Source organism: Talpa europaea (genome assembly GCF_964194135.1).
Source record: "Talpa europaea genome assembly, chromosome: 1".
Lineage (NCBI taxonomy): Eukaryota > Metazoa > Chordata > Mammalia > Eulipotyphla > Talpidae > Talpa > Talpa europaea.
Window position 1 is genome coordinate 1,213,345 of NC_140073.1, and position 67,153 is coordinate 1,280,497.

The 67,153-nt window shown below is 67.8% G+C and overlaps 2 protein-coding genes across 6 annotated transcripts; both read right to left on the reverse strand.

The window, feature by feature from the left end:
- Positions 1–3,805: 3,805 nt before the first annotated feature.
- CARS1 (cysteinyl-tRNA synthetase 1) lies at positions 3,806–26,461 on the reverse strand (the record flags this gene model as incomplete). Of its 3 annotated transcripts, none has more annotated exons than XM_084238102.1 (23): positions 3,806–4,315; positions 4,508–4,591; positions 5,205–5,264; positions 5,734–5,801; positions 6,176–6,256; positions 7,294–7,375; positions 9,165–9,233; positions 9,582–9,771; positions 9,861–9,958; positions 10,290–10,393; positions 10,471–10,600; positions 10,872–11,000; positions 11,270–11,382; positions 13,431–13,552; positions 14,151–14,239; positions 14,479–14,619; positions 17,156–17,305; positions 17,486–17,584; positions 18,000–18,096; positions 18,346–18,434; positions 19,216–19,307; positions 21,988–22,230; positions 26,437–26,461. In XM_084238102.1, the coding sequence occupies 23 exons, from the start codon at positions 26,459–26,461 to the stop codon at positions 4,181–4,183; spliced, it is 2,490 nt and encodes an 829-aa protein (XP_084094228.1). In that variant the 3' UTR covers positions 3,806–4,180. The 3 variants fall into 3 exon arrangements, with proteins under 3 accessions (XP_084094228.1, XP_084094227.1, XP_084094229.1); XM_084238101.1 differs by having other exon boundaries at positions 19,216–19,310; XM_084238103.1 differs by lacking the exon at positions 21,988–22,230.
- Positions 26,462–31,174: 4,713 nt separating this feature from the next.
- On the reverse strand, positions 31,175–50,211 carry OSBPL5 (oxysterol binding protein like 5; the record flags this gene model as incomplete). Of its 3 annotated transcripts, none has more annotated exons than XM_084240620.1 (21): positions 31,175–31,495; positions 33,120–33,222; positions 33,706–33,841; positions 34,919–35,051; positions 35,240–35,425; positions 35,757–35,893; positions 35,985–36,074; positions 36,517–36,614; positions 37,082–37,180; positions 38,068–38,164; positions 38,508–38,606; positions 39,510–39,591; positions 40,082–40,266; positions 40,874–41,066; positions 41,479–41,653; positions 44,002–44,086; positions 44,802–45,005; positions 45,756–45,857; positions 46,014–46,094; positions 48,433–48,512; positions 50,058–50,211. In XM_084240620.1, the coding sequence occupies 21 exons, from the start codon at positions 50,191–50,193 to the stop codon at positions 31,357–31,359; spliced, it is 2,640 nt and encodes an 879-aa protein (XP_084096746.1). In that variant the 3' UTR covers positions 31,175–31,356. The 3 variants fall into 3 exon arrangements, with proteins under 3 accessions (XP_084096746.1, XP_084096744.1, XP_084096745.1); XM_084240618.1 differs by having other exon boundaries at positions 34,952–35,051; positions 50,058–50,193; XM_084240619.1 differs by lacking the exon at positions 44,802–45,005 and having other exon boundaries at positions 50,058–50,193.
- Between the last annotated feature and the right edge of the window lie 16,942 nt (positions 50,212–67,153).

Consider the following 67,153-nt stretch of genomic DNA (forward strand, 5'->3'; position numbering starts at 1 on the left):
GCGGCCTCCTGCTGCCCACCTCCTGCTCAGGCCCTGGGACCCAGCCCGGCAGCGCCTCGGTGTCCCCGGGGGAGGCGGGCTCCCGGCCTGGCACACCCGGTGTCAGGGTGGTGCCTGAAGGCTTCAGCCCACAGACAAGCTCCCCAAAAGCCCCAAACAAAGGAGACTTCTGGCTCCTGTCCCTGTGCCCTTGGATAAGCCCTGAGCTTCGGGGACACCGTGGTCTCACCTGGGGGCTCCTGTTCCCCTCGGGCTCCGTCCTCTGGCAACATTGAGCACATGGGGCTCGTCTGGGCCAGCTCCTTAGCCAGGCGGACCCCTGCCTTTCATGAGCTCAAGGAGTCCTCAGGGGGCCCCTGCCCCCTGCCTGCTCACCCCGGCCAGCTGGCCACAAAAGGCCTGTGGCGCCCCACTGCTCCCAGGACAGGGAGCAGCCCAGGGTGGCCTTTCACTGCCCGGCGATGGTGAAGGGTGGGCAGCCCAGAGACAGGCCAGAACCCCGCGGGTGGGTCCCCAGGCCCGAGCCACCTCCTGGGTTTCCTCCTGCTGGCTCCTCTCGGCCGCCCTGGCTGTGCTCCCGCGCGCCTGCCCCTGTGCGGGTCCTCGCCACCTCAGCCACGGGCAGCTTGGGTCCGCGGGGGGCCCTGCGCACGGCCATGCCAGGCTGAGCTTGGTGGGGTAGCTGCGCTCATCTCAGGCTGCCTGGCCTGGGGGGTCCTGGCCGACACCACCACCCCCGTCCCTAGAGGGGGACATAGAGCGGGTGGAAAACTCCCCCCTCTTGGCCCCGCCTCCCCAGCCTTGGCACCAGCCTGGAGCAGCAGCCATAGGACACCGTGCGGGGAGCGGTGGGCAGGGGCAGAGCCCAGGCTGATGCCGCTGAGAGCAGCTGGACACGGGACACGGGCCGTGGAGGCAGGGCCAGGGCCGATGTCCCGCCGCGTGTTCTGCCAACACAGGCGCCTCTCAGGAGGGAGGCGGGGGCAGCCCCCAGTCGCAGCCTCTGTGGGAGGTGACGTACAGGGCTCCCCGCCCTACCTTATACTCTCGCTTCCTACCACAGACACACTCTCTGCATGCTTTCACTTTTAAGAAAAAAATTTATTTTTGCTTAGAAGAGCTGGGGTGCAGGCCAGAGGTGGGGGGTGAGGACTCCCCAGAGACAGAGCAGGGAGCAGAACAGGCGGGTCCACTGAAACACACTGCTGAGGGGAGCAGCGGGGAGACGAGAGGGGGCTGCTGCGCCCTGGGGGTCACTCCTTGGCCGGGGACCGAACTCGTGCTTCAGTGGCTGCGGACAGCCTCATAGTGCCGAGTCTTAGCCCTTGCGCCACAGGGAGGCCCTGCTTTCACTCTAAATAGCCCACCCGAGGTACTCTTTATAACAAAACACCAGATCTCTCTGGGGAAAATCAGGAAGACACGAACCTGCTTCACTTCCATGGGAGGGTTAACATAACACCAGCTCAGGAAGTTTTCCATCCCGTCCTGCTCCAGCGATCGCCCTGGGCCTTGAGCGTGCAGAGGCGACGGCAGGCGGGACAGCCAGGCAGCTGGTGGGGGTGCAGGCTCGAGGCCAGAGGCCACAGCCATCCGCCCCCAGCCCCAGGCCCCTGGCTTTGTGGTGTCCAGGGCAGAGCCCTCACCTGAAGGGCCCTGCCGCTCGTGGGGTTCTATCCCCGCGGTCGTGGCTGTGGCTGGCACAGAGGCCAGGGCCAGCCTCCCACTCACAGCAGATCTTGCGAGAGGATGTCCCGGTGGCTCATCTCAAAGAACACTCGGGACGGGAAGGCTCAAACATGGGCAGAGGCAGCCTAAGGAAGGTGCCGCCCATAGCCCAGCTCCAGCGCCGTGTGGCCCACCCATCAGTTTTCAGAACCGTTTCAGGCCTTGTGCCACCGCGTGTGGCTAAGGACATGTGAGGACTCCAGGGCCACCACCACGCCAAGAACACCAGTCCCTGGGCACCCACCACCCACATGCTGCTCTGTCCAGGGGGTCACAACCGAGTGGGCTTTGGTGGGCTTCTCTGCCCCCACCAGAGGACCCTTAAAGCCCTGGCATTAGGTGCCCTGCGGGGGTCCCACCTTCCGGGTTGCTGCTCTGTGGCACCCCCGCCTGTTCCCGGGCTCCTGTGCTCCTGGTAACAGGAAGTGAGGGGACAGCCCTGCCCCTACCAGCGGCCCAGCACCCCGGGAGACCGCAGGGGGCGCACGGCCTCCAGGTCCTGTTTGTCCCAGGGAGAGGGCCTTCTGCAGGCAGGTGATGCTGAGGCCGAGTTGGCTGAGGGACGTGGAGATGGGCAGGGCCCCCGGCTGTGGAGCAGCTGCCCCCACCGGCCTGTCTCTCTCAGCTGGTTGGGGCACCTCGAGGTGGCCTCGGCTGCGCTTGCACTGGGCCTAATGCCCCGAGGCCCACCCGGCGGCCGGTCTTGCCCTGACTCCATAGTCTTCAGAGCCTCCCTTTGGGCCCCGATGGCCTGGGGGCTCCTGATACTTCTCCCCCAGGAGATGCGGGGCGTTCTGAGCTCTGGGAGCTGGCCGACCTGGCCTCTCAGCCCCGGTCCAGGGTAGCCCCTGCTGCCCACTGACACTCCCGCGGCATCTGCCCGGCCAGCCTTCCTCAACGGGAGCTTACACTCGTCCCGTGGCTGCAGCTGACACCAACATAGGCGCTTTGTCCCACGATTGAAAATAAAAAATGTCACCTCTGACACTGAGCTCCCGCCTGCCACTGCGCTGCTTCGGGCCTCGGAAGGCCCCGAGGGGAGAGGGCACCGCGGGGGAGCCCGGGGCCTCTCCCGGTGGCCCTGCTCTAGGTTATGACGGAGGGTGCCCTCCCAGCGCAGGACGCCTCTACTCCCTCACCGCTGCCATCAGGGAGGCGTCGGTGTCCCCGAGGGCGGGTGGCTTCCGGAGCTCTACTCGAGGGGGTGGAGGCGGCTAAAGTGGCTTCTGACCTCAGCCCACAAGGGGTAACAGCTTCTCTCGCTCAGGACCCACGACGCTGACGGTGCCAGCCGCCCAGCGGGCTCCAAGCCCTGGCCTGGGACTACCCGGCGGGGCCTCCAGCAGGGCTAACAAGATGACCACTGTCACCATGGGCCACCGGGCTCCAGGCTGACGCGTCACAGAGTATCAGGGAACGGGATGAACTGTGCGTACGTTGTTCTGGGCCTTCCCTGCTGGCTGGCTTTATTTCGGAACGGAAGACACAGGCTTGGGAGCGCACGGCGATGCGAGGAGCCCTCGCTGTCCACGGCCACCATGCCCCAGCAGCATAGGGGGCTCCAGGGGCCCAGCGGCCAGGCAGGCCGGCTCTGGATACAGCGCATGCGCGCTGCAGCCTGTGCTGGACGGGGGTGAGCGCGCCCCGCGGGAGCACTTGGGGACAAAGAGCGACCTACAGAAGCAGACCCCAGGCTGTGTCTCCAGGCGCTGCCTCACGGACAGACCCCAGGACAGCAGCCCCACCCCAGCTGCCCGCGCCTGACTTTGTCCTTGGTCCAGCGGGGTCTGAATGGGTGCCCAGCCTCTGTGGGCAGAGCGGGTTCTGGCCACGCTCCGCCACCCAGTCGCGCGGGAGGCTCTGAGCCCAAGTGGGGCGGAGAGGATGGCTGCCTGCTGCAGGGGACGCCCCTTACCTCCGCTGCAGCCGGGTGGATCCTGGACTTGCTATGCTGAGTGTGGCCCTGGGGTGCGGCCAGGCCTGGCCTCCTGAGCCAGCAGTGGTGCTGCATGCTGTCAAAGGGCATGGTTGGGCAATGCCATGGCCCTGCTCAGAGCCAAGGAGCAGCCTTTGCCCAGGCGTCAGCGGGTTCTGCGGGCTTGAGCCTGTCTTTCTCCTACTCACACATTTCCACCTGCGCCCCCGTGCCAGGGATTAGGCGCCAGCCATCAGCACGGGGACAGTTCCTGGCCAGCAGCAGTCGCTCAGCTGGCCCTCGGTGGTGACCTGCAGAGCCAGCACCCCCTGCAAAGCGCTGATGGCGCAGGGGACGGCAGAGAGCGTGGGCCTCACGCTTTGGAAGGCTTTATTGCGGTGCCAGCACCCAGCGGGCACAGGCCTCTGTGAACACAATTCCGAGCTGAGGCCCCAGGGTCAGCATCGGCGTGCCAGAGCCCAGGCGCGGTCACGGCCAGGCCAGCGGCAGCCCTCGGTACCCTGCGGAGCCACGCCGTCACTGGCAGCACCCGTTCTGGACCATCTGCAGGTACTCCCTGTGGAGCTTCTCCTGGGCTTCGAAGAGCTTCTTGAGCTTCTTGGCTTGTCCTTTGCTCAGCTCCTTCCCCTCCGTGTCGTGTGTGGGCATCCCCTGGACAAAGCGCAGGGCCGTCAGTGAGGCCCGGCCCACCGCTCTCCCATGCAGCTCACCAGCAGGCACCAGGCCGACGCACTGAGCAGGCCCACGGGCAGTGCAAGGAAGCCGCCCCAAGGACCCCGTGTAGTGGCCTCTTAGCTCGGCTCGCCCTGGGGCCCACCGTGGCCTGAAGAGAAAGGTGCTTACGTTCTCGTCGAACTTGGAGTACTTGTCTGTCTCCGCCAGGAACATCTCGCTGGGGGGGGTCCTCATCCTGGCCAGCTTGGCTGCCTGGAAGGCAGATCCACGGTCACAGCGCCCTCCCCAGACCCCCTAAGTCAGTCTTTCCAGGTGACGGAGCCTCGGGGCCCTCCCCAGACCCCCTAAGTCAGGCCTTCCAGGTGACGGAGCCTCGGGGCCCTCCCCAGACCCCCCAAGTTGGGCCTTCCAGGTGACGGAGCCTCGGGGCCCTCCCCAGACCCCCCAAGTTGGGCCTTCCAGGTGACGGAGCCTCGGGGCCCTCCCCAGACCCCCCAAGTTGGGCCTTCCAGGTGACGGAGCCTCGGGGCCCTCCCCAGACCCCCCAAGTTGGGCCTTCCAGGTGACGGAGCCTCGGGGCCCTCCCCAGACCCCCCAAGTTGGGCCTTCCAGGTGACAGAGCCTCGGGGCCTTCCCCAGCACCCCCAGTGTCTAGACAATGGCAGGTGAGGCCAGGCCAAAGGGAAGCCGGGGGCGTTCGGACCAAACCAGATTTTCCCACTGGAGCAGCCGGGCACTCAGAACAGTCCCCTGACATGTGGACTCAGGCCTTGGCCCACAGCCAGGCCGCTCCCAGTCCAGGGCGTCCTGGGCTCCGGGCACAGGGTCCGCCTGGAAGGCCCCACAGGCAATCCCGCCGCATTACTTCCTGCTCCTGCCTCCTCCTGGCGGCCTCCTCCTTCTTTCTGCTCTTCTCCTCTTCCACCTGGACAACGCACGGCTCTCAGTTGGGCGGCTGAACAAACGCACCCCGTGGCCCCCCACAGCCTGCTCCGAAGAGCTGGACCCCGAGGCGGGGAGAGGCCGAGCGCAGGGAGCAGTGTGCCCCAGGGCACCGGCAGAGGACAGCAGAGGTCCTGGAGAGCGGCACGGCCGAGGCCCCAGCCGCGTGGGGCACTGGTGGAGGGCAGGCGGGCGCTGTGGGGTGGAGTGTGCTGGCACCTTCTGCGGGCCCTGGGGATGCCAGGGCACCCGAGATTAAATTTTAAGAAACGGGACCTTGGTCAGAAGGTAATGTTTTTGGGGTCACCAACTGCCACGCAGTTGCCCGCAGAGCTGGTGTTTCCTTCCGATGTCCACGTCCACACACCCAAGGGCACAAACGCACGCGCGCCACCCACGTGCGAGGCTGAGGCACATCCCAGATGCCAGCGACCCTGCCTGGTCCCGCTCACCCTTTTCTTTTCTTCTCTCTCTTTCAGCAAGGTGTCTCTGTCCACCAGCTTGACCACGGTCGGCAGTCCTGGGGACAACAGACCAGAAGTCCAGACCCCGGAGTCCCCTGTCCTGCAGGCACCCCGCCAGGTGCATCCCGGTCTCTCCTGCAGCCTGAGGCAAGCCCGGGGGCCAGGCCATCGACGCCCCAGCGAGCAGAGCTGACGCTCTCTGCAGCAAGCCCCTCGAGAGTGGGGGCCGGCGGACACAGGCGGTCCTCTGCGTCACGGGCCAGCAGTGCCCACGGGAAGTGGCCGCACTGGGGCCACAGCAGCGCCGGGTAAGGCACGGACCCAGCTGTGATGTCACGATGATGGGCTCTCCCCCAGACCCGCCCTGGCCCCCCCGGCCGTTACCGCCAAGGACCCTGGCAAGGGCTGTCGAGGGGCCGCGCAGACACACCTTCGTGGTCCTCCAGCCGCACGCCGAGCTCAGGCAGGATGTCGTCCCGCAGGGTGTCGCTGAGCTGCAGCACCTCGGGCACTGTGGGCAGGAGAGTCAGCGCACCGGCCTGGTCGCGCGGGCCTGGCCTCCCCCAGGGGGTGGGGAGGGGAGTCCCATTCCATTTAGGACAGAAAACAGGCCGGCTCGGCTCTCAGTGACCGCTCACAGGCGACACTCTGACCTCAGGGGAAGGAGACTCAGCTTCCGGTCAGCACCACCGCCCCCGAGCTATGGGGCGTGGCCGGCAGGTGCTGAGACGCCCAGGTGGCCGCCGCAACGCTGGTCCAGGGCTGAGCAGCGACGTCGGCCACCAGAGGTCTCAGGCTGGCTGCCAGCCTTGACCCTCACAGCCTCCCCGGGCCAGGGCATGCAGCCCTTGGGTCCGAGCTGGGGGCGGCACCTCTAGGCCAAGGGTGGCTTCCAGCTAGCTTGTCTCCTGCCATCCAGTGACGGAGCTGCCCCCCGCAGCCCCCGGAAAACCAGGCAGTGGCCTTGAATGGGTTTTCGTCCAAAAGAGACAAAGCAGAGGGTCACGTCACTACCATTAGGAAACGTGACTCCAAGGCACAAGATGCCCTCTCCCCCCCCCCGCCCCCCGGAGGGCCCGAGAGAAAAAAACTAGCAAACCACGACTTTGTCCAGGGATCTCCCAAAGACTGAAGTGGGGGTCCCAACGAGACCCCCTCGCAACAGCGCGGCCGGCAATGGGTGGATGCGGGGGCCAGCCCAAGGGCCTCTTAGGCATGCGCCACGGCCACTAGGCCCGCGCGCCCCAAATTCAGCCGGACCCTGCAGCTGTAAGTGGCGCCATCAGCAGAGACCGGCCAGCCCCGCCCCGCCTTCAGCGATGGTGAAAACCCAACCGAAGAGGGAAGCTCGGGCGCGGTGCCCTTCAGCCCTGGGCCACGCTGGCGGTGACCCCACCTCAGGGCGCGGGTGGAGAGTGGGGGGAATGGCCGCACAGAAAGTGGAGGGGTACTAGAGGACCCCACAGCCGAGACCTTCACCCTCCAATGCACACCCTTGGGCAGAGCAAGAGCTCCAGAAGCTCTGGCTGCCCCGCCTCGCGGCCACACCTTTCTTCTCCCGGGCGATCCTCCGCACCCCTTCTCTGAACTCCGACAGCACCTGCAGGTAGGGCATGACGGCGGACTCCAGCTGTAGAGGGAAGGAGGGTCTGTTCGCGGAGAGCGCAGCCCGCGCCCCTGCTTTCCAGCCAAACCCCGTCTGGCTCCCAGCGCGGCAGGGCCGGGCTGCCGGAGGACCCCAGAGCTCACACACGCTGTCCTGACCCTCAGCGCCCCGGCGTCCGAGTCACACCTTGCCCAGTGCAGGTGACGGCTGACGAGCGAGGAGGGCTCCTCACCCCCCCCCCCAAGTCGCCCCGCTGTTGTGCGGGTGCCGCATCTCGCTTCAGACCAGGGAGCGCAGCGCTCTTGAAGCCGCACCCGGCCTTCTTGGTGGCGCCGTCCGCGGCCCCACAGCTCCTCCTGCCCGGGCCTGGCCCACATCAAGCAGCTCCGCCCTGGCCACCCGGGGCACGCGCGCTGGCTGCTCCCGGTTAACGCCAGCGGGAGGGGAGGCGGCCACGGAGCCGGCGCAGAGTCCGCCGCTGGACGGGAAACCGGCGGGGCCGACCCTGGCTGGAGGGACCTCGCGAGAAACCCGGGCCTTGGGCTCTGAGGAAGGGGCTCCCCACCTCTTAATTTAACTGTCAAGCAACGGAACAGCCAAAATAACCACCCCGTGCAAAACCCAGCCAGGGTGATGAACAGTTCTGCGCCCGTGGCGGGAACACGCCTGTGGGAAAGGACTGGGTTCCTGCTGGGCTGAAGGCGGGGCTTCCTCTGCCAGCCTCGGCCAGGGGCAGCCCCCGCAGGCTGCTGGCTGGGGCGCTGGGGTGGCTCAGGCCTGGGAGTGTCTCCCCTGCAGCCCCCCCAGAGCAGTTTGGGTTCGGAGGCAAACTTCGAATGGCCACAGACCGTGGCTGTGTCCTGCAGCCCGCGGGCCCCCAGTGCTGCCTGCTGGTGGCTTATTCCCCACGATCTGACCCCCATGGGCCACGGAGGCCACTGGCAGCGCACGGCCGCAGCACCCCGCGCCCCGCGGTGGCGTTTAGCATAACGAGATTTTCTTAAGTCTGCAGGCCACGCGCCTTTAGCCTGGGGGGCCCCTTTCCTGAGGAAAAGCCACACCGAGTGTCACTTGACAAGCAGACAAAGGAGCCGTGGCTTCCCTCCCGAAGGCCATGAGCCCCGGCGGGCAGCAGCTCTGGGGGAACACAGCCCGGACGCCAGGGCTTCAGGGCGGGACGAACCCTGCAGCGGGGGTGCTCCCCCCACCCCCGGGACCCAGCCTCGGTTCACCTTTGCCCTGCTCTGGGTCCATTTTCACCCCAGTGACAGCTGGGGCTCCCAGGGTGGGCTAGCCGAGCGGCCGAGGGCCTTTCTGGCCGGGGAGGAGGGTGGCCAGGCCTGAGAGGACTCAGGTGGGGCTGCACCCTGTGCAAGGACAGGGAGACGCCTGGCCCTGCCGGTGAGCCCCGCAGTCTGTGCGGCTGGGGACGCGGCGTCTGAGTGAACGTGCGCCACCCCCTGCAGTCAGGGTCAGCGTGGGGCGGCGGGCCCGGGACAGCGTGTGCCACGGCCTGAGACACCCGTCTCGTGTGACCTCGGTGCCAAGCGCTGACAGATGCACAGCAGCAAACTGCCCCAGGATGTCACAGGGCTCCCATGCGGCAGAGGCCGATGGTGCCACCTGCTGCCCCCGGCCTGCCTGTGATGGGGCTCGGCCCAGTCCGGCGGACTCCACTGTCTCCAAAGGCCCTCGGTGTTCAGCCAGCAGCGGCAGGAAGAACGAGGGAGCAGGGACAAGGGGCAGGCGGGTGTCCCTGTGGCGGGCATGAGAGGCTGACCCGGGGGCCTAGGCCCGGGCACACACGACTCACATTTAGGCGGGTTCCGGCAACGCCAACAGGGAACCCCAGGGGGCTCTCCTCTTCTATGGCCCCAAAGATCTAGAAAAAGAAGCAGAGGTGTGTGACACAGGCGCGGTGGTCAGGGCACAGCCACGCTGCTTGGGCGGGAGGGGCGAGCGGCGGCATGGACAGCCTTCCCAGGGCAGACGGAGGAGCAGCCCAAGAGGACCCACCGGCTCCAGGACCAGCCTGCTTGCCCTGCCCTCCCCGGCCGAGGCCACTGGACAATAGGCCCCCTGCAGAAGCCTGGTGTTCCGCACAAGGGTCAGGGCGGGCCTGTCCTGCTCTCCCCATGGCACGATGGGGTTGAGGCCGAGAACAAGGACGGCCCAGCGCGTTCCACCCTCACGAGGAGGACGGAGGCCCAAGCAGGGGCACCCGGCCCACCTTCAGCATGTGGGTGAGGTACAGGGCCACGCTCTCCAGCAAGGCTCGGTTGGGCCGCCTCTTTGCCGCCTTGCGGGCCGCCATGTAGAGGTTGCACTGGCCGACCAGGGCCCGCATTTCCTCCAGGACTGTGCGAGTGTCCACGTTGTCACAGAGGGCTTCGTGGACCGCTGTCTTCTTGTCGTAAAAGCTGAAGGGGACAGCAGGGGACAGTCAGCCGAGTGCGGCGCAGACTCCCCCCACCGGCAGCGCAGGCCTGGCCGACGCAGCTCCTCTCACCTCTGGTTCAGCTCCACCTCCTCGTCTTCCCACTTTTCGAACTGGCCGGTTATGTCGACGGGAGCGCGAAGGACGTCCTTCACATTGAGGAAAAACTCCTGCAGTCAGAAAAACCAGTTTAACGGCATCTAGATGCTTCTTCCACACGGCAAACACCTGAGCAGCAGCGCCCGCTGTGACTGGCCTCAGGCAGGCTCGAGCGTCTACACATGGCTGGCGGGACAGGCTCTGCAGGGAGCATCCAAGTGCCCTGGGGACAGGATGCGGCCCCCACAGCTCTCCCGAGGGGCTGGGGTCAGGAGCCCCACGGACACCGGCCGGCTTTGGCCAGCTCGGAAGGGGAGGGGAGGGAAGGCGTCCTTCCCCGGGAACCGGAGGCCATGGGCGGGGGCGCGCCGCCACCCCCTGGAGGGACTCACGCGGACTCACGTTCATGAACTTCTCGTACTGCAGGGCAGACTCCATGGTGTTGCTGGAGTAGTCCAGTGTGTCCTTCCAGGAGTGCATGAGGAAGGCCAGGCGCAGCTGCCGTGCTGGGGGCACAGACAGCGGTGAGGCCAGGCAGCCGCCTCCTGTGGCCTGCTCAGGGCTGGGGCCAGGCGGCGCCTACCTGAGTGCCGCTTCAGGGCGTCCTTGATGGTGATGAAGTTCTTGAGCGACTTGGACATCTTACAGCCCGCGATGGTCAGGTGGCCCGTGTGCAGGAAGTAGCGGACCCAGCAGTCGTTGTCAAAGTAGGCCTAGGAGGGGAGGAGGGGCCGTGCTGGGGACGGCGCCCACTGTGCGGGTGTGCGGCCTCCCTGGGAGAGGCACTCGGGGCTCAGAGGGCCCCCCTCAGTGAGCCTGGCGGCACAAGTGGCTCGGATCCAGCCTGACGGCCAGAAGCAAGGCTGTCCTGCGGAAAGCAGACCAAGGACCTGGGCCCCCCAGGACGAGTGGGAGGAGGGCTGGGCTTCAGAAGCAAGCTGCCGCCTCGCACAGCGGCATGGGCCGCCTGCTGCTGCCACCCACCTCTGACTGCGCCAGCTCGTTGTCGTGGTGGGGGAAGCGGAGGTCGAAGCCCCCACCGTGGATGTCCATTGAGGCTCCCAGGAGGCTGCCTGCCATGGCGGAACACTCGATGTGCCATCCGGGGCGGCCCTGGGGGGTCACACGGCCCGATGACGGCGGCACTGCCAGACAGGAGGGGGCCCTCCCTGCCCTGGGGCGTCGCTGGACAGGAGGGGGCCCCCCAGGGTACGAAAAACAAGCTTGTGGGCTCCCCGGACCCTGCAGCGGACAGAGACTGGCACCCTGGCGGGGCCCTGGAGGCAGGCCGCAGTCGCAGCAGCGTGGAGGGTGCAACACTTGAGTCTGAGGTCTCTGGGCAGAAGGGCCTCCCTGCTGGGCGCCCCATGGCCCAGGCTCACCTTCCCCCACGGGCAGGGCCAGGACGGCTCCCCTGGCTTGGAGGCTTTCCACAGGGCGAAGTCGTTGGGGGACCGCTTCTCGCTCAGGCGCTCGGCCGAGATGCTCAGGTCGCCTGTGGGCATGAGGGGAGCAGGTCACTCATGCTGACTGACTGCACATGCACAGGGTTTGCCATGACAGGTGGCCCCAGGGTCTTGGTTCACCCCCTTCATAAGCTCCATGGTCAGCAACTCACACCCAGAGGGCTGGGCGTGCCCCACCCAGTTCCCCAGAGCCACCCCAACACCCCTCTGGCCTCAGGGCCCACCCAGGGCCAGCGAGGGCTCAGGCTAGGGTGAGCGCCAGACACAGAAACAGACACAGCTGACCACAGCCAATGGCCTGATGAACAATGAGCAGACGATCCAATGGACATTTCTCTAAAGAAGCAAAGAGCCCCAGGTGCCTCAAGAGGTGCTCAGGAGCCTCCCTGGGGGTGCAGGGGCTAAGACGCAGCACTATGAAGCTCTCGGCAGCCGCTGTGTCCTGAGTTTGATCCCCAGCCAGGGAGCTGACCACATGGCCCAGCAGACCTCTCCTGTCTCCCTGCTGCTCCCCTCAGCAGTGTATCTCAGTGGATCTGCCTGGTCCACTCCCCTCTGTCTCTGGTGACCCCTCTCACCCCCACACCTCTGGCCTGCACCCCAGCTCTTGTATGCATAAATAAATAAATCTTTAAAAGAGACTGACCCAGGGAGCTCTCGTACCCGTGTCCACCGCAGCGGTCCCTCAGGTGCCAGGGCACAACCCGTGGGGGGCGGGAGGTGCAGCGGGTGCCCGACCCAGGGGCAGTCTGAGACCGGCAACCGCGTGAACACCACAGGGCGCGTCACAGACCCGGCGCCCAGCCCCTGATGGGCCCAGCCCCTAATGAGCACGATGTGTCCCAGCCACGGGGCAACACGGCAGGGCAGCCAGGGCATCCGCGCCTGGCAGGTGACTCATGTCAGGACAGCACGCCACGTGTTTGAAGATGCCCAGATGGTAAATGTTCAAAGTCCCCACATGCAGAAAGGGGAGCCCGTGACCGCGTGGGGGCCGTGAGGGGACACTGGGATCCGGCGTGACCATCTCATGGTGTGTGTGCGTTACCACGTCAGTTTTTTTTTTTTTTTAAAGATTCATTTTAGGGGCCTCCCTGGTGGCGCAGCGGTTGAGCGCTGGATTGCGAAGCTGCCCGCAGCCTCTGCCGTGCCGGCTTGATCCCCGGCTGCCGGCGAGGGTGCCACGGGGCGCGCAGACCTCTCCTGCCGCCCGCCGCTCCCCTTAGCAGTGTATTTCAGTCCTTCTGCCGGTTCCTTGCTCTGGCTCTCACCCTCCTGCCCTGCTGACTATACCCAGTGCTTGTATAAATAAATAAATCTTAAAAAAAAGATTCATTTTATTTATTTATGCACACAAGAGCTGGGGTGCAGGCCACAGGTGTGGTGGGTGAGAGGATTCCCCAGAGCCAGAGTGGGGAGCAGAACAGTGGATCCACTGAAATACACTGCTGAGGGGAGCAGCTGGAGAGAGGAGAGGTCTGCTGCGCCATGTGGATCGGCTCCCCAGCCAGGGATCGAACTAGCACTACAGTGGCTGCCGAGAGCTTCATAGTGCTGAGACTTAACCCCTGTACCACCAGGGAGGCCCACAATGTCAGTTTTATCTCATTAAAGATTTAATTGAAAAAAACAAAAACTATGCAATTTCCTTCCGTGTCTACACTGGCCGTGTCCCGCCTGGCTGGGGCCAGTCTCCAGGTCTCCTGGGCCTGTCGCCGCCCCGGGCTGGCCTCCCCTCTGCTCACAGGCGCTCGGCCTTACACGGCCGTGCGCAATCACTTCAATGCCCTGGGAGACTGTGCCCACATCACTGCATCGGGGCCAGAGAGACCCCTGCCCCCAGCCCGCCCCAACCTGCACGTGCTCCTGGCGCCAGTGCCCACATGCAGTGCCCCAACCCAGGGTGCCCCCGTTCTCATGCTTTCCAGGACTGTTGCATTGACTCATTTTATGCTCTGGAAAAAATACTACAGTTCACGATCTAAGGGTGTAAAATCCTTCAAGTCCTCTTGAGCGACCCACCGCACATCCAGTGACCGTGGGCACCGGCCGTGGGCCTGCCCAGCTCCCCGCTTACCTTCTCCTTCCTGCAGGGCCTTCTGATCCCCCACGGCCTCCGGCACCAGCTTCCCGTAGGAGTGGTTCTCGCTGGAGGCGAACTTGGCGGTGTCAAAGTACACAGACCCATTGGACACGTAGCTGGGAGACAGGAGAAGTGGGCAAGCATGACGACCAGGTGGTCAGGATCCACAAAGGGGCACCCTGAATGGCCGGCGCCCAGCAGCCCTGTGCCCCTGCGATCACAGACACGGCCACTGCAGGAAACGTGGAAGGGGGTGCTGGGATGGGGAGGCCATGGGCTCCCTCACATGCCCTGACTCGGCTGCTGTGGACCTGCGCCCCAGCTGCCCGGAATGCAGCCCCGTGTGGACAGGACCTTGCTGGAGCTCAGGGGAAGGAGGCCTCGGGGGCCCGACTCCTGCTGAGGAGCGTCCTGCTGCCTGGAGGCGGGGGCAGGCATGAGTGCAGAGGCGGGAGGGCAGGTGGCTGCAAAGCCAGCTGTGGACCGGGGATGAGCCCTGATCTTCAGCCCTCGGAGGACAGTAGCCGCTGACCCTGCCCTCGGGTGGGCAGGCCCTAGTCTAAGTGCCCGGCCTGAGCGCTGTGACAGGTACCAGGGATCTCCCCCCGGCAGTGGCACCCAAGGCACAGGCTTTCCTGACATGGGTTGGGGGGACGCACACTCCCCAGAAGCCTCCCAACAGGTACGTAGCCCCGCGGAGGGCCTGGACCTTACCCGTAACCGTTGTCCACAATCTTCTGGACGAAGTTCACGATCTCCGGCATGTACTCACTGACCCGGGTTAAGACATCTGGGGGCAGGACCTGAGGGTGCCGCAAGAAAGCTGGTTCCTCCTGGGAACACCAGCACTGGGCGGCACCCTAAGGGCAGCACCACAAAGGCCGCCCGCGAGCCCTGTGCCCAGCCCAGCTCACCCGATCCACCCCGCGAGGGGCAGGTGGGCCAGCTGTACCCGGTTTCTGCCGGGTGACCGAAGGGCAGCGTGGCTATGGGCGCTGGGCCCAGGGGGCGCCAGCTGGGCAGGGCCGGTGCCGCCACTTACATTCAGGGCTTCCATGTCCTTGTGGAACTCCCCTTCCCAGAACCTGGGCAGCTCGGAGAAGATGGAATTGTCCATTGTCTCACTGCCAAGCGTGGAGTCCAGCCAGTCGGAAAGCAGGTCTTTTGCCTGTTCCAGCAACACCTGGAGGAAGAGCAGCCACAGGCTGGGCCAGCCCCCAGGGAGACCGCCCCACGTCGGCGGGGGAAAGCTGGTCCGTGACGTGCAGGGCGTGGCTGAGCACCCACCCTGGGCGCCCTGAGGTTCTCCTGTGGAGAACACAAGTGTTTTCAGGGTATACCTGGAGATGGGCAGGGGTGCAGCCCACGAGTGGGGCGGCAGCAGGGGAGGGAAGGAGGTGGAGCAAGCGTGGGGAGCTGGACAGGGCAGGCGGAGGCGCTAAGCAGGCGCGCTCAGAGGGGCAGCCCGACGCCGGGGCTCGGGAGGGGCCAGGAGGAGGGCGGGCGCCCCGGGAGTCCCCCCGCAGAGGCGTGCTGAGAGCTGAGCTCTAGACAGTCAGAAACAGGATCTTCTGAACCAGCAAAGGAGAGCAAACGGCCACAGTGCCGGTCGCGAGGAACGAGACAAACGGCCAGAAGCAGAAAACCCGCAGAGAAGCAAAGAGGACGGCGCCGGTCAAAGACAGGCGGGGCGGGGGCCGCGGCGCAGAGTGTGGGCGACAGGAGCCGCCTCAATTCCAGGCCACAAAAACGGGATAGGAGCCTGGGCGAGCTGCTGCCCCAAAGACCACAGAGGGAGACGGGGTGCAGAGACCCTGACCCGCCCAGACAGACGCGCAGGGCCCCAGGCGCACCGGCCTGCCGAGCGGGCGGGGTGGGCTCGCGGTGTCGGCCACAGAGCAGGCCCGGGCACAAGAAGGTTCAGCCCACCGCGGAGACAGATCACCGAAGCCTGAGCATCCCAATCAAAACACGCCAGGAAAACAGCGACGGGGCAGGGAGAAGGGCGGATCCCCCAGCAGAGGGAGGCTCTGGCCTGCGCTGCGGGACAGCGCCCGTGTGGAAGAGCCGGCGAAGCAGGCAGGCGTCCGCAGCAGGGCTAGTGCGCAGGACTCTGCAGCCGCAACTGGGGGTCGGGTCTCCTCCAGCACAGAACGCGCCCGTGCCCGAGCTCAAAGGTGCCCCAGTCTCCCCGCACTGGGGGGGCCGTCTTCACGGACCCCCGGGAAGTTAGCGTGCGAGTGAAAACGGCCCACTCAAAAAACGGCGTCTATTCTGAAATTAAGAACACGTTTCCAGAGGACTCCTGGGGTTGAAAAATCAAAATGAAAATCAAAATTGTTGAAAAGTGAGTCTCAAAATACACGTAAATAGTAAAAATAATTCAGAGAAAAATCCATGGTTCTAAAATTTTAAACCAGAGCAGCAGTCCCTCTGCCCACCTGGGCCTGTGCAGGGGCTTCTTTCGCCAGCTCTCCCTCCGCAGGGCAGCGGCCTCTGCCCGCCTGGGCTCTGCACCTGCCGGGACTTCTCACTGAGCCCTCAGCAGAGGCGGCTCTGCTCAAGGTCCCTGCCTGCGACCCTGCAGGCCTCTCTCTCGGCAAACCTGTCCCTTTCGGGGCAGCCCGTCCTGCCCGCTGGTGTCCACGCAAGTGTCTTTTACTCTTCCGGCCCTTTACCCAATAAAGCTGCCCCTTAAATATTAAAAAAAAAAAAAAAAAATTTAAACCAGAAAATGAGAAGTCCGAAAATGAGACAAAAAAGAGTAGAATAAACCCAAAGAATAGTTTCTGGGGCTGCCCCTGTGAGGAGGGGGGACCCCACTCGGACCCAGCAGCCAGAGAAGGCCCAACCAAGGGACCGCATGCGCTTCTGCACCCCGCGGGGGGAGGGCCGTGGCCGTGAATTAGGAGCCTGCGCCGAGCCGTGGGTGCCAGCTGCACAGAAGCCTCGGGAAGCCAGGCCTGTCGACCGGCGCAACGTGCAGGGGCTCAGGGGGCACAGGAGTCCCGAGTCGTAAGTCCACAAAGAGATGGGGGGGGGTGGGGGTGTTTAGTGGGGACGGTTTCAGTGGGGGAGACAGACAGGCTTTGAGGGCGCTGAGCTGGCCGAGAGGCGAGGCGATGGGAAGCTCTGGTCCTGCCTGTCCTACGGCGTGAGACGAGGACAGCAGAGCTGGGCACACATTCCCGGAGTGGCGCTGTCGGGCGAGTGCCCCGCACGGGCCTACCCCAGAGTGGAGCAGCCGCCCGCGACCAGGCACATGGGTCTCCTGGGCCGGAGTTCGCCCGAGTGGGGCCTGGGCTGGCATGTTCTCAGGCTGCATCAGGACGCGTGGGCCCCAAGGGTTCCGCAGAATTTACACTGAGCTTCTGGGGGGCAGCTGGGGTGCCGCCTGAGCAGGAAGGCTGTCTGGGTGCGAGCAGGGCGTGGGGTGGTCCCAGTGGCCCAGCAGGGAGGCCAGCACCCTGCTCCCCACGCTCTCCCCTGCCTGAGACGGAGACACAGGCTGGGGCTGCCGAGCGCAGGTCCGCGTCCAGCAGGGCCCCCCACAGGCCCACAGTTCAACTTTCACCGCTCGCCTGTCTTTCTCCAGCTGGACCATAAAGCAGCAGCAGGGCGTTCACTGGGCGCTGGGGTACTGTGCTGAGAAGGCCGCCCCACTCCACGTGTGCCCTCCTGACCTGAGGGCAGGCTGTGGGGGGCGCGGGGTGACCTACCTCGGCTCGGCTGTGCACTTCCTCTGCGGAGAGGCGGGCCTGCAGGGCCGTCTCCAGGGGCCGGACAGCGAGCTCCACTGCCTGTTGGAGCCGCTCCAGCATCTGCTTCTTGTCGGGATCCGTGGTCTCCTTCAGTTTCACTGCAAACGGCTGGGGAGGCAGACCTGGATTAGAGGCAGCGCAGCGAAGCGGGGATCCCGGGGCTCAGGGTGGGGTCCGTGCCCCTTGGTCCCACAGCGGAACACGTGGCCACCACCTGGGAGACCCCTTGGGGACGGCTCAGGACTGAGGGGACAGCAGTGCTCTGGGACGGGGAGGGCGCAGACCCACCTTGAGGGCAGCGTGGACATCCTCCAGGAGCCGGGCGGCCTGGGGCTGCTGCTCCCGGTATTGCTCAAACAGGTAGTTCTGCCGGGCCCTTCTGATGATCTGACGGAAAGAAGGGGGCTGGGGTCACCCGGGGGGGGGGGCAACCGTGGCCCCCAGTGTGTGGCGGGAGTCTGGACACTGACTTGGCTGCCCCTCCCGCGAGGCTGCCACCCTGGCCTTTCTGTGGGGGGGAGCCCAGCACCCAGCTTCCTCACACGCCGCGCTCAGAACCCCCTGGGGTACGTCCTTCCTGAAGACCCAGGCACCACCAGCGCTTGCCGGCCTCGCTCCCCATGTGCAGGCCCCAACAGCAGCTGCCAATGGGCCGCGCTGGAGCACCCCCCGGAACCAGACCGGCTCGTCCGGGAGGCCGGAACGCGCTCCCTGGCTGAGCCACAAAGCCGACGTCCTCCTACGTACCCACCCCACGCCATGCCCCACTGTGCTTGCGGTTCAGCCTCGCGAACCCCCTTACCTTGTCGTCAATGTCTGTGATGTTCATGCAATAAAAGACGTCAAACTTGAAGTAATCCCTCAGCACGCGCCTGAGGATGTCGAAGGAGATGTAGGACCTAGAGCGGCGAGAGGCGCGCTGGCACCACAGGGACGCGGAGGGGCCCCGGCACCCCATAGCCAGCCCCGCCGCCGGAACGCCTGGGATGGCCTGGACACCGCGCCTCGGCCATGGGCCTGCGCGCCCCAGAATTCTGCCAGGCCCCCGAAGGGCTGAGCCACGTGGGACTTTCTGCCAGTGAACGGGATGAGGAGCCTCCTCTCGAGCGCCCGCCCAGAGCAGCCCCGCCCGCCCTGCCGGCGCCTACCTGGCGTGTCCCATGTGAGACGCGTCGTAGACGGTCGGCCCGCAGCAGTACCACGTCACCCTCCTCCCGTTCTGAGGGGTGAACACGTCCTGCGTTTGGAAGGAAGGGCAAGCGGAAGACGCGTCAGGCGCGCACGGCAGCCCTGCGTTCGCCTAGGCCAGCCTAGTTTCCCCGAAAGGGTCGCGGGGTGGGGCTGGGGGTGGGGCAACGAGACTCCAGGGCCGCTCTCCTGGCTGGAGGAGGGCTGGGCGGCCAGGCCGCGTGTCCCTGGGGCCGCGGGGAGGAAGCCACTGTCCGTTTTGAAGGCCCCTGACCCAGTCACAGCGACAGCCCCGGCCCTGCTGAGCACGGGCGCCCTCCAACTGCTCCCAGGGCGGCGGCGGCGCAGATGGGGGGCAGCCAGGGAGCCCTCACTGCTGGAGGGCAGGACTGAGACCTCACCCCGCCGCACCCCACCGCAGGGTCAATAGCCTCAGACCTGCCAGAGGGGCACACGGGCATCTACTGGGCCCAGCCGGGAGCCCGTCTCTGCGGGTGAACGCCCAGTTGGCCCTTCTCAATGCTCGGCGGGCGCCGGCCACACAGCCAGAGCGCACGGGCAAACCTCACTATGCCCGCCCAGCAGAGGCCGCCAATGCCTGACCGCATTCTCGGGGCGGGGCCGAGAGCCTCTGGGTGTGCCCACCCCATGGCAGCGGCACGGCTCTGGGGAGCCCCAGAGGCTGGCCTGGTCCGGGCAGGCGGCACGGGGAGCAGCCGGAGGATCCCAGGGCTGGGCTCGGGGAAGCGAAGCCCGACGTGGTGAGACCCGGCAGTCACGCGTGAGGGGCACGGGCCAAGGGGTCGCCTCTGCCCGCGTGGCCGCCTTACCTTGTTCCGCGTCAGGCTGTTGTACAGGCGGAGCTTGCACGGCTCGGACCCAGCCGGAGGAGCCCAGGGCGGCTGCGTGCGCCGGCCTTTACCTGCTGGAGGGCAGAGAGGGCGCCGGTCAGGGTGGGTGGGGCGGCTCCACGGAATGTGAGCCGGGGTCACAGGGGCGCTTTGGGAACGAGAGTAGCGCGCTGGGGCGGGAGCGCCCTTCTGCCACAGGGACCCCAGGCCCGCCTGCCCGAGACCCCCATGCTGCCGCCACCGTGGGCAGCACTTGGGGTGCGCTGCCCTGCCCGGAGGGCTTCAAGGGCTCCACATTCCAAAACAGAGTTTGGGATGTACGGGAGGGGCACAGATGCCAGGCCAGCACCCACCGTCCCCGGCCACGGCAGCGGGTCCGTGAGCTCGGCCTCCCCACCAGACGTGGCCACTCTCCTTCCATTCTGGCCCCTGCCCCGCACCTCCCAGCTTCTGACACTGTTGCTCCTGGCCTCCAACTCCACACCGGGTCCTGACACCCCGAGAAGAGCCTGTGGGTCCTCGAAAGTCGTCCCTCGTCCAGCTGTTTCCCTCCCCCAGCCCAGTGGTCCCCCAGCCCAGTGGTCCCCCAGCCGCCCTGTCCCTGCCGCTTGCTTGTGACCCCGAGCGGTTTGTGCTGAGAGCCTAAGGACGCGGCTCTGTCTCTGCGGAGGAACCACCTCAAAGAGGGTCACTCCCACTTCAGGGGCGGCTGTCCACATTCAGCTACCCCTGGACTCTGCTCAGGAGCCCGGAGCCCAGCTCTGCCCCTTGTCCACCCCTCCCCAGAAGCAGCACTGTGCCCACTTCGCCACCTCTGTGCCCCAACCCAGGACCTCACCCCGATGGGCCCCGAGTGGCAGTTCGGCTGCCCGCTGCCCCCACAGGCCTCACCGGGTCCTCCAGCCACGACGTGCCACTTCCCCTAGGGGCCGGGGAGTCACCTGCTGTGTGGCTGTGCAGGGGTGCAGCCGGGAAGCAGAGGGGCACCGGCTCCCAACAGGAGCTCCTGCCTCCGTGTCAGTGTCCCCAGCCTCACAGGCAGCCCCAGATGTGAGTGCACAGAGCCCTGCATCTTTCTCGGCCATCAAGTGCGCACTGAAACCCCGTGAGTCCCAGGCCCCATCTAAAGCAGCAGACGGCCCGCGAGGAGCCCTCGCTCCTCCCTCCCTCAGATACTGGGGCTCCAGCCACAACAGGAGCTGCCATGGGGGTGGGGGACGGGGACACCGCGAGAGCTGCCCCTGCCCCAGCACCGGCCCCGCTACTCAAAGGGCTCGGGGTTCCCCCTCGAGACAGCGGGACAGGACACCGAGAGCCCAGAGGCAGGACGGCCCCGTCACACAGCTGACCCGGCCTGAGACAGCAGCTCGTGCAGACTCCCTTTGCGAGGGGGAGCTGGGAGGCGGCCAGAAGACTCCGCTCAGGGAGCCAAGGGTCACTGGCGCCCCGCACGCGGGCTCACTCTTCAGCAAGGGCCCCAGCCTGCACAGCACCGCCTGGCAGCGCGGACGCGTCCCCAGGCCCGTGTGGCGGCCCGAGCGTGGCTTCCTGTCTGAACCCAACCGCGCCTCTGCTCAGGCGCCCAGGCTGCAACCCCTCGGGTGACGGGGCACACACAGGCCTGGGGGAGCTGAGGAGCAAGGGTGGCAGGAGGCAGCACAGCACCCAGGTCCCCTGGGGTGCTGCGCCTGCATCTGACCACAGGAGAAGCCTCACCAGGGCGCAGGGGCGGGAAGGAGCACAGGGGCCTCCCTCCCTGCCTCAATCACGCCAAGGGGGCGGCGGGCGCTGGCCGAGGCCTCCACCCGGTCGGAAGGTGCGGGTGGAGCAGACACACCTTCACCTACAGAGCTGCAGGTGAGGCGTGCGCATGGCTCGCTGAGCACAGTCCCCCTCGATCCCACCTGCAGGGCGTGTCTGGGAGGGGGACTTGGGCCCTGGGCGAGAAGGGTCTACGCAGCCGACGTCACATGGGCCACGGTGCAGGCCAGGCAGGGAGGTGACGATGATGCCAGCAGTGCCCCCACCCTAAGCTGGGACAGGCGTCTGCAGCACGGCATCAGGGCAACCAGGCGCACGCCCGCGTGGGGAGCAACGCTCCGCCCTCTCCGCCCTAGGACAGGCCTCATGGGTGGTCCCAGTGCCTAACGCGCAGGGCTGGGTGAGCCCCCAGGAGGCTTCCATGGGCAGGGCCCCCGACACTAGGCCCCTCCTGCACAGGATGGGGGAACCCAGAGTCTCAGGAGGGATGGAGTGCTCCAGCCCATCTCGGGGCCCGCACCTGGGATTCATCGGGGACACCACCGAGTCCCAAGGCTTTCCAGAAGTACCCCCCGAAATAACCAGAGCCACACTGTCACCGACATGCCCCCCGCGTGCGGAGGTCAAGCGCCGGCCAACGTCGCGTCAGAGCTGAGCTCAAGGTCAACTCGCCTGAGGACTTAACGTGCCAATTCTGGTGGCCAAGATACCACCATCTCATGGCAGGAATGAAGAAAAGGCCAAGCCAAGTCGCAGCTGGCACGGCACGGGCGCCGCTGCTCAGTGGACCCCCAGGAGGCCCGCTCAGGAGGCCCGGCCCCTGCCTGGGCAGCGCCGCTGCGACAGGCGCCAGGCCCTGCTCAGAGCCTGCTCCTAGCGCAGGGCGGGTCAGCCCACGCGGCCCACACACCCGCGGGCGCCGGGGTGGCCTGACGCGGAGGGCCGCCGGCGGAGCGTGCTCAGGGCTGGGGCGCCCGCCCTGCTACTCACTTGCTTGGGGCGCAGCGGGCTGGCCGCGGGGGGCGCCCAGGACAGCCTCTATGTGCCTGAACCACCTTGCCACGTGGAAGAGCCGTGCGTCAGCGGGCGGGGCGGAGAGCTGCCTGAAGGCGTCCACGTCCGCCTGGGACAGCGAGTACCCCTGGACATAGCTACGCGTGCTGAGGTGCTCGTTCAGCGCCCGCACCCTGGCGGCCTCGTCACTAATGGCCAGGATGGCCCTGTAGCCGGGAGCTGCAAAGACAGAGCGCGGGTCAGTCAGGGCACAGCGCCCTGCGCCGCCGTTGCTGTTGCCGCGAGACGGGGCGGGGGGGGCGGCGGGAGGGCGCCGAGGACGCTTAGAACTGGAGAGAGGAGGCCGCGCTCGCTAGACACCCGACCCCGCTCCCTTTAAAGCGCTCAGTCCTGCTCACGCGGCCCTCGCGTCAAGCGGAGCAGACGCCGCCCCACCACCCCGCAGCGCGCACCTCCCACCAGGGGCAGGGGGCGAGACCCACAGGACCCGCAGGGCCCCCGCGCTCAGCCGGGCAGCGCCTCCGCGGAGACGGAGCCCGAGCACAGGCCCCCGCAGCCGGCCGGGCCCGCCCGCCCCATCACTGACCGGGAGGCCAGGGTGCAGGTGCAACCCCAGTCCCCATGTGGCAGCAGCCTGCTGAGTGGGCTGAGCGGTGCAAGATCACCCCCCCACACACACCGCGTCCTCACACCCGGGCGGCACCCCCCACCCCGACTTCAGCTGCTGCCTCACTCTATCACAGGGCCCCCCACCCCACCAGAGCCGGCCTGCTCCCTTTTGGGGTCTCTTGCCACCCTCCCCTGCCTGCCAGGAGTGCTCCCCCCGATGCGGCCAGGTTCCCGCCCTTGCTCAGGACTCTGCGGGGCTCCCCTTGGCCATGAGGCCCCATGGTACTCCAAATGGCCACCCACCCCCGGAACCCCACCCCCCTTCCCGCTTTCTCTCTCGCCACGGCACGTTTCTGAACGCTTGAGCTCTCTTACCCCCCGAGAGTCACCAGCACACCCCCCCAGGTCTGGACCTCAGCCCGGCACCTCCTGGCCACCCGCTGACCGCAGGGCGAGGGCGCGCCGTGCAGCACCCCGTGTACCGGCCGCCGCCGCCCCCAGCTCCCTCTCCGTCTCCAAGGTCCCTTGTGCCCAAAGAGGATGGAGGGAGCGGAGGGAGCAGCAGTCGGCACCAGGCGCCACTGACTCCGGGACCCCACCCGCACCCCAAAGCAGCACACAGAGACCACTCTCCAGCAGATGCAGCCCCGTCCAGGAAGCCCCGTGGGCGCCCCAGCCCGCACAGGTGCGGCACAGGTGAGTCCATTCCCTTTGCCCCACACCGCCCGCATCCCCACTGCAGGCCTGTGTGGCTTTTAGCACCATTTTTACGAGACTTGCACATGAAACACTCCAACAGGGCGGCCTGGGAGTGCCAGGCACGCGGCGGAGGGCCCCGGGGCGGCGTGGGGCAGCGGGGGCGCCCACCGACGCGGAGCTGGGCTCCCAGCCAGGCCGGCCCTGCCACTTATGCCTCGTAAACCGGCAGGCGCTGGCTCACACCCGAGACGCTTTAATGGGGCCGCCCGGCCGGCCCAGATGCGGGCAGCGTCACGCTGGGCCGAGGAGGCGGCCGCGTCGCCGCCCTAAGTGCCCTGTCCCGCCGGGAAGGAGCCCGTGGGGGACGCACCGCAGGCGACAGCGTCCAGGCGGGGGAGGGAAGGTAAAACTAGGTCGGCTTTCACGGCCGTGGGCTCGGGCCAGGCAGCCGTCTGCACCCGGGAGGCTGGAGCCCCAGCATGTGTCCCTGCAGAGGCCGTGTCCACCGCCAGGCCAGCCTGCAGGTGCCTCGGGCACAGGCAGAACCCCGGACGGGGCGCGTCCTCCATGGGGCCTACACCACTCGCGGGTGACAGCCGCGCCAACACGGGCACCGGCGACCTCGCAGCAGGGTCAGCCGCCCGTCCCGCCGCCAGGCCCCAACGCTCGCAGCTGAAGCCAAGCTCAGGGCGCTGCTGCCCCTCCTGCCTGGAGCCCAGCGGCCCACCCGGTGGGCCCGGGCAGCGGCAGCACCCGCCTGAGGTCTCCCGAGTCAGGACCTCTGGTGGCGGAGACAACAGGAGGGCCCCGGCGTCACTGGGGGCCTCAGGGTGCTCAGACCCCCCCACGCTGCCTGCTCACGGCAGTGCTCCCCGCCAGGCTCTTCTATTCCCCAGACCAGCGGGGCTCCATGGGGTCTGCCCCGCACGGCCGGGCCCCGTTGAGCGCGGGCCTGCAGGCATCCTCACCCTGTCGTGCCCTGACCCAGGCATTGCCGCCTTTGGAAACGCTCTTGCAGCTGCTCCAGCCGTGCCCCCTGCAGGTCCAGGGGCTCGCCTATGCTCCCCGATGTACGTCCTGCCCATGTGAATCCTGGGGAGCAGTCAGGAGCGTGCACCCCTGCTCTGCACCACCCATGGCAGTGCCAATCATCTCCAGAATCTAGGGCCTCCTCCCCCAGGCTCGGGCTCCCGACGCCCTCCTTAGCCCCCAGGGTCCGGCCTCTGTCCCTGTGCCCTGCCTGTCCCCTCCTCTCCCGTCCATCCTCCGCGTGGGCCAGGCGGCAGGTGGTCTTCCCAGGCTGAAGGCGGGACTGGACCCAAGCGCGCGCCCGCACGGGCCCTGCGCGGTCTCTGGGCCTCCTCCACCTCCCACCTCAGGACAGTGGCTGCTCCCCAGGTCCAGTGGCCACCCCTCAGGAGCCTGAGTGCAGGGGCTCACCAATGGCCCCCTCCCCCTGGGTTCCCAGGCTGGGCTTGGCATGCTGGCCCTGGAGCCCGCCTCTGCTCTCCACCTCCTGTGGGCGGCTGGCAGCGAGGACCCAGCGAGGTGCTGGCGGGCTGTGGAGCCACAGAGGGAAGGGGGTCTGGGTTCTGGGGCGTCTGGCGGGACGGGCCGACCCAGCAGCACACTCACCAGGAAGTGAGCAGCAAGGGACAGGCAGCGGCACCCCCGGAGGCCCTGTCGTCTCCGCGTAGTGGGATTCTGCTTCCTAACGCGCCCGCTGAGGGGCAGAGACCAGGAGGCTCGCTGGTGCATCTCCTGGCCTGGTCTGGCCTGGCCCCTGGCAGAGCAAGCGCGCAGGGGCACTTCCTGACAAGTGAACACGATGGGTCCAGTAAGGTGAGCCACCCGAGCCGCTCAGTGGCAACTTCCCTTGAGAGCAGACATGTTGTTTCCACGTGGGATTTCAAATTTCCCGCGTTTGCCACGGGCCTTCCGTTCTGACCAGCACCCAGTTCCCTTCCCCACCCGCTGCGTGACAAGTGGCATCCCTGCCGCTGCAGCCGTGGGGACACCAGCGAGGGCTTCACCTCCTCCCTGAGTGTAGACGAGTGGACATCTGAGGCCTGCACCGTGGACAGTCCGCTGGCGCGGGCAGCACATCCAAGCACCTGCACCCTGAGGAGGGGTATGCCTGGCACTGCTAGAGCAGAGGCTCATGGGCCACGTCCCCACTGTGGGAGAGCGGGAGGAAGCTGGCCCGGCTCCTGGACCGGGGCCTCCTGGATGGGTCATGAAAGAAGAGCTCTCAACCCCAGGGTTCTCCAGAGACAGAAAGGCCCCGGCAGCCTGTGCTGGAAGGTCGTGCTGTGGAGCGACACACGCACCCTGACAGACCCTGCGGATCCGGAGGCCCCTGCACCCTGACTGTCATTTACGAGCCCAGGACCCACCAAGCCTGTTGTCAAATGCTCCGGGAGGCTCCACCCGCCCAGGCAGGCGGGGATGGGCAACCGGCTGCTGGTGCAAGGAAGGCGGTGCCCGGAAGCCGGGACTCCAGGGACTCCTGCTGCGGGCAGGCCTGTCATCTGGTGCCTCCCCAGCCACTGTGTCACCCCGGGGGTGGGAGCCCCCAGAATCCCAACAGGCCTCCACTTCGACAGCCCAGAGGCCAGCCCAGAGGGTCAGCTCCAGACAGGAGCGCAGGCGCAGCCACAGTCTGGCCGGAGGGCGCCCGGGTCGGCCGGCTGGTGGCGGTGCCCACCGGCTGGGCAGAGGCCCTGGGCGGCAATGAAGCGGGGCCACGACGGTCTGCCCAGGGCGCCCCAAAGTGCTACTTGGGGACCCGCGCTCGGAAGCCTCCCTGCAACCCCGGCCCTTTCACGGGTGCGGAGCCGCATTCATTCCTCGGCCGCCCCAGGGAGCCCCAACCAGCGCCGGCGCCGCCGACCCCACGACCCCGGGGCAGGGGGGAGGCCGGGAGCCGAGGGAACACGGGGGCCCCCACGCGCCCCCCTCCCGGCGCAGGAGGAGCCGCACCCCCGGGAGCGGCAGAGGCGGCGGGGTGCGGGCTCCCGCGGATCGGCGCCGCGCGGTGAGGAGCCCGCCCGGACGGACCCCCCAGCCCCCCGCGCCCCCCGCGCCCCCCGCGCCCCCCGCGCCCCGCGCGCTCACCCTGCTCCCCGGAGGAACCAGCCATCGCGGACTCGCGCGTCCGGCCGGCGTCCCGGAGAATGATGCAACCGGCGCCCCGGAAGTCCCGCCCCCGCTTCCGGCGCAGCCCGGTCGCTAGGCAACCGCCGCGCGCGACGCCGCCGGGCCGGCGCGGGGCAGGCTGGGAGTGGGCGGGCCGGGGCGGGCCGGGGCGGGCCGGGGCGGGCCGGGGCGGGCCGGGGGGCGCGGGGAGGGCGCCGCGGGCCTCGCACCCGCTGTTTCCGCGCCGAGGCGCGCGCAGTCGGCGGCGGAGCCCCGGGGCCCGCCAGGCCCCACGGCAGGGACCCCGAGGAGCGCCCCACACCCGGGCTGCGCGCCCCACAACCGCGCCTCAGCTCCCCTCCCCGCGCCCCACAGCCGAGCCTCCCCAGGCTGCGAGCAGGGCTGCTCCTCGCTGCGGGGGCTCCCGACCCGCTCGGGTCACTGAGGGCGCCCCAACACCATCCCCCCCCTCACCCCCCCCCCGCAGCTGCCCGGAGCTGAGCAGTAAAGACAGCGTGGATGGACAGACAGAGCCGGAGGAACGTCCTCCCTTCCCCACGAGCTGGCCCGGTGGAGCAGCGCACATCCCGACCCCCCATCCCAGGGCACAGGGGGCTCCCCACGCAACCCCCATTCATCCATCAAAAATGAAAGCACCTGCAGCACACACTTGTACCTACGTTTATTCACAGAATGGATGCCCCGCGCCAGCCTGTTTCCCTCAGCCATGGAAGGAAACAGTTTGAGGAAAAGGAAAGTGGGTGACTTTGTGGACAAACTGTCAGGGGGGAAAGGCTGTCCCACAGCTGATCCCACTCGGGCTTCGTGCACGCCACCCCCACCGCAGGCCAAAGCCAAAGGCTCTGGGAACTCCACACCCCATCCCCACCCAAGGGAAGGGGGCTGGGACCTGAGGGTGGGGTTCAGCAGCCAGGTGGGGATAAAGCCAGACCCGTGGGCTTTGGGGGGTCCCCCATGTTGGCTCCCCGCTGGCTCGCAGGGTCCGGCCAGCTCAGAGAGTGCCTTTGGGTTTCCAGGTCGGCGGATCGGGGAGGACGCATGAAAGACTTTATTTCCCTGTTTTCTCCCTGAGTTGTGCATTTTCCTTCTTTCCTTTTCCCTTGTCAATAAACCTTTTTTTTTTTTTTAATTTTTTTTAAAGAGGCATGTATTTTATTCATTTATTTATTTTTTTTATTTGTTTGTTTGTTTATACAAGCACTGGGTACAGTCAGAAGCGCGGGAGGGTGAGAGAATTCACCAGAGCCAGAGCGGGGAGCAGAGCAGGCAGAAGGACCGAAGGACACTGCTGAGGGGAGCAGCGGGCGGCAGGAGAGGTCTGCGCGCCCTGTGGGACCCTCCTCCGGTGGGTGGCTGGGGAGCAGCCGGGGATCGAACCGGCACTACAGGGGCTGCAGGCAGCTTCGCAACCCAGCGCTCAACCGCTGTGCCACTGGGGAGGCCCTCAATAAACCTTTTATGAACCTTCTGTGTGCGCCTGCCGTGGAGTATTCATAAGTCCCTTGTCAGCGCGCGGGTGAGGACCCACAGCCAGGCCACCTGTTCAATATCGGGGTGCCCTATAACAACTGGCGCCCAACGTGGTTTCCAAGCTTCACCCGTGGTTGACCAGCCCAAAGTAATTTTTCTTGTGTTGGTCACCATAAAGCGCACTAGGTCTGCAGGACTCATGTCTGACAGACCACCGTCCTGCTCTCCGGCGGAGGGCAGGGGTCTCTATACAAAGGGAAAATGCGGCAGGCTGCGCCTCCCACGCTGTCTCTTGACAAGGTCCAGGCATTGGGGGAGACTCCCGAGAAGCGGGGAGTTCCTGTGTTCCCCGGAAGAGGGAAAGTTGTACTTCCCAGAAGAAGGGAGTTCTTGCACTTCCCAAAGAAGCTCTGAACTAGGGAGTCTCCATGGCAACGCCTGCTCAAGCTCTCCTCTTTGTTCTTGGTTAGTGCTGAAGTAAGTTAGTTATTCACTGGCCTGTGAAAACCTAATTCGGACCCAGGTGACAATTATTGTTAAAGATAAAGTTAGGATAGAAATGTTTCGGCCCTGAGAACTGCGGAGAACAAGCTGCCCTGAACCCGCTGTGCTGGGAAACCACAGCCTAACCTGGGGGGCACCTGTCTGCGGCAACAGTACATCGCCTGGTGTATGCGAAAGGCCAACAGTTGGCAGGGTGTGCGGAGGTTCGGTATTTCTAGTTAAAAGTTAGATTTCTGTAGAACTAGACGGTATGGATGAGTTACTCTAGATCACTTCGACGTCGTTGATAATGGGCTAGAGGAACTGGGTGCTAGGGAATGGGTTGATTTTAGTAACACAGCATAACAATGACTTTCACGTCCACTCCCAAATCAGGAAGGCTGGACAGGGTGATTGATTGTTACTGAGCATTGTACTGTCTTAGACAATGGATTATGTTAGAATATGACGTGTACCTGGGAGAGTCATTGTCCCTGCTGAATTTCTTTTTTTTTAAAGGCATATATTATTTATTTATTTGTTTGTTTGTTTGTTTGTTTATACAAGCACCGGGTACAGTCAGAAGCGCGGGAGGGGGAGAGAATTCACCAGAGCCAGAGCGGGGAGCAGAGCAGGCAGAAGGACCGAAGGACACTGCTGAGGGGAGCAGCGGGCGGCAGGAGAGGCCTGTGCGCCATGTGGGACCCTCCTCTGGTGGCCGGGGAGCAGCCGGGGATCGAACCGGCGCTGCAGAGGCCACCGGCAGCTTCGCAACCCAGCGCTCAACCGCTGCCCACCAGGGAGGCCCCCTGTTGAATTTCTTAATCAGATTAAAGAAGGGTCTTTTTGTAGTATGGGATCAAGAGGGTCTTTGTATGTTCATGAGAAAATATGTATTGATTGTCTTTGCTCTGCTCAGTGCTTACGCTGATGTAATCCCACCTCTCGCCTTAAGGTATATATAAAAACCCTAATCTCACCGCTGGCCTTAAGGTATAAATAAAGACCATCTGAGACCCTCAGCAGGAGATACTTGCACCAGAGGGAGTGTCTGTGTCTACCTCACTTCTACCTCGCTCCACTTCCCCTCAGCCCTCCGGAAAAAAAAACTTCACCCACTCCGTCCTCTCCTTTCTGAGATCCCAGACAGGACTTCTAGCTGGAGCTGGTCTCCAGCAGGTGGTCCCCTGCGGCGGGAAAAAGGGGAAGAGGGTGAGGGTCTGCAAAGGGGAGGGGGATGGAGAGGGGGAGGGAGTGGGCCTCAGCTTGCTGTTTCCTGGGAGTGCAAGAAGACAAACCTGTCCAACAGGAGGAATTGCAAGAAATATGGGAAAGACAAACTTGTCCGTGCTCATCTGAGAGGCCGGTCATTTGTAAGGGCATCAGAATCTTGATGGACACATCTCAAGCGCCCATCACCCAAAAAAAGCATAACACTGGTGTGCACACAGCAGGGCACCGGGAGGAAGGGCCCCCGACAGACAAGGAGAACCCGAGAAGGTGTGAAGACAAATCTGCAGCCGCACACAAAGGCTCCTGGAGGCTCCGCATTCCCAGGACGTGTCCAGAACAGGCACCCTGCAGGTTGGCACTGTTCTGTTTTGGGAAGGCGGTAAGGGGGGGAGGGGCTGGGGCGAGGATTGCAGGAATGGGAGTGGCTGCTTAATGGGTGTTGGGGTGTCTTCTGGGGTGATGACAGTGTTTGGGGACAACACTGAATCCAGCAAAGCCTCTGAATCGTCCCCTTTACAATTAGTGTGCAATATACACAGGATGAAGAACAGTTTCCAAACCAAGCACCCGCCGGGGCCTGGGCCAGAGCGGCGGCATGGGGTGCCTGCGGACAGCGCTGCCCACCACCTGCCCCTCGCCCGCTCGTCCTCAGGGCGGCCCCATCTCTGCTGCGCGGCGTGGGGTCCCGCATCCCCTCCTAAGGGGCCTCCTGCGCCGCCAATGAGGACAGCCCCTCACTCTGGCCGGGGTGCTGTCACACACTCGTGCACACACGCCCACGCGCACCCCACCTCACACGCGCACACCCCACATGCACACAAACCACCCCACACCCCACTCGCACACACCCCACACGCGCACACCTCACACGCACACACCCCACACGTGCACACCCCACACACGCACAAACCACCCTACATACCACACCCCACACACGCACACCCACATGTGCATAATCCACACGCACCCACCCCCCCACACCCCCATGCACACACCCCTCACGTGCACACCCCACATGTGCACACCCCACGTGCGCACAAACCACCCTAACTACCACACCCCACATGCGCACACCCCTCAGGCGCACACCGCAGGCCCGATGGCCCCGCGAGCCAAGCCAGCCCCGTACTGTAGTTGTGTTTATTACAAAAGTGTAAAACAGACAGAGCGCCATCAGTCTGAGCAAAGTGCTGGGCTGGGGCCTCTCTCCAGGCCAGGGTGCAGCCGCTGAGCCCCTGCGCACCCCTTGGCCCGGCCACCCCGGCTCCAGGGTGTGGGAAGAGGGTGGGTGGCCGGGGCTCCCGTCCAGACAGCACGAGGCAGAGTGAAGCCAGCGTCCGCAGAGCACCCCAGAGCCCCCAGCGCTTCCCACCCCTGCTCCTTCCACGCTGCGGGCAGTGAAGCAGCCGGGCGCAGCCGGGCACAGCTGGGCAGGGTGTGCTGCGGGACACAGGGCATTTGGCTTGAGCATTAAGGCCGGTGCTGGGGGAGGGTCAGCAGGAGAAGAGGTGCCTCCCCAGAGGACCTGGGGCCCTAGGCACCCCCTGCTGGCCTCCTGCCTGCCACTGTGGGCCCCTCTGTCCCCCGAGGCCTGGCGGGCCTCTGCTCCGTGGGCGCTGAAAGTGCTGGGTGCCTGGGGGAGGGCTGGGCCGGTGAGTGTCAGGCGACGTCCCCCGGCCCTCGGAAGGGCTCCTACTTGAGGATGTAGCTGGTGAGCAGCTGGCATGCCAGGAACACGCAGAGCAGGAACCAGGAGCGGGGGCTGTGCAGGAGTCCTGAGGCCGGCACCGGCCTGGCCCTGACCGTGCAGCTCAGCATGGCCGTGAGGTGCCTGCAAGGACAGGGCGGCTCAGGGGCGGCCCTCCGCTGGCCAAGGTGCAGGTGGTGACCCCAGGGTGCTGCTCAGACAGTGTGGTGACCCCCCCCTTGGGGCCTGGGCGTAGTGGAGGTGGGAGCTCACGGGGGGTGGGGGGGCCGGCCCTTAGTGACTTCGGGGCACAATTCCAGGAGGGGAGGCTGGGGGGGTGGCCTTGTACCCGCCCTCGCCACAGCGAAGAGCTAGGAGCTGCCCATAAAGCTACATGTTCAGTCCGCCTCCCTGCGCCCCAGGCGTGGAGAGGGGTCTTCACAGAGGCGCCTGAGGCGAAGTAGGGTCACGGGGCCCTGAGGGATGACCCTGGAGGACATGGGGAGGACACGCCTCTGCACGCCCAGGAGGGGCCTGAAAGGACACCCCCGGCCCCCCTCAGGACGGGGACGCTCCTGTGTGGGACTTTGTCTGGCAGCCCCGAGAGCTACCCTCTGCCCTGCCCCCATCCTCCCAGGCCTGGACCCTCGGGTCCTATTTGTCTGGCCTGCAGAAGTTTCTGGCTGTTCTCCAGGTCACCTGCCTGCAGTAACCGCCCCCATGGCCAGGTTTGCTTTATAACCCCCTCTCCTCACCCCCTCCCCCCCGGCCATTTCCTTGGTCTCCTCAACCCCATCCCACCATCTCAGCCCCTCAGCCCCTCTGGCCTGTTCTCCTGAGCAACCCTCCGGTGTCTGCCACTCTTGTGACTCCTCTGCTTTCCGGTTCCAACTCCTGCCTGTCCATTGCACCCTCCTCCAGGAAGTCCTCCCAGACCACATAGACCATACCGCCCCCAAGTTGCCAAGAAGCCAGGCTCCCTTTCTCTTGGCCCCACACAGCTTCGCACTGGAGCAGACTATTCAAAGGTGTCTGTCCCCCACTCCCTGCCAAGGGTCTGGTGTGCCACAGGTACGGTGGGACATAGCAAGGACTTTCCTCTCCTGGGCTCCCGATGGGCCAGCGGCCAACACTTCTGAATGCTTGCCGGGTGTGACGCAGAGCACAGTCTTCTGTGCCCTCTTCATCCCACTGACTCTGCATCACCCCATTTATGGGGGGCAGACAGAGGTCGCCGTGAGCCCTGCATCCAGGGAGTCTGCACTGCACTGAGCCGGGCATGGCTTGAGCTGCCCATAGTGGCCTGCTCACCTCCCTGTCCTCTGTGGGGCCCACACTGCCCCCAGGGCCCCTACCCTCCGGGTCAGAGGCAGCTCCTGGCAACTCACCTGCTCCCTGGGCTGCTCCCTGGACAGGGCTGAGAATCCACCCTGCCGGTGCTGGGCCCGGGGCCTGGGGCTCAGGGGCCGCAGCTGCTGAGCAGCCCCCTCCACTGCCACCCGCTGCTCACCCACGGGGGTTCCGTTCTGCTCCTTCCTTCCCCGCCTGGCTCCTCCCCGGGCTCCTGCCATCTCCAGCCCCGTGTCTAGCAAGCACGGCCACTCGGTCCCCCCAAACACACTCCCTGTGGCCCCAGCCCCTGCAAAGCCCAGGTGGTCTTTTCCTGTCCCACCCGCAGCCCCACCCTTTGCAAACCCTGGGGTTCTAGCTCCCCTGACACTCCAGGTGCCTGACCCCTGGGCCCCCCGACCCACCCTCCTGGGCTTACCTGTGCAGCTCCTGCTGGGCCTCCCTGATGGACAGGATGGCCTCGTGCAGTGCCCTCAGCCGCTGCTCCTCCTTCCCGCACCGGGGGCACCGTCTCTCGCTCCCTGGGGGGTGGCACCCGGCATGGGCCCAGGGCACAGATTGGGGGAGGGAAGGGAGGGGTGTGGATGAGTGGGGCGTCCTGGAGCTGGCACGTGGGTCCCGGGACCACCCCCAGCTCAGCCAGGCCCCCCTCCCGTGAGCCTTAGGATGCAGTAGGACACACAGGGGCCTCTCGGGGGTGACCCCGGGTGCTGGTGTCTCAGGGAGCTGGGGGCAGAAATGGCCAGGTGGGGCGTGTCTCTGCAGAGGTGGGGACAAAGTGGGGGGCACAGGCAGGGCTGTGAGGACACCAAGCAGAGCCAGAGTGTCACGGAGGACAGTCACTGGCCAGCGCTGCCCAGCTGGGTGGGTGCAGGTGGGGACCCTCCCCACCCCCGTGTGCTCCGGGCTCAGGAAGGCACTGGTGGAGACTGGAGCACGGTCGGGATGGCGGGGGGCGCTGGGTGGAGCCCAGAGGGGACCCCGCTCCGGGGCTGTGGGCTCACCAGGAGGGAAGTCCCCGTCCTCATCCTCGGACAGCTCTGGGCAGGAGTCGGGTGTGGAGCCGCTGCTCTCGGTGACCTGGCTGTGGCCCGAGGGCTGGTCACTGGCCTTGCGGAGCTGCCGGCGGGGACCAGGCCCCTGGAAGGAGAGGAGCCGGTGGGCAGGGCCGTGCTGGGGCCAGCATGCAGAGGGGGGCTGGGCTCTGGGCGCAGAGGGGGCTGTCCGGCTGCCTGCCCTGGAGTCGCCCGCCCTGCCGGGCTCAGCTTTCTCCCTGGGACTAGACCGCGGAGCTGCTGCAGGGGCGGGCGGGTGGCAGGACCACACTTAGGCCCCTGGTGCCCGACATGATGGCAGGGGGTGAGAGTGGCAGCGGTCCCTGAGTTTGGCTTCCCATGGGCCGCCGGCCAGCGAATAGCCTGGGTCTGGCTCAAGGTCACCAGGGGAGGCACCAGGGATGGGGAGCAGGGCTGTGGGCGCCGGCCCGTGTCCCAGGGTCCCAGGACACACATCAGGCCCGTGTGACACTCAAGTGTGCCAGCAGGGGGGTCAGCGCTGGGTTGGGGGTGACAGCTGGGCCGGAGGTCAGAGCTGCTGGGATGGGGTGGCCGTGGCAGAGCTGAGACAGGTGAATTTGTAGGCTAACCAGCTGTGGCCAGCCTGGGGAGGTTTTGGGGTGGCGGGTCAGGCCAACCGGAGAGGCTGAGGAGGGGGAGGGAGGCTGAGAGGCCATCAGGTGGGGGGCCCCAGCAGCTGGAACCCGCAGCACCTGCAGTCAGGCCCCCTGGACCCTCGGTGTGGAGCTCCGGGGGGTGCTCCAGGCCTCCCCACAAATCTACGGGCTGGGGCTGTCTCGGAGGCCAATGGCCTCCGGCTCCTGGAGCTGTCCCTCCGCCTCCCTCACAGCTCCCCTACCCGCCCCAGGCCCTCTCTCTGCCCTTTGAGGACCTCCTCTCCGTGTGAACACTGGCTCCTCCTCTGCCTACCTCAGCCACCCTCACCCTCCCTGCCTCAGTTTCCTTAGACGCAGAAGGACAGAGTGCTAACACCATGGGGGCGTCTTTGCCCAGCAAAGGGCAGGTGCTGGGAGACCCCAGCACAGAATCCTGTGACTGAGGGTCCTGCAAATCTGGGGCCCTCGGGTGGAAGGCAGGGCAGGCAGGGCAGAGTGGGGAAGAAGAAGAGGCCGGGCAGGTGGGAGTGGGGGCGGGGGTCCACCCTGAGCCGAGCCCTGGGGCCCCAAGTGCTAACCTGGCGCCGGGGCCGGCCCGCGGCCTCCCGCTGCAGGGTGTGCAGGACCCCGTCCTGCTCGAACTGGGCGATGTCCTTCCGGGGGTCCCAGGGACTGTGGCTGAGGGTCCAGCAGGCGTCCGTGGGCAGGGGAAGCGGCCCCAGAGGTGGGGCCCCATCGCACCCGGCCCCCCACCTCCCAGCCGCAGCCCGAACAGCCACAGGCAGGGCCCGCAGGGAGGGGATGGGATCCCCCCCGGCCCTCCCCCGCCGGCTCCTCCGGGGAGCAGGACCCGCGCCCGCCCTCACTTCTCGTGCAGGTAGCGCCACTCCTGGGCCGCGGGGTCCAGGCGGAAGAGCCGCGGCGCCCAGGGCGTGAGGGTCTGCTGGCGCTGGCGGGCCCGCAGCCGCTGCGCCTCCTCCAGAGCGAACTTCTCCTGCGTGGCCCTGTCCTGGTCGCCCTCGCCGATGGCCTTGGTCACGTGCTGCCAGAGCCTGGGGAGGCGCCCGCCCTGAGCTGGAGCCTGGGGCAGCCGCCCCTCGGCATGGAGGGGAGCCCCAGCACCCCCCGGTCGCCCTCAGCGATGGGGGGCTCAGTGCCTCGCACGCCCTATCTCCGGGGGCTGCTCATTCACCCTCGCCAGGGCCCTGGCTGAGGAGCCGTGGGAGGCAGCTGCTCTTCCCCGGGCCCCCCGGGCCTCCCGCGCCCGCCGGACCTGTCGCCTGCATGCGCAGCCCACTCGAGCCTCCACCCTGCCAGGACCGCCCTGGGCACGGGCCACAGCACAGCCCTGCCCACCGGGGCGGGCGAGCGGCCGGGGCTCACCTCTCGGACTCCAGCTCCGTCTGCTCCTCCAACAGCACCGTGCTCCGCTTCAGCCTCTGCCCGCGGGCCTCCCCGCCGGGGTTCCAGAAGAGCTGGCTGCTGGCTTGCCCCTCCTCCCTGATAAACACTTCCCTGTCCTGCATGACGGCCTGTGGGGTCAGGGGGCCGGCCCCCAGGCCTTCAGGTGCCCGGGGTCCCGCCCGCCCCCGCCTGAGGGCACCCTCTTACCCAGTGTCCCGAGAGCCGCGCCAGCACCTCCTCCCCCGACGTGATCTTGCCCGAGATCTGGTTGATGCTGGTGCTGCCCCCAAAGAAGGGCTGGGGGACACACCCGAGAAGGAGGCCGTGAGGGGCAGAGGCTCTCCAGGGGCCCCACGGCCTCAGGGAGCAGGGAGGAGGCCCGTCCTGGAGGTGCACCTCGTGGGACATGGGGTGCCCCCCACGGGCGTGTGGGCTCTCAGCTCTGTGTGGGAGCCGGCGGGGACGGCCGCGTGGAGGAGGTCCCTCTCGCCGGCGGCCCGCCAGAGCCCACGACGCGGAGGCCCCTCCGGCGTCCGCCGGGCAAGGGGTGTGCCCTGTCCTGCTGCGTGGCCTGCGGGCGGCCCCTACCCTCGGTGGACCCGCTGTATCAGTGTGACTGCTGGGGAAGCCATCTGGGGGCAGAGGAGGGTGGGAGGGGATCCCCAAGACCTGGCTCCTGCCCTGCCTGAGGCCCCTCTCTCAGGCCCTCTTGGTGCCAGGGGTGTCGCGTGAGTGCTACCTTGAGCTTGAACTCCAGCTCTGCCTGGAGGCTGCTCTTCCGGCATTCGATGGTCACGGTGCCGCCCAGCTCCATGGTCATCGTGCCGTACAGGATCCCTGGGACACAGTGCTGGGGGTCAGGGGGCCCGTCCCTGCCGAGCCCTGGCCCTGCTGAGCCCCGACCCAGCTCGGGACTCCTGGGGGGACTGTGTCAGAGCCAGCGTGAGTAACAGCGGGTGCTGCAGAGAGCGGGGTGAGGGTGGGTGAGAACGTTGTAAGTTCTGCTCGAGGTCTGGGCAAACCTAAAACCACCATCACCATCACAAAAGAAACCAGGGCTTGGCACCTGACAGTGAGATTCGAGAGACACAGAGACAGACCTAGAAGCGGCTTCGGGGAGGAGCCTGCTGTGTAACCGACAGGCAGACGCAACGGGGCAACCGCCAAGGAGCCAGGAGGTGGACGGGCTTTCAGAGAGGGGGGCTCCGCCGGCATTGCACCCCCGCCGGTGCCGCGGGCGGGTGAGGGGAGGCACAGAGACCTTCAGAGAAAGGCGCACCGATGCGCGCCCTGGGGGGGCTCACCTTTGCAGTGGGCGTAGGGCATGGTGAGCGAGTACTCCTCCCCGAGGCCCGGGAAGGTGAGCGTGGCCTTGCCGTCCAGCAGCGCCGACAGCGAGTTCCCTGCGGAGGGGCGGCCGGGCGGTGAGTGCAGACGGGCCTGGGCCGGGCGCTCACGCCCCAAGCCACAGGGGACGAACTCTCTTCGGACAGGCGGACGGCATGAGCTCGGCCGTCCCGCGGGGTGAGCAAGGGTGGCCGCCTCGCCGCCTCATCCCCGAGCCTTGGGCGCTGCAGGGGCCCGTCCAGGTGGCCCGTGCCCGGCCCCGAGCGTGAGCGCCACCGGTGAGCCTCCATTTCGGTTTCTAGACCAGGGGCTCCCCGGTAGAGGCTGCGGACCATTTCAGGCCAGCCCAGGCCCGGCTCTGATTCAAACTTCCCAGGCCCTGCCACGCCGGGGCAGGGGCCGCAGCCGCAGCCAGGGACCGGCGCGGGGAGCACGGCGTGGAAGGCGGCTGACGCGGGCGCCTCTGCAGACCAGGGGCGCGGAGGTGCTCGCGGCTTCCCTGCGCGCCGAGAAGGGATAAACAGGGCAGGGCGGGAAGAGGAAACAGCCCTGAAGCCCTGGTGCAGCTCCAAGGGGTGCTGCCCTGGGACTTTCCCTGCGCAGCAGGGGCGCCTCCCTCCGCAGACCTGCCCAGGCCAGAGCCCAGGCACCTTCCTCTGGCTCACGTGACTGATTTAAAGCCCTGTGGCGGGGCGCCCCTTCGGCGCCCTGAGTCTGTGCTGTCTCCAGTGTCTCGGGGCGCCTCACCCCCTGCACACAGCGCCCGCTCCTGGGGGGAGGGTGGTGGGAGGGGCCTTGGGCGGCCCTGCCCGGCTGCGGGTTCGGCGCTTGCACCCACGTGGTCCCCGACCAGGAGGGGCGGAGGGACGCCATCAACCAGCACCCCGGCCTGGCGGCAGGCCCAGGCCCCGTCCCGGCACCTCGGCCCGGCCGCGCCCCTCACCGTAGAAGCGGGACTTGGCTGTGACGCTGCCGCTGATGCAGAAGCCGTCCTTCCGGTTGCTGACGTGGAAGGCGGACACCGGCGGGTGGTGGGACACCTGCGGGTGCGGAGGTGGCTCCCGAAATGGCCCCAGAGCGGGTAGCCGGAGGGGAGCCCTCTCCCCAGGACAAGCCCCCTCCTCGCCCCCCGAGCAGACGGGAATCCCCATGTCACTCCCTAGGAGTGTCCCTAGGGAATCGGGGTGCACTTATCTTCTCCCCGAGGGGCCCCCCTGCTGTCACAGCTGCTGCGCCGCGTCTGCACCTGGGAGCACCCCCGCTGGCGCTGGGGGCAGGGAGCGCCTCATATCGCCCCAGGAGGACCCGGCAAGAAATGTGCCAGGGCCCCAGACCAGCAAGGGCCCCGGCCTCACAGGGTCAGATCCCCCCAGGCGGCCTTGCCTGCTCCGCGATGTAGAAGGTGTGGCTGTCTGTCTGGGGGTGGAACCAGCAGCAGCGGAAGGTCTCCCCCAGAATGGGGTTGTAGGGCTTCTTGATCCCCTGCAGGAGACGAGCAGAGAGCCTGCGTGAGGAACGCGGAGCGCGGATGCCCCTGGGCGGGCGGTGGACAGAGGACAGAGGACGGCGGGGGATGGCCGCAGCGCCCTCGCAGGGGGGGTCTCTGGAAGGGCCTCTCAGAACCGCGCTTGCTGGGGCTTTCCTTGCCGGGGGCTTACGCGCCGGGGGCAGCAGGAGAGCACTGTGTCCGCCTCTTGGCGTGTGGGGGTCATGAGGCCCCGACAGGCCACGCACACCCAGGACGTGGGCAGGCAGCCTTCCCATCACCTTAGCTCTGCGGCCTCCGGCCTTCCCAGCCGCGCCCCGCTCCGCTTCAGCCACCTTACCCTCTCTCTGGCGCCCCGCGGCTCAGGTCCGTCCCCCGCCCCGCTGGAGAGCCCCCCACCTGCCTGCAGTCCAGCTCAGCGCCCCCCGAGATCTCAGGCAGCGGGGTCCCCTCTCGTGCCCCCTCTCTCTGCCCTCACTGTGTCGCTGGTGTGTGTGCGGGGGCCTCCCCCGACGGCAGCCTCTGAGCGCAGCGTGCCCCAGAGTCTGCGCACGGGCCAGTAGCCCGAGAGGCTGTTCGGGTGTGTCTTGGAGCTGACCCTGCAGCCCCACTGCCCTGCCGCCACAGCCTCTGCACAGAGCCTCCTCCTCTGAGAAGACCTCCCAGAGAGCCCCTCTGCCCCCCCCACGGGGCTTGCTGGTGGGGTTGGGCGTGCACCCCGCACGGCGCCCGCCTGCCCAGGGCTGGGCAGGGCTGGACCTGGCTGGACTCCCCCCCGCCTGGGATCTTGGAGCTGCCCCCACCCCTGAGGGCCAGGGACACCTTTGGGGGCCCTCAGGACCCCGTGGAGCGGTGTGGGCAGGGCTGGCCAGGCCGGGGCGGGGAGCAGGGCGTCTCACCTTGGGCTTCTTGTAGAAGCCTGACAGGTACCAGCGCAGCACGAGCTGCATGCGGCGGCAGGCGTCTTCCTCGCAGGCCGCCCTGGGAAGGAGCGGGGCTTCGGCTCCAGGTGGGGCTCAGGGCCACCGCGCCCCAGCCTCGGCTCCTTTCCACTCAGCTGGGAACAAGCGCTGGGCCCCTCCTGTCCCACCCGGGCAACGCCGACCTCCAGCCCCCCCCCCCCCCACCGACCAGGGCGTCTCCCGCTGGGACAGAGGGCCGGGGCTGGAGCCGCTCCTCCGGGAAGGCGGGTGCAGCCGCGTGGATTCTCAGCCCGCAGCCCCTCTGCCGGTCCCTGCGTCCTGCTGGGCTCCCCGTGAGGGCACCCACACCAGAGCTCAGGGCTCGGGGTTCCAGAGCTGACCCCACGCTCAACCCTAAACTTGGAGGGCGCCGAACTCATGGGACACGGGCCCTCCCCGCCCTGCCCCCTTCGCCAGGCTGGCCTCGGGCGCGGCTCCTGGGGGCACGGGAGGGGGGCTGAGCTCGCGGGGCCCCGAGGACCCGCCGGGACCCGCCGGCGCCCGCGCACCTGGAGAGCAGGTCGGCGTGGTAGTAGTAGTCCGAGAGCTTGTCCAGGAAGGAGCGGGGCTCCAGGACGAAGGTGGGCAGCACCACGCGGGACAGGTCCATGCCGGGCCGCAGCTGCCGCAGCAGCACCCACAGGAGGCTCTTGTTCTCCTCGGACACCGTCTCCACCTGGGACGCCTCGCCCAGCTGCCGGCAGGGGCCGCGGTCAGGGCCTCGCCTGCGCCGTCCCCGGGCCCGGGTCCGCCGGGGCAGGCGTGATGGGAGGCGGGGCTGCCTTGACCCGGCCCCCTTGACAGGCTGCCCCCCCACCGCGCCTCAGGAGCCGGTCTCGCCCCACCTGACCCCTGACCTGCCGGCGCATGTCCCCACTCCAGCCCCCCGCCAGAGGGCTGCCCCCGCCCGGGCCGGCTTCCTTGCCAGCGGGCCTTCCCCCCGCAGCGCCAGCCCCGGAGGTTGGCGTCTCCCCGCCTGGGACCTGCCGCCGCCCAGACGGGTCCCGAACTCCGACCCGGCCCTCCCCGGGGCCTGCGGCAGCCCTCCACGCTCTTCCAACATGGCTCTTCCCGGGGGTCCTGGCTCCTACCTCTCCCCCGGGGCCCTCCGCGAGCCCCACCTAAGGCCTCCTGTACCTCCCCACACGCTCGGCCTGAGCCCTCAACCCCCTCCCTGCCCCCCAGGTCCCCCCACCCCACCCTCCCTGTCCCCAGGGGCCGGGCATGCAGACCCCCGTGCCGCCGAGGTGTGCCGAGGTGCGGGCCGGGCCGGGCCGGGCCGGGCCTGCACGGGCTCTCACCTGCCCCAGCTCCTCGTGTGCCTGCTCCACGTACGTGGTCCCGCCGGGCCCCGGGCCCCCCGTGGCCTCCGACTGGTCGCTGCCGCTCCCTGCCCTGCGGCCGTGCTCCTGGGGCTCGGCGTCCGACTCCTCGGCGTTCTCTCTCTCCGACTTGTCCGAGAAGGCGTCGTTCTCCAGGGAGGACCCGGTCAGTCTGGGCAGCAGGGGTGGCCGTGGGTCCCTGGGTAAGGGGAGGCCCGGGCACCACACCCAGGGGACCCCCACCCAGGGCACCTACACGCCTCTGCATCTGCACCCCCACCCTGGCATGCTCTCACTCTGGGACACCCCAGGCCTTGCACTCTCCACCAGCCCGGGCACCCCCAACCCGGGCACCCCAAACACATCCTTGGTTTGACCCCCTCAGCGCCGCCCCGGGCACTGTTGGCAGTGCAGAGATGACACAGGTGCGGGCCCGGGTGGGGGGCAGCCTGCTCCTGGCCCCGGCCGGTGTAAGCCCCCCGCACCGGGAGGCTCCCGTGCCAGCGCTGAGCTCTGGGGCCGCCGCCTGGCGGGAAGCCCAGCTTCCCGGAGGGGCTGACGATGCCTGCTGCGCCCCCACTCACGGGAACAGGTCCTGGTCGGCGTGGAGGGTGGCCGAGGGGGGCAGCCCGCACAGCGAGGAGGGCGACGCGTCGGGCGAGGACCCTGGCTCCCCGTCACGGCCCTGCCTGCAGGTGCTGAGGCGCAGGAGGCTGGAGCAGCGCAGGGCCAGCTCCAGAGCGTCCAGCCAGCAGCGACCTGGGGGGACACCGGGGTGAGGCCTGCCCTGTCCCGGGGCCCCGCTTCACCCCACTCCCTCCTCCTGGCGGTCCTCTCCTCCTCTTCCCTCAGCCTGTGCTCACCTAGAGACGCCCTTGCCTCGCCAGCAAGCTCCACCTTGTCCTGACCTTCAGGACCTTCAGGACAAGGCGTGCGCGCGACAGCCCCGCTTCCCAGGGATGCCCGCCTGCTTGCAGGGCGCTCGGGGCGCGGCCGCGTGTGTTCTCCCGCGGCACAGCACAGGCAGGACGTGTCACAGCTGGGGCGCGTTACCGGCGGGGCGTGTATGTTACAGGCGGGCATGTTACATGTAGGCCGTGGTGTATGTTAAGGCGGGGCGTGTTACAGGCGTGGCGTATGTTACAGGTGGGGCATGTTACAGGCGGGGCATGTATGGTACAGGCAGGGCATGTTACAGGTGGGGCGTGGTGTATGTTACAGGTGGAGCGTGTATGTTACAGGCGGGGCATGTATGGTACAGGCGGGGCGTGTGTGTTACAGACAGGCTGTATGTTATAGGCGGGGCGTGTTACAGGCGGGGCACGTTACAGGGGGGGCTTGTTAGGCGGGGCCCAGCAGGACGGCCGTGACCCTTGGCACATGCTAGCGGACTCGGCCTGCGCTCCACCCAGAGCTGCGTGTTCTCATCGTGGAGCTGGGAGGCGGCCTTTCCGGTGGAACTGCTGGCCAGGGTCGTGGTGGGCCTGGGGGGGGGGGGCTCCCGCTCACCCAAAGACTGAGCAGGCGGGTGGGTGGCAGGCTCGCGGGGACAAGCCCCAGGAGAGCCCTGTGGTAGGGCTGACCAAGGTCGGAGGTGCTTCTGGTGTCAGAGCAGCTGTGGGGTGGTGACGGCGCGGGTGAGATGGGCTGGGGGCGCGGGTCGACCACGGGCAGAGCCACTTCCAGTCCCTAGCCCTTGTCCCGAGCTGGGGACCCCGGTGGGCTACAGCAGCACTGCCTGCATGCCCCGGGGGTGCTGAGAGCTGTGGGGACATGTCCACCCAGGTGACCTGGTGCCTGCGTGTGTCACTGACACTCACAAGAGCATCTGTACCGATGTATTATTTAGCATATTTAGAGAAAGGTTTGGGGAGTCTGGGGGGCTGAAGGCTCTTCACTTCACTTCTGTGAGTTCTTTCCCCAACTTTGAAAGCCCTGGGGTCCTGTGTCCCTCAGGCCTGGCATCAGGAGGATGAAGTGGGAATCTCAGGGGAGTTGGAGGGTTTGCAGGGATGGCAACCTCTGGTTTTCATAGAGACCTCTGGGTTCCCGTTGGGGGTCACTATAGGCTGGGCTGGAGTTGGACATTCACGGGGGCAGAACTGGGGTGAGTGTGGGAGCAGCAAGCAGGCAAAATCTGGGAAACCGACTCTAGGAATGGGGCCAGGGCCTGAACACATTATACATCCTGGAATTTATTCATCCTCTGAGCCTGATTCCAGGCTTCCTCCTCCAGGAAGTCCACCCTGATACGCACAGGGACCCAGGACACCTTTGTTCCCCGATCACACCCCCCCCCCAACTCCATCGGGGTTTATTTAGCTCATGCATCGGCCGAATTGGCGCCATGTGATGGCTTACTGCTTGTCCCCCTCCAAGACTGAAGCTCAAGACAGCTGGTACTGCCCGTGGGGCCTGGCACGGAGCGCGGACAGGCAAAGGAGGTGGACAGAACTGGGCCCAGGACAGCCCCAGGGAGTGAGGACGCTGGGTCTGAGCACCAGAGGACGGCGTAACACCATCAGGAGACGGGGCAGGGTGAGACTGGAGTCCCGCGGTCAGGCCAGGCTGCCTTAGGCGGGGCCCTAAGGTGCCATCATGGACCAGAGGGAGCAGGAGCCTCTCACCCAGCTCCCCGAGGGGTCCCCAGGCGCCTCCCTGATGCGGACAGCAGCAGCTGCATTTACTGCAAGCAGCCACCAGAGGGAGCGCCAACAGCGTGTCAGCCGCCGGGGGACTCCAGATTCCCACCCAGCGCTTGCTGGTCTGTGTCTGTGCCTCAGTTTCCTCATCTGTCAAGTGTGGATGGCAACGGTGCAGCCTATTGGTCCAATGTGCCTGGTGCTCAGCAATTGTTAATGAGTTGCTCTACATAAAAAGGCCATGGGATTGCGTCACCGGGGAGACGTAAGTGACGCAGAGACTTGCATTTGCCCTGGGACACCGAGGCTCAGAGCGGGGCCTGCTGGTCCTGGGCTTGTCCCGTGATGCCAGGTGGTCTCCGTGGAGGTGGCGGAGGGTCTGAACCAGAGAGCAGGCACCTGGTCTACAGCTTCTGGGGGGGTTCAGGTGGGGTCCCGGGGGGCAGCAGAACAGGCACAACTCACCGTCTGACTCGGAGGCGGCCCTGAAGATCAGGTAGCTGCTGGGAAGGGGCTGCGTGATGGATCCCACACTCTCCCCCTTGGGGCCCTGGAGAGGCAGAGACTGGGGTCACTGGCGGGACATGGGGGACGGGTGGGTGCAAACACGGGGTGAACTGGCAGGCCCCCACACAGACACACAAGGCTCTTCTGGGACCCCTGGGCAGGGCCAGGCACGCAGTGTGCAGACATGCAAGGCGAGGGGGCTGGAGCTCTCTGTCCCCCTCGGCTGGCGTCCAGCTCTGAGCTCCCCCATCGGGAGTGGCCTGAGTCAGCGTCTGGATGCTCCCTTAGACATCCTGGAATTTATTCATCCTCTGAGCCAGTTTCCAGGCTTCCTCCTCCAGGAAGTCCACCCTGATACACCCAGGGACCCAGAATACCTTTGTTCCCCGATCACACCCCACCCCCCAGGAGAATCTCAGCAACAATAAAGGTTTGAAGCAACAAGGTATCCTTGGGGCATGTGTCCTAAGCAGCGATTTGAAGCTCCCTGATGCCGAACGAATTTGGGGTTCATGTTCTGTCTGCCACCGGCCCGGGGGGCCCTCTGGTCCTGCTGGCAGCCCTGGTCAGGGCAGCTGCTCCCATGGCCCTGCTTGGCCCCTGGACAGGGCTCAGGGCTGCTGAGCAAGCAGCCGGAGCCTCTGTTCCCCGCCACCAACAGGCTGAACCAGGCCCGGCGGGGCGGCAAGGGCCCCTTGGAACGCTGGCCTCCTGCCCCTTCCCAGCCCCTCTCCGCCCCCGGCCCCGCAGGCCCCTACCTTCACGGCCCAGACGGACTGGTCGAGCGGGTGGAAGAGCTTGAAGCAGAAGCCGTCCTTCTTGGAGGGCCGCTCGATGAGCTGGCAGCAGTGCAGCAGCACCGTGCCCACCCACTGGCCCACCGCCGGCGTCTTGTAGATGAGCAGCACCCCCGGCTTCAGCACGCACCACAGCTTGGTCCAGCTCTTCAGGGTGCCGCGGATCTGCGGGAGGGGCCGGTCAGGGCTGCGGCTGAGCTCGGGAGCGGCCGTGAGGACAGGGTCCTCTTCTCTCAGATGTGAAGGGAGCCGGTCACCGGCGTGGAGCCCAAGAAATACACCCGGCCAGGGCAGACTTAGGGGTGAGGGGTGAGCCGCTCAAGTTCAGGGTGCACCCTCCCAGGGCCCCGGGGAGCAGCAGAGGTCGGCTCTGTGAGGTTTGAAACTCGTTTCTCGTTTCGTTCTAAGCGAACATTCACCCTGTACCTCACTTTCTGTGCATGGTTTTGTGAGGAAGAAACGGCGCCCTCGGAGGCCCAGGGCTCTGCGGACCCCGGCTCCTGGCGCCCCCTCCTCCGTCCTGCGGAGGGTGTGCAGGGAGCAGCTCCCGGCCCGCACGGGTCTCAGGGGACTCTGAGCTCAGCAGCAGGCCGAGCCCCGCCTTCGTGGGAAACAGCCTTTGCAGGTAAGCGGCGCGCTCAGGCCCCAGAGTCGGCCCCTGACCAGAAGGGAGGGCCGCGGAGACACAGGAGCCCGGCCCAAGGCTGCCGGGGCCCCGGAGGTGGGGGAGGCAGCAGGGACCCTCCCCTGAGCGCGCGGAGACCGTGGCCTGCAGCCCCTGGATTCGGGACTGTGGCCCCGGGAACTGGAGAGAAAAGTTTCCAATGTTTTAAACGGCTCAGCTGGTGTCACTGGTCAGGTCGGCCGGACACGGGCGCACCTGCAGGGGCCAGCACCCCCCTGCGCTGGGCCTACCTTCAGGCTGTCGGCCATGATGACCACGCTGGGGTCGGTCAGGGCGCTGAACAGCTGCTTGGTGGCCCGCTTCTTCTCCTGCCGGTAGCTCTCCTTCTGCGCCTGCCGCGGGGTGCCCAGCTGCGCGTCAGCGGGAGGCCAGCCTGCCACCCCACCCTTCCCGCCCGCCAGGACCCCCGTGAGCTGGGGGATGGGCAGGGGTGGGAGAGGAAGTGTGGGCCGGCTGCGGGGTGAGGGCCCCCCCAGGCCCGCACCCACCTTGAGCGTCTCCTTCTTGGTGACCTTGGCGGTTGGGGACACGCATTCCTTGTCGGACCCGTTGCACAGCCTGTACTCGGCCTGCAGGAGAGACGCGGGTGGGGAGGCGTGGGTGGTGGGCGGGGGCTGTGGGGCGGGGGGCCCTGAGGCCAGGAGGGCGGCCGGCCCGTCGCCGCGGAACGTGGTGGGTGTGGAAGCGGGACACGTCCCTGAGCGCGCCGCTCGCCACCCCAGGGGCTCGCGGACCAAAGGGTCGTGCCGGCAGCAAGGCTGTGGCAGGCCTGGGGCCTGAGCGGCCGAGAAGGGCATGCGCGGGGGGTCTGCCCGCACTTCCAGGGGTGCGGGGTGGTGGAGGGGCGATGGGGGCGCCGGGGTGGCCGAGTGCAGGGAGCTTTCAGGGCCCACACAGGCCTGGTGTGGGGCGGCCCCTTCCCTGGGCGTCTCCCCTGGGGCCCAGGGCGGCCCATCTTAGCTACCGCCGGGCGGCCAGCCTCTGGGCAGGGGGCCGCGGCTTTGCCGGGCCCGTCTGCCTTCCAACCAGGGGGCTCCACGGGTTAGAAAGAGGCCGGCGGAGCTGGGGTGGGCAGTGTTTGGGCCCCTGGCGGCTCCTTCTTGTCCTGCCCGCAGACAGGCTCGGCCCAGAGGCCCGGCCCCGCGCCCCGCGCACGGCGCATGCGCAGCTGGGGCTGCCCGGGCCCGCTCCCCCTGGGCAGCGGCGCGTTCCAGGCCAGAGGACAGGGCACGGGGGCTGCGCTGGAGGCTGCGGTTGACCTGAAGCGGGAGGGACCAGGAGGAGCGGGCCTGAGCGACGCCGCTGGACCTGGCCAGGGGCGACAGACCCTCCCGGCTGCCCTTGGCCGCGGGGCTCTGTGCAGGTAGGGGGCGGCTCTCCCCACCGCCTGGCCCCGGCGCCTTCCTCAGGCTCCACCGAGGTGTCCCCGGGGGGACGTCGGCCCCGACCGCCCTGCTGGTGGCGGACCCCGGGGCTCGCACCTGCTCCTGCCCCCAGCTTTGCCCAGCCTTGTTGCTCCTGCAGCCACCAAGCGTTTCCCCGTGGGGCCAGAGCTCTGGGGGGCGCCGCCCGGCCGGCAGCTGGGCTCCGCGAGCATCGGGAACTTAGGAACGGGCGTGTGGGCCGCGGCCGGCCCCACCAGGTGCTTGGGAGCGGGGCTGGGCGAGTCCGAGAGGCTGAGCGGAGCGCTGGGCAGGGCCGGGGTGGAGGACGGGCAGCCATGCCAGCCGCTCTGCTCTGCGACCCCTGAGGACCCAGTGCGGTCATTGCACCCTGCCCAGTGCGGCAGGCTGTGCCCACCGGCCCCCGGGCACGTGGAGGCTGCGGCACCCGGGGCCTCCCTCGGCGGCGAGCACTGACCCCTTGGGCTTATTTTCAAAAGTGCTGAGAGCAAGCTGGGCCGCGGGAGTGAGCGCTCTCCTCCCGCACTGCTGGGCCGGCGTCCAGGGCCGGCGTCCAGGGTGCAGCAAGGACGCCCCCCAGCCACAACAGAGGCCGCAGCGCCCCATTCAAAACCGCATGCGCCCGCATGGACCCTACCCCAGGGGGCCGGGAAGCCCGCTCAGGTGCTCACAGGGACAGCGGCTCAGTTTTGCAAGATGAGAAGGTTCTGGAGGTGATGGGGCGGGGGGTGGGCACAGCGGCATGAATTGCTTGATGCCCTTTAACTGCCCACCTAGGAATGGTGACGATGGCGAATTTTCTGTTATGTGTATTTTATTGCAATGAAATTTTTTTTAATTAAAAAATTCCAGACATACAAATACACCACACCAGAGGCCTGGCTGCTCCCCTGCAGCCCTGGGGGCCGAGGCTGGGAAACAGGCCCATCGAGGGCCTGGCCACTTGGCACGCGCACACCTAGAAGCCGGGGATCCCACCCACCCCGCGTCCGATGGGAGCAGCTGGGGTCCCAGAGGAGCAAGGCTGTCGTGGCTCGAGGGCACATGGGGTGACGTGCCGGGGGAGCGGGGAGACCCAGTCTCCACCCGCACCGCTATCAGCCCCAGTGTCAGGACCCCAGGCCATCAGCCCCGTCAGTGTCCCCGCCTTGGGTGCCCGTGGCCTCCCACTGGGCAGCTCTGTGTGCCTGGGGAGCGCAGGGGAGGGATGGCTCACTCTGAGGGGTTTCCCAGGAGGGAGGGGCTCCTGCACCTCCTTTATCAATACTTCTCGTCCCCAAGGGCACCCAGCCCCCCGCAGCCTTCCTCTGCACCCCGTCTGGCTGTCCTGGCACCAGGAAACGGCGCTGATGGATCGGGGGGCTTCGTCTGCGCCCCAGCCCTCGTTCCTTGCAGGGACTCCCAGCTGCGACTGGGGGCCGTGCCCGCGGACCGGGCTGGGGATGGTGGGTCCCCTTCCTAGAGCCCTTCCTGATGCCCTGGCAGGCCCCACTCTGGCTCTTACCGGCGGCACCTTGGTGGCAGAGCTGGGAGTCGAGGGGGCTTCGTCCCTGGGCGATGGACTGACGGGCTCCGCGTCCTTCCCTGCAAGAGGGGCCGGTGAGTGAGGTGTGGGGCACCGGTGGGCTGGGAAGTCGGGGCAGAGGGCTGGTCCTTCCGAGGACTGATTCGTGGGCACAGCTGGGAGGGCAGATCCCAGGACCCTGGCCGTAAGACCTGGGCTCTGGGGGGGCCAGCGCCTTGGGGTTCAGTAAGACCCAGCCCCCAGCTTTCGGAGGGAGACTGTGGCCCCAGGCTCACAGCCCTGCGGTGGGTCAGGGTGCCCAGTGTGCAGCCGAGGGTGGGGTGGGGGACTAGGCCTGGCCCCTGCACCCCGCCCCCAGTGGGCGTTCCCTTTCCAGCCTGGAGAGGAGGGAGGGAGACCCGGGCGCTGGGTCTGCTGGGGAAGGTGGGTTTTCAAAGCTCGGCTGGCCGTGGACCCAAGGGAGGACGAGCACCCCTCGGGGGGTCCCTCCCACCATTTCCTGAGAAGGAAAGTGGTTACATCTGGGGGATGGCACCGTTATGGGGGGGACAGGCCCCTCAGGACCCACCTGGGCTCGGCAGGCCCAGCCCCCAAGGCTCGGGAAGGGGTGGGGTCCAGAGCTGGGCCCGGACCGAAGAAGCAGCTCACTAGGGCCGGGGCGTCCGGAGCAGCGGCCACTCCTGGGGCACCGCCTCCCCGTCCCTGGCCTCGGACCCACGTAGCACACGGCAGCTGCCTGCCCTGAGAGCTCGCTCGCCCCGGGGTCTGGCCGTCCGGGGGCCGGGCCTGCGGCCCTCGGGAGGCGCCTCTCCATGAGCCTGTGGGGCTTCAAGGACGGGGCTGCGCCCAAGGGGGCGGGGGCGGCTCTGGCGGTTGGTGGCAGGGAGGGGTGGGCGCGTCCCTCGCAGCCCGTCCATGCCACCCCTCGTGGCCCTCGCCCAGGCCCTGCACTGGCTGCAGCCATCCTTCCTGCCCGCTCCGGCGGGCGAGGGCAGCGGATGACAGCAGACCGCTCCCCGGTGTCTGCAGCCGCCCTCCCCCACGTGTGACCCCGACAAGGGCCTCCCCACTGGGCCTGGGGTCCACGCTGCTTGCTGGACTGCAGTGTGAAGGCCGGCCAGCGCCCTCAAGCCTGAGACGGCGTGGCCGGCGCCCTCCAGGTCTGCTCCAGGGCAGGATAGACACGGGGGCCGGGGAGGCCTGGGGCTCCTCACCCCAAAGCCGGTAGTGGGAGGTGTGGGCAGGTAGGAGGAGCCAGGCTGGAGGGAGGGGCTCTAGGAGGGCAGGGCTGGGTGTCTGGGGAAGCTGGGGTGTGGCGGGGGTGGAGCGGACAGCCCAGACTCCTGGGGGGTCGAGGAGAGGAGGTGGGGGGAGCAGAGGGCCAGGCTCTGGGGGGACCTTCTGCTGTGCCCACAGCTGCAGGCCGAGGGGCTTGGCCCCCGAGCCTGGGGCCCTCCAGCTGGGAGTGCAACACTCCCTACGTGCACGTGAGGAAACTGAGGCCCAGAGAGGCGGCGCGTTGGGGCAGTTCCCCCGGCCAGGAGACAGTTCCCGCGCTGGCCATCCTGGGGCACGGAGGGACGGGGCACCTGCTGCCCACTGACCTGGGCTGAGAGGGCAGAGGTCGTTCTCTCCGCCAAGCAGCAGGGTCCGGGACAGCTTCCGGGGGTCGGCTTTCTGCGGGGTGGACGAAGGCGGACACAGGGAGAAGCGGCGCCCGAGGAAGGCCTCCTCCTTCATGGTGTGGGCACTGGGGGGCTTCTGGAAGGAAGGAGGGGAACATGTGGTCACCTAGCGTGGAGGGGGCAGCCCTGAGGCCCGGGCAGCAGCACCCCGGCTTACACGGGCCCCACTCAGCGGCCACCTGGCCCGGGATGAGGAGGCTGAGGGGCCTGGGGGCAGCGATGGGGCCAGGCCGAGGCTGTGAAGACCTGCCAGCAGCCAGACCTGGCCCAGCCCGTCCCCGGCGCGTCCTCACAGGCGTGGCCGAGCTTTCTCCCCGAACCCCCGTACCCTGCCCAGTGCTAAGTGGGCTCTGTAGGACCCTGGCCGTGGCCCCTGGCCCAGCCCAGACTCTGTCCCACTGATGCAGCTCACGGCAGGGAGACGGTCCTGGGGGGGAGGCGCGCGGGCAGCCCTGGGAACTGACCGCCTGTCCACGCCACCTCAGGGCCCAGGACCATCGCTCCCTGCTCCTGCCACCCAGACCCGGCCCCAGCCCTCAGCCGGGTGCCTGAACACATACAGGAAGCCTGGGCGTGTTGACAGCAAGGTGTCCCGAATTCACACTCAACTCGGGGTGCTTCCTGCACCCCAACTCTGCCCCAAATGCCAGGTGCTGCCAGGGAACCCACAGCCGGCGCGCTCCCGCCCCCGGCTGCTGCCCGGGGCTCACCCACCGTGCACGGCCGGGCCGTGCCTCCCCCAGGAAGGCAGGACTCCGTGCCCACGCTCCTGCCCGCACAGCCCTACCTGAGCGGCGTGGGGGGCGCACGTGGGCGGTGCGGTTCCCCGGATCCGCCCCGCTTGCAGTTAGATGGTGGCCTGTGGCGACGGGGCCTGTGGCCGGAGCGGGGTCCTGCGCTGTGTCCGCCTCCCAGCACCAGTCCCTGCTCCCGCCTGTGGCTCCCTGGTGGGCGGAGGGCCTCCCGCCAAGCCCAGGACAAAGGCCCCACTTTTCCCGGGCTCTGGCCCTCCTGGGTGGGGCCCAGACATGGGAGCCTTTCCCGCCGGGACTGGGTGGGCAGCAGAGCCTGTGGCATCGGCAGTGGGCGCCGGCCCAGGGCTCGGCGGCAGCCCTAGAACCTTCTCAGTCCTCCTGCCCGGGCATCAGCGGGAGGGGCTCCGAGGCCGCAGCGGGCCCCGCCCTCCCGTCACTGTTTAGTGACTGGACCTGGCCAAGCCGTCACCTCTGCCCTCTACGCACCGGAAGCTGGTTTCAGAGAGGTCGGGGTTTCGGTCCTAGGCTGCCCTGCTGACGACTGGCAATGCCTGTGCCCGCCAGGCCGGCCTGACTCTAGAGGCTGCCTCCAGCTTCCACGCCTCAGGCTCTCAGCCCAGCCGCAGCGGCCTGCCCAGCCTGCGGAGTCCAGCGGGCACCACCGCCCAGGTGCCTCGCTGCCCGGGAGCGGGCACCCTTGCGGAGGCTGGGCTGGCTCACCCTGCTGCGTCCTCCCAGCACCCAGGCTGTTGCCAAGGGCGTGGACGTGCCCTTCCCTGGCATGGGGGTGTGGCAGAGGCCAGAGGACTCAGCTCCTCCATCCGTCCCCCTGCCCAGGCCCCATCCAGGCCGGCTGGCACGGTGGCCACAGGTCACCTTCTTCTCGGCCTCTGCCAGCAGAGCTGACCATGGTGGTGCCCGTTCGTCCAGGAGCCCCACTTTCCGGGCTTGACACACCATCCTCTCACCTTCTTTCCACCCCTCCGCCACCCGCCGTCCCTCTACACCCACCGTCCCTCCCTCACGACCCGCCTGGCCTTCACCCCCCATTTTCCTCTCTGGCCGTCTGATTGGCCCCCCCACACCCCGTCAGCCGCCCACCCGCCCAGTCATGTGGCCGCTTCCTCTCTCCCTCCCGCCTTCCGCGGGTCTTTCTAAGCGGTCAGGCGACCAGCCCGGCTTCCTTTCCTCCCTTGCCGCCTCCTCGTCGCCAACCATCAGGCGCGGCCACGGCGACCCTCAGACGCGGCCCGCGGGGAGGGCCCGGAGCACAGCCCCAGACACCTCCGGGGCTCAGGCAGGGCGGGCTGCAGACTGCCCGGCTTTCTGGAACCCCCCCGCGATGCCCACAGCCACGGCTGCCGCGGGGCCCCGCGTCACCTGGGTCGGGTGCAGGCAGGGCAGGGCGCTCTGGCCAGGGCCCCGGTGCTCTCCCCGCATTTACAACTCGGAGTCCCGTCTCTGGCTGTGGTCAGTCTGTCCCCCAGGCCCTTCCCCGCCTGTCCCCCTGCCACTGTGTCCCCGCTCACCCCCCGTCCCAGACACACCGGCCTCTTTATGTGCCTGGAGAACGCCCAGCCCGTTCCCCGGAGGGCCCGCCCGGCGGAATGTCCTCGCCCACGTAGCTGCGCCCGCCGCTCTCGCCGTCCATGCGGGCGGCGACGCCGCTGCCCCGAGGCTGCCGCCCGCCCAGGGCCAACGCGCCGCGTGACACGAGACACTCCCAGCGCCCTCCGTGGCTCCCTTTCCTCCGGGCTGCCTCCCCGGGCGCGAGCCTGGGAGGGGCCCTGCCTGCACCCCCTCCCCGGGCAGCAGTGTCCCGCGAGCTTGCCCCGGCCCCGGGTGGGCAGACCCGGCGCGGAACCTGGCCTCGCTCCTCCTGTCTGGTCGGGGAGGGTGGGTTGGGGGTTGACTTCCCTGCCCCAGGTGCGGCCCTGCTCCTGCCGGCGCCCCAGCCGCCCCCGTGAGAACAGCACAAGGCGAGAGGCCCGTGCACCCCCGCCCAGGCCCGGGAGGGGCGGGGAGGCGGGAAGAGGGGTGGACAGCTGGACGGATAGGTGGGCGGGTGGAGGACAGATGGACGGAGGGACAGGTGGCAGAGGAAAGGCGGGCTGAGAGCGGAGGGAGAGCAGACAGGGTGGACGGGAAAGCAGGCTCCCGGGGCGAGGCCGCAGCTCCTGCGCCTGCCCTGCCTGCTGGAGGCCCCTGGAAGCCCCAGCAGCCCCCGAGCCTGGCTGCAGCTGTCCAGCTGTGCTCTGTGGGGCCTTTGGGTCCTGGGTCTCTGGCCTGAGCCACCGGCGGCTAGCGTGCCACCCCGCTGGCCTCTGCGACCTTGGCTGGGGCCCCGGGGAGTCTGGCCTGCAGCAGTCCAGCTCCGTCTCCTGCTGCCAGGAACGAGGTTGTTTCACATTCATAGGCCCAGCCCTATTGTCCCAAAGTCCGCGTGCCCAAGGAGATGCTGGGGGGAGAGGCCCAGGGTGCCCCCAGCTGGTGAGACCACCCTGGGCGGGCACACCTGTCTGCTGGGGAGTGGCTGTGACATCCCAGTGCCCCTCGGCCTTTCTGTCCAGGCCCGGCCTCTGAGGAGGGGCTAGCTGTCCGGGGCGGGCCCAGAAGGCCCAAGGTTCCTCTGGGAACCCAAGGCCAAACCAGCCTCCCGGGCTTGGGAGGACAGAGCAGTGTTTTGCAAACTGACCACAGGGTTCAGGGTCTGGGCCCGCTGGGCGTGGGCCCGGGTGTGGCTGGCTTCCTTCCTGGGGGCTCAGGAGCTCCCTTCCCTCCGTGTCAGGCAGTGGGCGGGCGTCTGGGTTGCAGGAGCCCCAGGTTTGCAGCCATCACCATCTGCCAGTCTGCTGGGGGAGGCGTGTGCCCCAGAACCAGAGCCCCTGCTGCTGCCCTGGGGGTAGGGTTGGGCGTCAGAGCCAGTCGAGGGCAGGTGGCCAGCTGCATCCTCTTCTTGGCCACAGAAGGCTCCAGAAGAGGCAGGGCCGGCCTCCCCTGTCCCTCCTCCTAGTGACCCTTCCCCTGGCGTGGGCCATCGCCCCTGGCCCAGCCTGTGGCTGCCTTCCCAGCTGGCCCTCTGGGACCAGAGGACCCCAAGGGCCTGTTGGGCAGGAGGGAGACCAGACCTTTGGGCAGAGAAACTCAGAGCCTGGGCTCCAAGGAGGCTGGTGCCTGCTGCAGGCCTGGCCTGAGTGGGGACAGCCGGGGGTCAGAGATGCCGCGGGCCAGAGGGGCTGGGAGCCCGCTGAGGGCTGGGTTTCCAGCAGTGTGGGGGTGGTCACGTGCCAGGAGAGGGGCCTGTAGCTGAGTGTCTAATAGGCGGTGTTGGCAGTGGGGTGGCCTGGCCTGTGGGTGTCCTGGGGTCAGCAGCCAGCTAGGAAAGCAGGGTGTGGGCAGAGGCAGGTGGAGGGCGGTGGGTTTGGAGAGTCGCCCGGAGGTCCAGGGGGACAGTGAGGAGAGCACAGGAAGCAAGTCGTGACACGGCGTGGCCCCTCACCCCAGGGCCGAACAGGCATGAAAGCCCCAACATCAGTGCTGGGGGCCGGCCCAGAACAGCTGGGCACGGGCCCTGCATGGCAGCCCACGCCCCGGAGTGGGAGCACTCGCTGACACCTGGCGGGCGACAGCTCTGTGACCTGCACCCAGGCCGCTGTCCAGCAGCGAAGCCCCGAGAATGGGCCCTGGAGGCAGCTGCCGCCGACACTGGGGGCTGCACCCACCCCTCGGGGAGCTGCCTCCCTCCTCCAAAGTTACCCCAGTAGAATAATGGGGTCATTGTGAGAAAAGGTCACCGGCCCTTATCGGGGCTGCGGGGCGGGCTTGGGCCTTATCTGGGAACAGAATTGGCCAAACCTGGGCTCTTGGCGGAACCGGAGTGGCTGAAGCCCGACTCACTTTACATGCCCCCTGGGGATGGTCCTGACCACACCATCCCCCTCGGGTGCCTGAGCCTGGAAAGGGACCAGCCACATGCTCATGGCCCCGTGGCCTAGCAAGTCAGCGCGTCTCTGAGCCCCTATTTGTAAACAGATTTGAACTGAACGAGGGTGGCAGAGGTCCAGGCCCAGAAGGGCCCAGAGGGGCCCCCAGAGACCAAGACAGCAAAGTATGAGGTGGCCGCAGTGTGATGTCCAGCTCGGCTGTGCTGGAGGACAGGAGGCCTGGATGGCGAGAGGCGGCTCGGGCCTCGGGCGCTGCCGGTCGGCGGGAGCGGGAGGAGCAGGTGCCTGCAGTCTGGCCAGCACATCCTGCGCTCGCGCCTCTGCCTGAACCGGTGGAATCTGGGAGGTCTGGGCAGGGGTTGGGGAGGGGGGCTCTGAAATCACAGATGAGCCCAGGCCTGAGGGACCCTAAGGACACCGGCTTGACCCTCTGTCCACACACCTAGGGAAGGACAGAGGCCATCAGTTAAAGGACAGCAGCCGGTAGAGAATGACCATGTGGACACCACACACTTGCTAAGGTCTCAAGGGCAGTGATCCCGAGGCCCCTGCCGAGAGGAGGCGTCTGGTCTTCCGGGGGGAGCAGAGCAGATCTCATCCCGCCGCACATCGCAGAGACAGCCTCGCAAAGGGGCGATGACCGGTCTAAGCTCAGACCCCGCCTGGTCCCTTCACGGAGGCTCAGCTTCAAGCCCGCAGTCCCCTCTGCACTTTGGAGAGGGCTGGGGACGGGGCCAGACAGGAAGGCAGGGGGGCAGGTTCCCGGGGCAGCCAGGTCTCCCCCAGAGGCACATCCCTGACACGGCCGGAGGCGGAGCCCTGGGCCAGGAGCAGGCAGTGACTGGCGCTCAGGGAGGCGTCGGCGCCCGAGTGCTCGTGTGATTCAGCCAGGCCTTGTGCCTGTAGCCAGGCGGCCCCGGCACACGCGCACCTGGGCTCCTGACCACCGGGCCGCTGCTTGCCTGGTGCCACAGAGAGCTGCCTGGGCACCACCCCGGGCCACTTCCTCCACAGCACCCCACCCACGGTTCTCGGAAGTCGCAGCTGTGGGGGTCCCTGCTGCAGGCCTGCCTCCGCCCCTGCCTGCTACCCAGCTGAGGGGCACTTTGATTTTTGGACCTGACTGCAGCCTGGCAGGGGTGTGGGTGTGGGGTGGGTACTCCAGCACGAGTGCCAGGCAGGACGACCGAGAGGGGGAATCGGAACCCAGGGCCCGGCGGGGGCTCAGGGGCCCTGCCCCCCTCTCTGACCAGCACCTGCCTAGAGGGGCTCCAGCTGAGCTCACGCCGCCTCTAAGAGAGGCTCACCCAGGCCATGGGCTGACCTCTGCCCCGTAGCCTGGACACACCCATGGGGCGTTTCCGGGGTGCTGATGTTGCCCAGGCTCCCTCACCCGGCTTTCCTCCTGGCATTCCTAGAGACGGCCCTCAGGCCGCTGCCCACCCTGGTGGTGGACTCAGGGTGAGAGATAGGGGCTCCTGGGCTCCTGCTCCTGGGGCGCAGCTGGAGCCCTGGCTGCTCACTCACCCTCATTACAGGGCTGCGTGGCGCCTCGAGTGTGGGATGGAACCCCAAAGGGAATGGGGAGCCCCGTGGCCTGAACTCTTTTCTGTGCAGCTCCCACAGCAGAGCAGGGCCCCGACTCCAGGAAGCAGGGCTGCAGGCGGGTGACCAGTCACTGCTGCTCACGAGGGGCCCCAGGGCCCAGCAGGGCCACACTGTCCCGCACCGCCCAGTCTCAGTGTCTCCACTGCCCACCCCGGCTGCCCTGGCTCGGTGGGGGGGGGGGGGCTCCACGATGGGCCCGGGAGGCCCGAACACAGGTGGGCAGGAGTGTCACCCCCTGAGGGGCTCACCCTCCGGCCAGCGGCCAGGGGCGGCCAGGTCAGAAGGACGCCGCCCGCCTGCAATGAGCCCCCCAGGGCGCTGGGGGCCTGGAGACGGAGCCGGGAAGGGCGTGCGGCAGCGCAGGGGCACCGTGAGCAGGGCCATGAGCCCTCACTGTCCACAGCGCTGGCCCTGAGGGAAGGTGTGTGGGCCAGGAGGAAAGCGGGCGCCCCCTTTGCCAGCAGCAACCACTGGGAGCAGCCCTGCCGAGGTGGGCTCCGGATGGGCAGGAAGACCGCAGTGGCCGTGCGCCCTTCAGGGCCGCAGACCGAGAACTGTCTGGCCCGTGCGCTGTGGGCCTGGCCCGCGCCTGGGCGGGGGTGCTGGGAGGCGCCACTGTCTGGCGGGTGGGCGCCCGGCTCTCATGAGCCACGTTGAGTCCCAGAACCAGCGTCTGGCCCAGTCCCGTGGACCAGCTCTCCGCCCCGCGGCCGAGCTGCCTGGCCCCTGTGAGAGAAGCGAGCCCAGGCCTGGCCACAGGGCAGGACGCAGCCAAGGGCCAGCAGTGGCGACACAGGGCCGGCCGCTCACCCCGGGACGCCGGCTGCCCCTTCCAGCCCGCCGGCTCTGGGACGGCGCCCGCCTCCTCCTTGCATCGTGTGACACCCCCTGGCCTGACCCGCCCCAGAGGTCTCCTCTGCAGGGAACAAGGCTCCAGAAGGGGCCTAAGGGCCCGCGCCTGGCGTGGAGGACGCGTCTCCCACCCAAGTGCAGGAGGCTGGCGCCCCGCTTCCTGCTGCTTCCCGTTGGCCGGCGCCCCGCTCCTTCTCTCGGGACGCCCCAGCACGCGGGCCAGCCCTGCCTGCCCCCCAAGATGGGCTCCCACAATGCTCTTCCTCACACAGCATCGGGGTGCAGGCTCACGGAAGTGTTGGGGAGACAAACTCCAGGGCAAGGGCCTGTCTCCTCTCTCGGTCTCCCCAGGGTCAGGCAAGGGGTCCGGTGGGGCTGGAGAGCATCAGGGTCTCCCCATCTCCCCGGATCCCTCAAGCCCCCAACCCACAGCCTGGGGGGCCCTGATGCCTGTCCACTCCTCACATGGGGAGGGTGAGGCCGGCTGGACAGGACACCACGGAGCTGGGGGACGCTGCTGGCCCGGCTCCCTCCTTGGGCGCGGAGAAGGCGGTCCCCGCTGTGGGCAACCAGGTCCTGCTGCTCCCGGGCGCGTGGAGAGCGGGGCCGGCCTTGGGGGAGACGCCAGAAGGAAGTGAAAGCGTGTCCCCACAGCCCCGCGCACAGATGTTCACACGCCAGAGCAGGGTCACAGGTGCTCGGCCCCAGGGGTGCCCCCCCGCCCCGCTAGCTGCAGGCGCAGGCAGAGCCCGCGGGGTGGCTCCTTTCTCACCCCCACGGGGGTCTCGGCAGCCCCCCGCCCCCCAGGCTGACGCCCAGCCCGATGACGCCCGCCTGACCTCCGGGCGGGAGGGTGGCCGCCCCGCTGGGCCCCCCTGTGCAGACCCCGAAGGCCCCGCAGCCCCAGCGCCGCCCGGGCAGCAGGGACACGAGGAGGCCGGGCCGCGGCCGGGGGCCGCCCGGAGAGGGGCGGGGCGGGGCTTGTCCTCAGCCTCCTGAGACCTAAATTTGGGTCCTTCCCAGACAAACTGGTCACACGCGAAGTGACAGCTCCGAGGCGTGAAGCCGCCGTGCGCCTCGTGGGCGTGGGTGTCGCTCAGAGCCAGCCGGCAGCAGAGGCTGGGCTGTTCCCCTGGCGGGACCGCCTTTGTGGGGGCCTGCTGCAGCACCGTGGGGGGCTCTCGGGGAAACTTCCCAGAGGCGCCGGCCCAAGTGGGGGTCAGATGCCCGGATTACCAGGTATGGGGGAGAGGCCCCGTCCTGAGACCCCAGGGCTGCCCCCTTTCAAGGGGGCAGATGGTTTGACACCCCCAGTGCCAGCAAAGGCAGCTGGAGGTTGGGGAGGCCTGGCAGGCGGTGCTGGACGGGCCACCCCGAGCTCAGGAGAGGCCCCGCTCCTCCCTCCTGCCTGGCGAGGGCGGCCGGGCTGCTGGGGGCTTCTGGGTCCTGAGGCTTTGGAAAGAGAACCAAGGAGCTCCCCCAAGACATGGGGGTTCCAGTTGCCGTAGCAAGGGGCAGGGACAGAGCCGCCTAGGATGGGGTGTCCCCGAGGCGGCCGTGCTCCAGGCCCCGGTGAGCGTCACGGAGGGACACCCCTCCAGGTCACCTGGGACTCGGGGCGCAGGCCAAGCAGGGGTGTCTCCCAGGAGAGTGGAGGAGGGTCTTTTCAGTGGGTTCCTCTAAGGATCTTGGGAGTGGGGGAGCAAGTGGGGAGCCTCCCCGAGAGTGGGGGAGGCCGGGTGGGGTGACAGGCTGCCGGGAACCCCGGCCTGGCTGCAGGGCCCAGGACGTCTGTGTGGGTCCGGCCGCCCTCAGCCCTGGGTTTCGCCACACTCTGAGTTCTGCGGCTCCGGTAGTCACTAAGGTGGGGGTGGCCCGACCACAAGCCCGGGCCTTGGGGAGCAGGTGGTGATGGGGCAGGGGCTTTCTCTTCAGGAAGGTCGCTCCTGGGGCAGCTCCAGGGCTGCGGGAGGACTTTGTTAGCTGCCGGGACCTTGTTCTACAGCAGAGCCTGGCACAGGGCAGCACGGCACTGAGAGAGGCTGGGCTGGGCGCCTCCATTTACCCTTGTGCCCTCAGCCTCCTCCTGCCACACCCAGCTGGCTCCGTGCGGCCCCAGGCAGCGCAGGCCAGAGGGTCTCGGGGCTGAGCCTGGTCCAGGACAAAGGCACAGGCGTCGTCCTCTGGAGGAGGGGGTGTGGGCGCCGGGCGGAGCCTGTGGGGGCTGAGGTGTGGCCGGGAGGGCCAGGTCCCCCTCTGCCCCTGCGGGTCCTTCTCAGTCACCCCCCACTCCCAGGCTTCGGTTTCCCTGGAGGCAATAGCGGGAGCTGGACTTGAGGCCCTGCTCCTCCTCCTGGCTCCAGAGGGAACAGGGAACGTGCTTCCGGCAAGGTGACTTTGGGGCGCCCGGCACGCTGGACAGCTGAGACTCACCGCCCAAGGGCACCGGGCAGGTGTCGTCCTGGCTCCTGGGCCTCAGGCAGCCCGGCCTTGCATGCGGAGGTTCCCCGGGGGCCTGGGCCCGTGAGCCCAGCAACGAGGCCCCTCCAGTGTGGCCGGGCCTGGTAGGGGGCTGGGGCCAAATAGGAGTCTTGGGGCTCAGGCACCCTGGGAGAAGCCAGGAGTGGTGGGGGTGCTTGGCGGCAGCACTCAGGGCTGGAGGTGCCTTATGCTAGGTACCCCACAGGGTCACGTGGGGCTGGTCAGCCTGGCTTGACCTCAAGCTGCCTGGACACAGACTCAGGCCAGCCCAGGGGACAAGACCGTGTCTGTGGGTCCGGGGGACGTGCCTGCCTTCAGGCTGCTCCCTCGTGCTCTGTGGCTGGCCTTCCTGTGGGCACAGCCTGCCCCGCCGGGAAGCAGGCCCTGCTGGGCGGAGGAGGGCTGGAGTTGTTCGAAGCACAGGCCCAGGCTGGAGGCCGGTTTGGGATCCTGACCCAAAGCCACGCACACGCGTCCATCCAGCGCCCTTCCCTGCCGGCCGCGGGTCTCAGGCTGGGACTCTGCCGGCCGCACGGGCAAGGCCTGATGCCTCGAGCCCCGACCACACCACACGACGGGTCCAGAGTCGTCCTGAGCCGAACAGAGGCCTGTTCACGCCAGGCCGGTCGAGGGGTCGGCCGAGGGAAGACCCTGCCTGGTCTTGAACATGAACAAGAACATGGAGCTTCCAGCCGCCGGTCAGCGCAGCGACACACGCGAGCACACACCAGGGGGCCGCTCGTCAGCCCGGACGCCCCGCCTGCCCCGGCCCCTCACACTCTTGCTTCGCACACGTTTCTACCCGTTGTATTTGTTTTCTGGGCCGGAGGGGACTAGAAGCAGACACGAGAGTAGAAATACCTGGCAACCCGCCACGAGAAGGGCAGGAAGAGGACTCCGGGGCTGGACACTGAGGCCCCCATCCAGGGCCAGGCCAGCACCCCAGCGGGGGGTAGGACTGGGCGGGCCGGCCCCTCCCGGTCCTGCCACTTGTCAGGGGTGTAGCTGGCCATGTGGCTTCACCTCTCTGAGCCGCAGTGTCCCCATCTGCCGCACAGAGTTTGGGGTGCAGGGCTGCATTTGAAGGGGGCGGGATATTGAACAGTCTTCATAAAGTGACAGCAGCGTCAAAACTCATCGCCTCGGGACCCGCGTCGCCAGGAACAGGAAGAAATTCCTTCTCATTTATGCCTCGAGGTTGCAAAGAATTGTGCATTTTGGAAAGGTTTTCTCCGAGCACAGTCCTGCCTGGGGAGGTCTGGCGCCCGCGGGGTAGACAGCGGTGCGGGCAGCCCGTAACCCCGAGGCGGGTGCCGCCCGAGTGGCCAGGGCACGTGCTCCAGGCTGGGCCGCGGGGGTGACAGCGGCCACGTCGGGGGAGGGCGCAGGCACACGAGACATAAACAGCAAGTTCCGCGCACGAGACATAAACAGATGGGGCGGACGGCAGCCATTCGCCGTGAGCCCCTCCATCAGGTCCGCAGTCCAAAGTCTGACCATGCGCCTGGGCTGCGGCTTCCAAGGACGGCGAGGGCCCGTGCGGCCACCCCTGACCCCCAGGGTCGGTGGAGCCAGAGCGGGGAAGCTCCCAGGGGACCCACTGGCCACGCTGGCAGTGGGGGGCAGAGGCCCAGCAGGCTATGTGGAAGAAGCGCCTCCCCCTCTCCACCACACTGGGGCTGCCAGTCTGTGAGCACGCAGGCCCCAGGGCAGCGTCCAGTCCCGGGAGAGGCCAGCCTGGTCTGCCAGGCCCGGCGCTGGCGGGTGTTTGTGGCCTGGCCACAGGGCTGTGCGGGGCGGATCTGGGCCTGCGTGCTGGGGCTGAGAGGTCGGTGGGCAGCAGGACGAGACGCAAAGCTGTAGCCAGACCGAGGCTGGATGCAGACCCTCCAGCCTGGACGCAGTACGGGGCAGGTCCCCTAAAGGTGGCCTGGGGGTGACTGTGGCTCTGGGTGCGTGTGCCACGTGGGTTGTGGGCTCCGGCCCAGGCCTGGGCGTCAGATGTGGGCTAAGCCTGGGTTCCAGCAGGCCCCAAACCGTCCCGACCCAGGCAGTGAGATCTGGAAACATGCCCAGCCTCCGTGGGGTCAAATGCTCGGCCCACATCAAGCCCGGACTCCCTGTGGAGCCGCTGAGCTGGGGGGCCCGGAGCCGCCACCCCAGTCCCCACTGGGCAGGGTGGGCAGCTCCACCCAGTCCCGGCCTCAGGCACGTCTCACCAGCACTGTCAACAGGTTCTTGGGGTCTGCGACTTTGTGTGAAAACACGTGGGCCAGAACCAGCTGGACCACAGCCACTGACCTGACCGCCGGACAATAGGGCCGCTGACTGCTGGACCATAGAGCCGCTGACCGTCCTACCACAGGCCTGCTGACTGCCTGACCATAGGGCCGCTGACCAAAACAAGGAACCCTGGGCAGGTTCTGCTCACAGACCAGCACTGAACTTTGACCCAACACTGGACATCACTTGTGGCCGCGCACTCGTCTCGCGGCTCCTTACTTGGGGCAGCGTGGCGGGAGACCCCCTCCTCCGGCAGCTTGGGGTCCAGGCGGGACTGCCCTGGGCAGGTCACCTGGGCCCTGCAGGCCGTCCCCCACCCACTCTCGGTCCCACCACGGCGACTGAGACCTCGCGGGCGCCTCTGGGGCTGGAGGAGACCAGAGAAACCCACGGGCCCGGGGACGTGCAGGCCCACACGGTGGTCGGATGGGCCGAGCGGGCATGCTGAGCACCCACCACTGTGCGCAGTGCGCTGGCGCCACGGGGCTCGGGTCCACTCGCGTGGCTCACTCCCACCAAGCGGGACCCGCTCTGCGGACACGTGTCAGCGTGTGGCTCCCCCTGCACGCGTGTGACGCGTGTCGTGGCTGTTTTTAGTTTATGAGAGACCCCGGGGCCCTGGCAGACGCCTGGCCCCTCGGGACACCTGGGCATCCTCTCCCGTCTCCTGAGGACGAGGGCCGCCCGCCCGGTGCCGGGGTCCGAGGGCAGCCGTCTGGCCGCATCCAGTGGGCCCCCGGTGGACACCCCGGCCCCCAGGCTATACCTCTCCCCCGAGACACTCCAGGGGCCACACGGACGCAGCCCAACATCCCTCCACAGGAGAACGGAAACCAAGTCGTGGTTTACTGATGGGAAGCAGGAAGATGGCTGAGGGCCGCGCTGCGCGCCGCGGGGAAGCAGCTGCCCCTGGAGTCCCTGGACACGCGGTACACGAGGGCCACCCATCCTGGGCAACATGGGGGAGGCGCCCCGGTGCGTCTGGCCACACGCAGTCAGAGCACAGCTGCCCGGGGCCTGCGCCTCAGGCCCGGGCAGGGGACGGGGCCACGTGGGCCCCAGGGCTCGGCTGCCGGGCCCAGAGCCAGAGGCCCCCACACCACAGGGCCGTGGTGGGGGCAGAGCTGGGCCAGCGCGCTGGGGCTGAGAGGAGGCCGGTGGGCAGAGAGGGCCCGCTCTGCTCTTCCCTGGCTTGAGGCTCTGACCGTCTCTAACCACCAGTCAGTTGTAGTTGGCGTGGACGGGCGAGACCCCTGGCGCTCGCAGACCCCAGCCAGGCAGAGCCCCGTGGACCTGGCGCCGACCCCCGGCCAGCTCTGGCCTCAGACAGGCCTCTTGTCTCGAGGCTGGTGCTGGGGCCTGGAGCCAGGGACCCCGCCGGGCCCTGCAGCCATGAGGTATGCAGAAGGGAACGCTGCCGGTGTGCAGGCCCCCGAGCCTGGGCCCTCCCGCCAGCCTGCTGCGCATCCCCGTGGGCACACGGGCAGCTTTCACAAGGGCAGTGTAACACAGCAGGGCACCCCCCCGACAAGATCCAGGGGTCCGCTGGCTGCGTGGCCAGATCACCCAAAGCAAACACAGGCGCAGCTCCCTGGCACAGGGGAAAGCGAGGGGCCTTCCCAGCACGTAGGAAGGCAGCGTGAAGGGGCCAGGAGCAGCGGAACAGGAGGGCAGAGCTGGGGGGACCCGCGTGGCGCCCTGAAGGCACGGGTGGTGCTGGGCGGGGTTGGGGGACTCCCCGGAAGCCTGCGGCCTGCTAAGCTGCCCCCCTGAGCCTGGTGGCAGGCGGCTGGGAGAGGCGGGGCTTTCCAGGCAGGAACAGAGTGTGCTAAGGCAGGGGGAGTGGCAGCAGAGTGCAGTGCCCAGGGCCAGCAGGGCAGAGGCGGGGCTTCCGCCTGCCCAGGATGGGGACTCACTCCCTTCCCATCTCATGAGGGAAAAACCAGCTCAGCCTGTCCAGCTCCTGGGAGGACGCTGGAAGCTTCTTCCAGGAGCAAGGGCGGAGCGCAGCGTGGGCTGTGCTGCTGACACGGCCAGGGAGCTGGCCAGGTGTGCGGGAGGGGCCCGGGCGAGGCTCGGGCCGCCTCAGCACCAGCTTGCTTGTGGAGGCAGCCCTTGGGGCACACCTCTGTGCCCCCTCCCTGGAAGCCTCCAAGAGCTCGCTGGCGGGTAGCCCAGCGTGGCCGCTCGGATGGACCAGCCAGGGTGGACCACACGCTGGGGCTGGGTTCTTCTTGGGCTTCTGGGTCAAGGAGCCGTTTTCCTGCCACCACCCCTCACCCCCCAGCCCGTGGGGCCCCTTCCTCCCACCCTGGCCTGCCCTGGGGGCCTGTCTTTGGGGCCCACACCCAAAACTGGCTGCCGCAGTTCTGGGGCAGAATAGAGGCTGGGAGCAGGGCCGGCCCCTCCGAGGGGCTGGGGAGGGGGGGAGGGGTCGGAGGGCGCCAGGAGCTGCAGAGTTCACGCGGCCACGTGGGCAGGCCACGTGGGCAGGCGTCTGCCGTGGGGTTCTGGAAAGCCCCTTCCTACTTTGCTCCAGGCCCACAAGGGGCGGGGCAGGCGGAGTGGCCCTGCTCTGGGGGAGGGGCTGCCCCACCATAAGGACGCAGGCGAGCAGATGGGGTGAGCAGCGTCGCTCGGGGGTGTGTGTGCAAACACGCTGCACAGTGCCTGGGAGGGGCACGGGGGAGAGAGACGTGGTCACTCGGTCTCCTGCACCCACCACGTCTGACTCAGCAGGAGCTCCTCCCCGGGACGCTTCCAAGCGCCTGGAAGGGCAGGAGGGCCGGGCCTCTGGGACCCCACCTCTGGCAACAGGGGGGCTCTGGGCTTCATTACCCTCCACGCACTGCCCCTGGTGCCCGAGCCCACCAGCTGCGAGGCGGGAATGCGGAACACATGTGTTGGGGTGAGGAGGCTGAGGGAGAGGGACACCGAGGGCCAGGGAGGGCCAGCCCAAGGATCTGGTCATTCTTGGGGGGTCGTGTCCCTCCTCTCTCTGGGGGAGCCGAATGGCCAGTGAGCCCCTCGGGCTGACCACCCTCAGTCCATGTAGCGGGGCGCCTGGGGCAGGGCTCAGGTGAGCGTTTGCTCCCGCTCTGAATCAGAGAAGGTGGGCTCGGCGCCTTTGTGGGCTCAGCTTTCACCCAGGATACCTCCCTCCCGGGGTGGAGCTCGGTCTCGGAGTCCTCACTGCACCCCAGGCACCCGGTCTTTACTGCTAAGCTCAGCTCCCTTCCCCTCCCAGCACCTCCTTCCGCCTGCGTGCCCTGGCCTTGGGCTAACCAAGGGTGCGGCCCTCACCCCAAGCAGCCGGCTGCCCTGCCTCGGGTGCTGGGCTCAGATTTAGACGGGGAGATGCGGGCAAAGAACCCTGCTGGCTCTGCCCCGGGGTTGAGCCCTGAGCCGTCTTCCTCTGCCATACCCCAAAGCCACCAGGATCCCCGCCTCTACCCCCGTGCATGGCCCAGCCTCTCCCCTGTGGGTGCGGGTGCCCCCGGGAGCCAGCTCAGGCTGGTGCCTCCCCGTCCCAGCATAGCCCAGCTCTGGCCACCGAGCAGGGGCCGGTGGGGCCCCCCACGACAGGACCCTGCAGGAGGCCTGTCCAATGCCTCGGCCAGCCCAGCTGACCTGACAGCTTGCTCCACCAGGCTCGGCCCAGCCTCTGCCCACAGTTCTCGTGCTCGGCACCTGGGGGCCACGCCGGCCTGTAGGTTCCAAGCGGGGGGTGTGGGCTGTGCCTGCGCGTCTCCCAGGGCCAAGAGGGTGACCCGTGCGAGGACCACCTGGCCGGGGTCCCAGCATCCCGGGCATCCCGAGGACTCCCCACCCGAGGGTGACAGAACTGGTGGCAAATGAGAAGAGCCAAGAGCCGGGACCCCCCTGTGAGCCCCGCCGGCTCCCCTCACTTCTCTGAATGCAGCGAACGCACAAAACTGCCCACCCCGTGGACACGTCCACAGATACGGACAAGGCCCTGCCCGGCCTCTCCCCCGTGGATTGGGTTGGCTCCTGCTAAATGCGCCCTCAGCCTGCAGCCCTCACCGTCATCCTGCCCACCGCTCCCCACGCCGTCCGCCTGCAGCCCCCATAACGTCTGGCCTGCCGCCGGCTCCCCCAGGGCCTGGGCGGGGTCGAGGGCTCCCCTGTCTGTTGGGCTCAGGCCTTTCGGTGCCCTGTTCGGCTAGGGTGTCCACTGGCCACCCCGTGGCCTCTCGTGCCAGCCTCCCGGGGAGCTCCTGGGCCTCAGTGAGGGGAGGTGGGGCCGCAGCCACCTGCAGCCTCATGGGCCCGCTCATGCGGCCGGCCTGTAAGTTCCCTGCTGCACGCACCCCCCAGCATGGGAGGGGCCCTGCCACCTGACGGGCAGGCCCAGCCGCGGGCTGTGAGTTGTGTCCTTGTTGGATTCTCCCAAGAGGTGCCCGGTAAATGGGACATAGCGCCGAGGAGGATCCCCCATCGCCCCACCAGCCCCTTTCCTCTCTCCCACCACACCGCCTGCCCTCGTCACCCTAATGGGCAGGGCACCATGCCCGCAGCTCCTCCTCCGGGGAGAGCGGCCTGTTGCTTGGGCAGCGGCTGGTGGCTCAGCCAGCCAGGGAGGGTCAAAGGCACAGCTGCGACCCACTGGATGGGGCCTCTCTGTCCTGCAGGGCCGTTTCCCCCCGTCCTGGGCCCATGCCTGCCTCTGGCAGAGCCCCGCCTGGTGTCCAAAGTCCCCTGGCCTTGCTCAAAGAGAAAGTGCCTCCTGGCTGGTCATCAGGGGCAGCCTGGCCTGCAGCTGCTGGGAGGGGACCCCAGACTCTTCTCTCCAAGGCCCGCCAGGCCTCATGAACGCCCGCACCGCCAGGCAGGACAACTTCCCCGGCTCCGCAGCGCAGCCGGCTCGGAGGACACGAGGCAGTACGGGCCACCCCTCTCCAGACGGCGGGCCAGGCCTTGCTCCCGGGGAAGGCACGCCGCACACCCTGTTTCTAATTTAGGACCAGCAGGGCGCGGGCAAGGGCGGCGGGCTGGGCCTGGTGTCCTGGAGCGGGGTGGGCTCCCATGCGGGGCGACACTGCGGGAGGCACAGGGGGTGACGGCAGCGGGC